This window comes from Rhinoderma darwinii, chromosome 13 (assembly GCF_050947455.1).
Source record: "Rhinoderma darwinii isolate aRhiDar2 chromosome 13, aRhiDar2.hap1, whole genome shotgun sequence".
Lineage (NCBI taxonomy): Eukaryota > Metazoa > Chordata > Amphibia > Anura > Rhinodermatidae > Rhinoderma > Rhinoderma darwinii.
Genome location: NC_134699.1, coordinates 19,989,683 through 20,061,771, shown reverse-complemented (window position 1 = coordinate 20,061,771; position 72,089 = coordinate 19,989,683). Strand labels below are relative to the sequence as shown.

The 72,089-nt window shown below is 45.3% G+C and overlaps 1 protein-coding gene across 2 annotated transcripts; it reads right to left on the bottom strand.

The window, feature by feature from the left end:
* Nucleotides 1–20,115: 20,115 nt before the first annotated feature.
* Nucleotides 20,116–63,756, bottom strand: JUP (junction plakoglobin). 2 transcript variants are annotated; one of them, XM_075846935.1, is made up of 15 exons: nucleotides 63,650–63,756; nucleotides 37,897–38,114; nucleotides 36,328–36,575; nucleotides 35,763–36,001; nucleotides 35,457–35,658; nucleotides 33,419–33,563; nucleotides 31,632–31,735; nucleotides 29,604–29,942; nucleotides 27,392–27,547; nucleotides 25,577–25,696; nucleotides 23,606–23,756; nucleotides 23,387–23,508; nucleotides 23,205–23,244; nucleotides 22,276–22,425; nucleotides 20,116–21,490 (listed from the first exon to the last, which is right to left on the bottom strand). In XM_075846935.1, exons 2-14 carry the CDS (start codon nucleotides 38,105–38,107, stop codon nucleotides 22,289–22,291), a joined length of 2,214 nt encoding a protein of 737 aa, XP_075703050.1. In that variant the 5' UTR covers nucleotides 38,108–38,114; nucleotides 63,650–63,756; the 3' UTR covers nucleotides 20,116–21,490; nucleotides 22,276–22,288. The 2 variants fall into 2 exon arrangements, with proteins under 2 accessions (XP_075703050.1, XP_075703051.1); XM_075846936.1 differs by having other exon boundaries at nucleotides 63,707–63,751.
* Between the last annotated feature and the right edge of the window lie 8,333 nt (nucleotides 63,757–72,089).

The window sequence follows — 72,089 nt, the reverse complement described above, 5'->3', positions numbered from 1 at the left end:
TTCGTTTGCTCCTGGGGTTCCCATCCCTGGGAGGCCCCTAATAAAGAGGGACCATGGGCAATCGCCACGGTTGCCGCCCTATAACCATCTCTGGCTTTCCTGTTATATGGGCCTGTGTACAAAGTCTGAATGTGAAGCATTTTATCATATTCTTGCTATACTAGGAACGGCACAGGCAGATGATCAGTATGATACAATAACCATGAGATACAAGTTTATAGGTACAACAGAGAATAGTGATGCCTATGATCCATGCACGGCCCAGAGTGTATATTTAGGGGGTGCAGCAGATGTCTGCAGGTCTGGACACTCATGTGAAGTCACCAAACACCTGCAGAGTTTACAAGCAGACAAGACGAGCGCAATATGAAGAAAACCAGGCAGAGCGGACTTACTGTATTCATGAGCAACAGTGCAATGCTCTGCGACAAGTCCCTGTGGAGACGCCGGATAACCCTCTCCTGGTCTCCAAGTACACAGTCTACACTTCCTCAGTCCCTGCCTCCCAGCACATTAACTCCTGAGTGTATGGATGCACCGCCCTGCTCGAGGACTCACATTCACAGCCACTGGCAACCACCTGGGATGAAGAGAAGAACACATTTTTTTTTAAAGTGAGAGGATCCCATATCAGCACTGGACTCTTATAAAACAATTCACTAGAAATATAGAATTTTGGTAGATATTTGCCTATTGAAAATTTGACCGACCTGTTCCTGGCCGAGAGCTGGCGGCATGTGTGTGGTCACGCACCATTGTAGAAGATACAGAAACAGTAGAGCACGCTCGCTCAGATGTTAATGGAGCATGATCGGGCACCGTCCTCGGGATCAGGGGAGGTTTCCCAGCAGTTGGACCCTCGCCAATCAGAAATTTTAAATCAATATGCATAAATGTTGTTAGCTGGAAAACCAATTAAAATAGGGATTTGTTCCCGCTGGGCGTGTCTTTCCACTAAATCTTGTCTGTGGCAATGGACAAAATAAATGAGTTAACAGGGGGCCCGCTTTAACATGAGAGTAGCCCGGGTCCCTTACCACTTACTAGAACTATGATACACTTGAATTGGGTTAACAGGCCATGCACTCAAATTTTGTGAGTGCTGTAACTGACTAAGGGCCTGTGGGCCCCCTCCGGCCATGGTCTGATGGGCACTGCCCTAATGCTCGAAAGGGTCAGACGGCTCAGCACGGAGCTCTCCTCTTGCTCATGTTGTCCATAGAGATCGTATGGCTGCATGCTTGATTTTAACCAATGGCAACAATAACTGAACCTGTTCTTTGAAAAAGGGGTCACATACTTTTATCCATGTAGTGTAACTCTTAGTTTGGATACAGTATACGGTAGAAGAGTCTACGGCTTTTATAGAGCTGTAACTTTCAATAGTTGATACAGAATTGGCTGGAGCTTGTAGTTCTACAGATGCAGTAGAGCTACAGACTTAATTTGGTGATCATTATTACCGTTAGCCACACAAGTTTTATAAATACATTAGTCAGAAGAGGTGACCAAGTAATGCAGGTAGACACCCCATACCTGGGCATCGGATACTTTGATGAATCACAGGAAGGCGCGGACTACCACACCTACTATCATGGCTAGATTAAACTACTGACAAATGGCTCCGGGGCTCTCAATTGTAAATGCCAGTACTTCATTAGATCCACAGCTTCATAGCGTCCTTTTAATCTCAGTGTCTGGCAGATTTCCAGGAGACATTACAGGAATCCTTAAGTGAATGAGGCTGAGATGCAATACCTGATGCAACCTGTGGAAAGGTGTGGCACTGTCTTTGGAAAAACGCAGGCATGTTTTTCTAGTCTCGAATAAGCTCTTTAAATGAGAGTCATTTGTATTGAGCTCAACGTCCATTCAGAGTTCACCGTTTATTTGTCAGGGCCGTTTAGAGTGATCACATACAGCCCACATAATACCACCATATAAAGCAGTCATCTGATTGGTTGCAACTGGTAAAAAAGGCACTTTCTCCGATCCATGGGGCATTATTGAAGGCTATGTATAGATCACTGTAGTTTCTTTGGTGGATTGAAGTAAAACATGTCACAACCACAACAGACACCATCACAGTCCCTATTCCACCCAAAAACATCAGACATATTCAGTTTGTATTCACAGGGGCTGATTTCGTGCCATTTTATGCCACAATTTTCTGCAAACCGTGACAAATAACACCACAACATTGTCATGTGTAAACACACCCCAAAAAAAGCCCTAGTCCAGCCGCTGATGGTGGCCCGAGGGATGGGTTACCTGGCAAAGGTCTGATTGTGCAAAAATACCGCACTTGTTTTCACCAGTAAATTTTTTTTAACTTTTAATGTGTAAGTACCAGCTGGCACGGTGATTTACCATCCTGGTGGCAAGCTTAGTTGCCACACCGGCTTTCCATAAACTTAGGCCCCATGCACATGACCGGAAAAGTCTAATTGCGTACCGTAGTTACGGTGCGCAATTACGAACCCATTCACTTCTATTCACCACGGACACCTTCCCGTATATTTGCGAGAAGGTGTCCGGGCCGTAGAAGTGTGCCACAAATTAGGAAACATGGCCGTTCTCTTGCATTTTACAGGCCGTGCTCGAATACTTTGTTTGGGAGCACGGGCCAAAAATGTGAGTGGTTGCCCGCGGCCGTGCCCGTAATCATGGCCCGTGATTACAGGCACAGCCGTGTGCATGGGGCCTTAGTAGAACAAACCATCCTCAGTGCTTTGAATTGTAGGACAGGAGACAAGGGCAAGAATAGCAGTCGTTGGTAGCACCAGAGGCATGTACCCTTGGTATTTTGGCCAATGCCCCTGTCTCAATCGTATACTACCTCCCTGCCAGTGCCTCATGGCACCCTGGTTATCTTTAGTCTTACGATATAGGCCGCAGTTCAGAAATATTAGGGACTCCTAGAATTGTTCCATAGGATCCATGTTCAGCTTCACAACTGGCGCGCTCACCTAAACACAACGCAGTGAGAACTGACGGCCAACATTGACGACATTAGCGAGATGGTCACGTCCGATTAATCTGCTGGAGATCTCTCCTCCCTACCTGGATTATACCCATGGCCCTCTCAGAGATACCGACTACCTAACATGCAAACAAACAAGACGAGGCTTGAGGAATAGTTCATTTCTTCATTAGAAGAACTGACGTTTTCATCTCCGAGATTCACTTCTCAATAAGAACTAAACAAATTTCACAACAGAGTCAATAATTGCCTAAGTAAAAAAAAATATTGTAATGGACGAAAATCCAAATAGAGACAGAAACTAGAGGGACGGTACGAGAGCAAAAAAGTGTGGAAAGATTGCGTAAGAGTATGAGCAAAAAGAACGAGACCGAGGGAAACGGAAAAAGCTTAAAAACAAAAACTGCGACAACCTAATATCCATAGGGCCCCTTCCTCTCGGATTGTAAAATAATAATCATATCATGCCCCCATAAACATATTTTCTGAAAGTTAGGACATTGCGAAAATACCACCCAGGACTTTATAATCATGGGCGCCTTCACGCCATGTTGCATCAAAGCGTCACATTTCAAAGAATGCAAAAAGTGTCATGTTTGTGGCTAGAAGTCTGACCCAAGCAGAGCCCGAGACGCACAAGACCTCCTAAAAATAAATGTTCAGAACGTGCAAAGTTCATACATGTCCCTTATGCCTAAATCTACAGATAGGCCACGTTCACACAGGGCAGATACGCAGCATAACGGCACACAGCGTATGCGGCCAGGTCGCCGCAGGGAACTCCGGCCACAAAAAACGCACCAAATTGTGGTGCAGTTTTTCAGCCGGAACGTCTTAACGCATCACTTGGTGCCTGCGAGGAAAAGGTTAATTCAGGTGTGTACAGCAGCTGATACCGGCGCACCATGGCTCTGAGCCAAGCACTCTTTCCTTTGTATTATAAAAGGTGCACGTGCGCCAGCTGCTCACCTTGTAAAGCAGAGACCGGGCTATGACAGTGACCCCCAACGCAAGGGTATTCAAATATTGTGGCTTCCACCCCGTCATGAGACAATACGACGTGCAGCAATTACAGTATAATAAAGGCTAATCGCGCATATGATGTGTCATCCGCCTCCTGCAATGGCAGGCCGCTCATAAACCATTATCTAGGCAAATAATCGTTTCATAGTTTATGTTTCCCAGAGACATAATCCTCACATGCGCATCATTTCATCATCTAAGCGCATCGTTTATTTTATATACCACGTCCCGTTTTACCAGCTTGGAATCCACTGCATGCAGGGCCGAATTATAGACTCCACCAGGGAGGGCACGCAGGGTCTATGCCACCTTAGTGACCATGGGAGTCTCCACCACCCAAAATGTGTGGCTCTGTTATTGCGGGTACTATGTATATAGCAATATTTTGAGGGACACCATCTGAGGAGACCAAGAAGTCAGATCAGTGAAGTCTGCGCAGACAAGTTGTAGCGAAGGCTGAATTCACACTGCAGTGTTCACTTGGCATACGCACGGGAAAGCTCTTGGCGCATATGCCAACCGTACACCAATAGAGGACAAAAGAGTGTCCTTTTAGCCTCCGTCGGGCTGACACAGGAGCGTAGCTAGGGTGGGCAGGCAGGGCATGTGCCCCTGGTTGCAACTAGGAGGGAAGGTAGGTGGGGGGCCGACCCTCTGGCCAGGGATTCCGTTCCTGGAGAAGCCCCTGATGTCACTATCTATATATGGACAGTGACGTCAGGGGCTCCTCCAAGAGTGGAATCCCCGGCCAGAGAATTAAACCTCATTGAATTGGTAGTGAAAGGAAACATGGCGGAGGGGAAAGATGTCAGGAAAGAGGTCCGGTGAGAATTTCACCCTTTACATCGCGAAAGATTTACATCTGTCGCAAGTCCGCAGCAAAAAACACACCATGTGAATTCACAGGCTGGGCTGTCTTCATCACTTAGGCCTCATGCACACGACCGTAATGGTTTTTACTGTCCGCAAATACGGATGCACATGCGTAGCCATCTGCTATTGCGGAAGTGCCCAGTTGCGGACAAAAATTGGACATGTTCTAGATTTGGCGGATCATTTCTACGGCCCGGACACACATCCGTAAATATACGGAAAGGTGTCCGCGGCCTATGGAAATGAAAGGGTGCAGAATTTCATCCGTAATTACGAATGAAAACTACAGTCGTGTGCACGGGGATCGCATAGAGGTTTTTAGACGTTTATTTTTTATATTCCTATACACGAAAGCTGATAAAAAAAAAAAATCTGCTGTTTGCCCTTGGAAACAGTCAGCGTTTTATCTACACCTCGCTGTCAGTCATGTGACCTCTGGACGTGTAAGGTTGAGTTCACACGTCACGTACATTACAATGAAAGCGAATTGGGTTTTAACAAACAGCATAACATATGCGCTGCAGATTGTAGACATATTCTTCCACCAGGCAAACAGTATGGACAGGGTTCGCAGACATAATTTAGTTGACAGGTTGCACCAAATATCGGATGTCTGTGGGGACCACCTGATTGCACCCGACATCTAGATCCCAGTGTCCGGCCATCATTGTGTGATTGACTTCTGGAACCAGACAGATCCCAAGGCGTTGCCCATAGCAACCAATCAGACTGCTGGTTTCACTTTGAAAAGGACTTCTAAGAAATGAGAGCTGCAATGTGATTGGTTGCTATGGGCAATGGCTTTATTTTTGCACTGGTTTTAATAATGAGAAGGCCGGGGGCATATATTTATACACGCCATCAGCACTTCCACATCCGGATGTTGGGGAGAGAGAAAAATATTATTTCCAGCTAATAAAAAGAAAGCGCTAACGAAATCCTACATGTATAACCCCCGACACTAGGGGGGCACAATCTATAATACCTAACACAAGTCACTTGGCTTCTTAGTCTCCAAAATCACACTTAATAACAAGCAAATTATGGAAAGGATTGGATTACAACACTGCCAAAAAGCAAAGCAAACTTAAAGAACGGCCATTCGATCAGTGGTCTGCAGCCTGCCGCTCTCCAGTTCATGGTGGACTACAACCTCCATAATGTAAGGCTGCCAGGGCATGCTGGGTGTTGTAGTCCCCCAGCCTTACACCACTACTCAATGGTGAGCTATGTTATGGAGACGGAGGACTGTACTCACCTCTCAGTGTCTGTCAGTGTCACTCTGAGCCCCGGGAAACATCTCCTTCCACTTTCTAACTGTGAGAAACCCTAGACAATCATTAAACTGCCTGAACTTCCAGGCAGGTGTGGAGCTGGGCCAGTGCATGCTGGGAAATGTAGTCCAGGCAGCTATTAAAAGCAGGGAGGAAGTGCTGAGTGAAGACTACAACTCCCAGAGTTCACTGCTGCTGCAGGAATGTCCTGTGCCTCCTAATAGGGAAATGAGTTTTCCTGGAGGAAGGTGTGCCGGTCCTGACAGTCCTGTCTTTCTGCGGGAAGAATGGTGGAAAATTTAATTAAAGGACCTTTACTTTTAAAAAAATAAACTAAAATCTCCAGTAAAAATGTCTTACTTTTGTGTTCAGTATCTCCATATTCTCTTCAGCCATCTTTTCGCTTGTCTGTGATAACCAATATGGCAGCTGCAGAGGTTGTCATCCATTATTCCCATTCCCATAGTTAAGGCGCAATAAATCGCTGCAGACTTTCCACTCAGGACTCCAGGAAAGCTGGGTGACCCGCACTTCACACAATAAAATGGCAAAATATACAATGGCAAAATAGATTTATACATGTGGAGTGTAGGCCAAACACTTTACAGATGATTCGGGTGATAGCTAGCTCTCCTGACACCCCATAAACCTACAAGCTCGGCCAAACATCCATATTTATTTCAATGGGGAGATGGAACGAAATGGCTGCAGGACTCCTTTGACACCGCTTATCTCCCGGAGGAGCAAAGTACTTGGCATGTAGGAAACCAATATGCCCGTTCCTCCTATCCCTCCCCCTGGGAGTAATGCACATGGCTGTAAACTCGCTGCAACTCCGGAGACTTGGAGAAAAAAAAGAGTTCCAGCTTCTTTTTCACCTGAACTGGCGCCACTCTTGTTTATGGGCTGTGTTCGGTATTGCAGCGCGATCATATTCAAGTGACTGGGGGTGAGCTGCAATACCAGATATATTCCAGGGGGGGTGCTGTTGAGGCTGGATTCACACAGCGTTTTGCTGTGTTTTTCGTGGCATTTTTTAACTGCTCGTTTTAGTGTATCCAGAAGTTATATTAAAATCTATAGTAAAATACAAAATCCACTACTTACAACTGCGTTTTGGTTTGTGGTGTTTTTGAGGCAATTTTGTGGTCAGTGGCGTTTTTTCCCCAAAGCAGCACGCTCTGGACGTGGCGCTTTTTCAGGTGTTTTTCCCATAACCTTCTCTATAGGACTTCAAAAACGCCAGAAAAAAAAACACGTGCAAAATGACACCAAATGAAAAACCGCGACCAAAACCGCATAAATAAAAAGCTTGGTACATTTTAATAACGCGAGCGTTGTTAGAAGCGATTTTTTATGCAGTTTACATTGCCGGAAAAAAAAACGTGTGTGAAGGAGGCCTTAAAAAAAACAAACGCAGACCCATTTAATTTCCATTTTTCTATAAAGCTCAATCATTGTATAATAAAAGAGGAAACGTATGTTTCTAGATCTCTGCTTGCTGTCAGTGAATAAAATGACCCCCTATAGTTACCCTCTTGGATGTTGCGATATTTGGCAGAACGGCAACAGATAATAACGTGTTGCACAATGCCCTTATAAAACCAGCCACTCATTACTCTGGCTGTACGCTCGGCCTCAGCTATTTTTCTTACTTTTTCCTTCTTGGACTTTGAGATCTTGGTTCTATTTTGTCATCTGTTTCCTTCCTATAAATAAAGTTTCGCTGAAGTCACTTTTCCCGTCATCTTCACGTCCTGCTGTCTTCATATGTGAGGATGTGAATTTTATATACAGTTGCAGCAGAGCAGTTTGTTATTCGGCCCAATGGGTCGGGACATCAGAACGTTTTTTCTGTGGAAATATTTTTGCTGTCAGTGAATGAAAACCTTTTTGTTTATATCCAGAGGCTGAAAATATGTACTATTACTTCAGTTTTTTTTTCTTCAGGGTGCTATCCGTTTTTTTAACTGATAGCACCCTGACACATTCATTTCAATGGGGCCATGCACACTGCCGTTGTTTTAACGGAACCGTGTGGCCGTTCCGTCAAAAATAGGACAGGTCCTACTCCTGACTGTTTTTGACGGAACAGTCTCTGCCTTTTCATTCATTTGGTTTGTGAAACAACGGACTGCACATGGAAGCCATCCGAGAGCGGTCCGTTGATTCACGGATCTGTCAATAACCAACGGCAGTCTGCATGAGGCCTAACAGCTGATAATTTGCTACTATTGCATCCAATCTAGACAATCTTTTGTGAGCTATAGGGTGTATTCACACGGGCAGGTTTTTTGGCGTTCTATGCGGTTACGCAATATCGCATCAACCGCAGCGATTTTGCCTCAAATCAGGACTCTAAGCAGACACCCGCGTCGGCTCGCTGTTTGTCGCAGTTGTCATATTGCTTGATGGCTGCGGGGTGTTACGGTAGAACTGCTGGTTACTTGCAAAATGGTGCGAATGTAAGGGTCTATTCATTAATGGTCGCACGATTTTGTAGGTAACCAGTGATTTCACCCACAACACAGCGCAGCCATTATCACGCAATATGACAACCACGCCGAACTGCTCTGTAAGCTCTTAGTCTGGGTTCACACGAGCATGTTACGTCCGTAAAGGACGGAACGTATGTCGGCCGCAAGTCCCGGACCGAACTCAGTGCAGGGAGCCGGGCTCCTAGCATCATAGTTATGTACGACGCTAGGAGTCCCTGCCTCGCTGCCGGACAACTGTCCCATACTGTAATCATGTTTTCAGTACAGGACAGTAGTTCCATGAAGAGGCAGGAACTCCTAGCGTCGTACATAACTATGATGCTAGGAGCCCGGCTCCCTGCACTGTGTTTGGTCCGGGACTTGCGGCCGAAATACGTTCCGTCCTTTACGGACGTAACATGCTCGTGTGAACCCAGCCTTAGGGTATGTTCACACGCAAACTCAAAAACGTCTGAAAATACGGAGCTGTTTTCAGATAAAACAGCCTCTGATTTTCAGGCGTTTTTGAAGCTGAAAATGAAGCTGCTTTTAATTTGGAGCTTCTTTTGAGGGTATGTTCACACGGCCTATTTTCAGACGTAATTCTGGCATTTTACGCCTCGAATTACGCCTGAAAAACGCCCCTAATACGCCTACAAACATCTGGCCATTGCTTTCAATGGGTTTTACGATGTTCTGTTCCCACGAGCCTTTATTTTACGCGTCGCTGTCAAAAGACGGCGTGTAAAATGACGGCACGTCAAAAGAAGTGCAAGTCACTTCTTGGGACGTTTTTGGAGCCGTTTTTTCATAGACTCTATTGAAAACAGCTCCAAAAACGGCGGAGAAAAAGGCAGCGAAAAACGTGAGTTGCTCAAAAAATGTCTGGCCTTGTTCGCACGGAGTATTTTGACGAGCTTTTTGGAGCGGAAACCGCTCCGCAAAACTCGTCAAAAATCGCCTCGCGAAAGAAAGAAGGGACATGCCCTATCTTTGCGTGGATACGCCTCTGACCTCCCATTGACATCAATGGGAGGCAGAGAAAGCGTAGTTTGCTGAGTTTTTTGCCCGTAGCACTCAATGGCCGCAGGCAAAAAACGCGGCGAAAATCGCGGCAAACGATGTGCAGGAAGGACAAAATCTGCCTCAAAATCCCAAACGGAATTTTGAGTCAGAATTTTCCTCCTGCAAAAAACTTCTTTTCCGGCGTTTTTTGAGGTGTTTTTCATAGTGTTTTGTGTTCACACGGAGTTGAGTGCTACAGGCAAAAAAAACTCAGCGAAATACGCTTTCTCTGCCTCCCATTGATGTCAATGGGAGGTCAGAGGCGTAACCGCGCAAAGATAGGGCATGTCGCTTCTTTCTTTCGCTAGGCGGTTTTACCACTCGCGGGAGCAAACCACCCCCGCCTCCCATTGAAATCAATGGGAGGTATTTTCAGACGGTTTTTGACGAGTTTTGCGGAGCGGTTTCCACCAAAAAAACTTGTCAAAAAAACTGTGTGTGAACATAAAATCAGTTCCAAAAAACTTCTCAAGAAGTGACATGCTACTTCTTTTGAGGGTATGTTCACACGTCTTAACAAAATACGTCTGAAATTACGGAGCTGTTTTCAGGCGAAAACAGCTCATGAATTTCAGACGTTTTTGAAAGTACACGCGTGTTTTTGCGGCATCCATTACGGACGTAATTGGAGCTGTTTTTCAATGGAGTCAATGAAAAACGGCACCAAAAACGTCCAAAGAAGTGACATGCACTTCTTTGACGCGGGCGTCTTTTTACGCACCGTCTTTTGACAGCGACGCGTAAAATTACACCTCGTCTGAACAGAACATCGTAAAACCCATTGCAAGCAATGGGCAGATGTTTGCAGACGTATTGGAGCCGTCTTTTCAGGCGTAATTCGAGGTGTAAAACACCCGAATTACGTCTGAAAATAGGCCGTGTGAACATACCCTTACGGAGCGTCTTTTTACGCTCCGTTTTTTAAAACAGCGGTGTAAAAAGACGCCCCGTATGAACTAAATACTATTTTTTTCCCATTGATTTCAATGGGCAGATGTTTGTAGGCGTTCAGCTTTAGTTTTTTCAGCCGTTTTTCAAGGCGTAAACGCCCTCAAAATACGACTAAAAACACTCCGTGTGAACTAACTACTCGCGTTTTTCGCGGCGTACTTTACGGACGTTATTGGAGCTGTTTTTCAATGGAGTCAATGAAAAACGGCTCCAAAAACGTCCCAAGAAGTGACATGCATTTCTTTGACGCGGGCATATTTTTATGCTGTCTTTTGACAGCGGCGCATAAAATAACACCTCGTGGGAACAGAACATCGTAAAACCCATTGAAAGCAATGGACAGATGTTTGTAGGCGTAATGGAGCCGTTTTTTCAGGCGTAATTCGAGGCGTAAAACGCCCAAATTACATCTGAAAACAGTACGTGTGAACATACCCTTAGGCTGGATTCACACGAACGCAAAAACCACTTGACAGCTCCGTGTTTCATCCGTGTATGATGCGCGGCTGCGTGATTTTCGCGCAGCCGCCATCATAGAGATGAGGCTAGTCGACGTCAGTCACTGTCCAGGGTGCTGAAAGAGTTAACTAATCGGCAGTAACTCTTTCAGCACCCTCGACAGTGAATTCCGATCACCATATCGAGCAACCTGTTAAAAAAAAAAGAGGTTCGTACTTACCGAGAACTTCCCGGCCGTTGCCTTGGTGACGCGCCTCTCTTGACATCTGGCCCCACCTCCCTGGATGACGCGGCAGTCCATGTGACCGCTGCAGCCTGTGCTTGGCCTGTGATTGGCTGCAGCTGTCACTTGGACTGAATTGTCATCCCGGGAGGTCAGACTGGAGGAAGAAGCCGGGAGTTATCGGTAAGTCAGAACTTTTTTTTTTTTTTACACGTTCATGTATATTGGGATCGGAAGTCACTGTCCATGGTGCTGAAACAGTTTAACTCTTTCAGCACCCTGGACAGTGACTATCTCCTGACGTCGCGTACCGGAAATTTTTTTGCCGGGTTCGGCCAAAACGAGTTCGGCCGAACCCGGTGAAGTTCGGTTCGGTTGTCCGGGTTCGCTCATCTCAAAGACACTCCGTTTGGATGTTTGTAAATAGAAAAGTACGTGGTGCTTTTCTGTTTACATTCATCCTTTTGACAGCTGTTGCGCGAATCACGCAGTTCGCACGGAAGTGCTTCCGTGCGGCATGCTTGGTTTTCACGCATCCATTGACTTCAATGGGTGCGTGATGCGTGCAAAACGCCGAAAGAACGGACATGTCGTGACTTTTTTTCAGCGGACTCACGCTGAGGAAAAATCACGGACATGTCTGCACGGCCCCATAGACACATATAGGTCCGTGCAACGCGCGTGCAAATCACGCGCGTTGCATGGACGTTTTTCCCGTTCTTCTGAATAAAGCCTTAGGGTATGTTCACACGCTTAACAAAAAACATTTGAAAATACGGAGCTGTTTTCAAGGGAAAACAGCACCTGATTTTCAGAAGTTTTTTGAGCAACTCGCGTTTTTCTCTGCTTTTTTTACAGCCATTTTTGGAGCTGTTTTCAATAGAGTCTATGAAAAACGGCTCCAAAAGCGTCCTAAAAAGTGACTTGCACTTCTTTTGACGAGCCGTCATTTTAAGCGCCGTATTGTGACAGTGAGGCTGGATTCACACAAGCTAATAGCAGCACAGGGGCTCAGCGGTTGGCACCCGTGCTTGTCTGAGTTTCCTCCGGGCACTCCAAAAATATAAAGATAGGGTATTTAGATTGTGATCCCCACTGGGGACAGTAAGTACAGCGCTGCAAAATATGTTGGCGCTATAGAAGTAAGGCTAAGTTCACACTTGTGTTGTACAACCCATTACTCTGATCCATTTTCAGAATAATGGATAAAAGACAGAGCCGTTAAAAATCCCATTGAAAGCAATGGGATTTTTAATTGCATCCGTTAGTATCCATTTGCATCCGTTATGTTAGTCATCCGTTTTTCTTTACGGAGATAAAAGTGCAGAGTACAGGACTCTTACTAGTTCTTTTTATCATTGGGGTCAATTGTAATCCGTTTGCATCTATTATTTTGATTTCAATGGGATTTTTAACGGCTCCGTTTTTAACCTTAGTCTGATCTAAAAACGGATCAGAATAATAGATTATTCAACGCAAGTGTGAACGTAGCCTAACAGAAATAAATAACAGTTAGTTGATTTGCTGTCAGAATGTGTAACAAGTCTGCCCCTTTGTGGACATCTGTAGAACTGCAGAAACCATAATATACACTGTTCTGCATAGCAGTTACAAAGGGTTAATGAAAGGGTACATGTCACCAGACACAGTCCGGGTGGGTCGTTAGGGCATTTATGAGACTCTTACGTTGTATTCAAATGAGCCCTCACGGCCAGTCAGACGCACCAAGAGGGCTCACATGGCATCAATAGTACCCACCTGTGTATACTCAATTTCTGAATAAGATTACAGAAGAAAAATTTACAACCATGCGAGGCGAGACAAATACAATGCAGGGTAATGGGTGCCCCCACGTACTTGGCATGTCATAGATGCCCTAATCATTTGGGCTCTGTCTAGTAACATGCCCTTTAACAACATGCTGGGCTACTGTATGCCACCTTTCACTATTCATAAGCTGTGTGTAAAGGTGGCCCTGTGAAGCCGTGATATGGAGGTTGTACTATTGCCTTGGCAAGCCCAACCCTATTAGGTCCTTGATAATAGGACTCAAAGCTGGTTAAGGTTTGCTGAGCGTTGTAGTCCCATAACATCTGTATTGGCCATTGTCATTAGTCGAATCCGATGAAAACCTCATGTGTATTGACTAGAGACCTCCCAACTCTTCGCGGCTTTCCCGGGAGCAGTGGACGGGCTCAATAGAAAGTCTAAGGCCTCATTCACACTACAGGGTTTCCCGCCCGGGTGCCGGCCATTCATAAATCGGCCGGCACCCGGCTGCAATAGGAATAATAGACCCCTAATGGGGCTATTAACACGACCGATTTTTGGACGGCAGGAACCGGCCGTCAAAAAATGGGACATGCTCTATTTTCGGCCGGGTGCCCGGCCCCCATAGAAGTCTATGGGGCTGGGTAATACACGGCCATCACCGGAGTGTGTCCCGAGTGATGGCCGGGTTTTCCGTCGCTTGCGCTCTATCTCCTCCTCCTCACAGCGCAGAGTGCATGTGAGGAGGAGCTTATGCCATTCGGACGAATGGCATCGCTGTACACTGTGTGGCAGGGCCGGGGTGTACAGCAGGTGGAGGGAGCGCTGCCCTGGCTCCCTTCCCCTGCTTGTTTTAAAAGTGCCCTGGCCCGGCGACACCTTCAATGGCGCCGCTAGCAGTTGCTGCGGCTGCTACTACTGTAGCGACGCCACTATAGCAGAGCAGGGAGGAATCTCCCAGCTCTGCTATGTGCTAGCTCCACTTTAGCTCCTTGAAGGAGCGGAATCCCCATGTTTTCGGGGATTCCACTCCTGGACAGAGCGCTTGATGTCTCTGTCCATATCTGGGCAGTGATATCAGGGGAAACTCCTGAAGCGGAATCCCCGAACACATGGGGATTCCCCTTCAGGCGTTGCCGCTGATGTCACTGTCCAGATCTGCCCGGCCCGGAACGGATGCAAAACTTTATGCAAACCGGCCGGGCAAAATGGCCGATTTTACCAGCCGACACTCGGGCGGGACCCTGTCGTGTGAACCCAGCCTTATGCACACGTCAGGGTCCGAATGACGGCCGATAAAATCGGCCGTTTTGCATCCGTTCCGGGCCGTGTTGCCGTTTTTTAACGGACGATTTTGACCCGTTTTTTTCCCTGTCCGTTTTAAAATCGGATGAATTTAATTTAAATTTGTTGCCACACACAGCCCTCTGTAGATAATGCCACCCAGCCGGTAATGCACCCCCACTCCCCCCCTTCCAGGAGAAGTCACTGACTTCAATGTGCATATACGGCCACAGGGTCGGGGATTCCACTTCAGAAGTGAGTGACGTCACTGTGTCCATGGACAGTTTGGTCTCACACTTCTTCTGTAGCGGAATCCCCAGCTGGGGATTGAGGATTCCGACTCCTACAGGGAGCATAAAAAGACCCTCACCCTTCTCCTCCTCCTCCTCCTCCTCCTCCTCCTCCCCCCATGCACTCTGCACTGGGAGGAGGAGGAGAGCGCGAGCGACGGAAGACACGGCAGTCACTCGGGACACACTCCGGTGATGGCCGGGTAATACACGGCCCCATAGACTTCTATGGGAGCGGGGCTGCCGGGTAAACGGCCGAAAATAGGGCATGACCCATTTTTTGATGGCCAGGTTTCCAAGGCCATCAAAAAATCGGCCGTGTGAATAGCCCCATTAGGTGTCTATTGTTCCTACTGCAGCCTTGTAACGGACGATTTTTGAACGGTCGTCATACGGCCGGGAAACCCGGTCGTGTGAATAAGGACTAACTTACTTTTGAGAGAATAATTCAGTTTATATTCACAGTAGTGTTAATGTTTTGTAAGCAGTAGTTCTGGTAACTACATGTCCCATGATGCCTTGCTCAGGAATCACATTTAGCAGAGATACTAGTTCTATTATATCATTCCAAAATATGGGCAGGATGCTGAAGAGATACAGATTCAGATGTAAGGCACAGGAGAGGATCTAGGCCGTGGTCTATGCAGCAGCATGCATGTCCCAAGCAGTGTGCAAACGCCAGATATATATATATATATATATATATATATATATATATATATATATATAGTTCAAGTAGATAGGAAAAACACAGCACTCAAGGCAATCAGGCCATGTGCACGTTACCAGTAGAAGGATGAATCAACTCCTTGGAATCAGAGAACAGGAACGGAGGACAAGTAACAGCACCAGGACTTCAGTGTAAGGCCTTATTTACACGAGCGTGTGCGTTTTGCCTTCAATGGGTGCGTGATGCGCGAAAAACGCTGAAATATAGAACATGTCGTGAGTTTTACGCAGCGCACTCACGCTGCGCATAACCCACGGACTGTCTGCACTGCCCCATAGAGTAATATAGGTGCGTAAAGCACGCGCGTATATTACGCTCGTGTAAATTATGCCTTATGGAGATGTTGGTTTATTCACCACCAGGTGGAAAGAATGAGCAACGTTTCGGTTCACACCTGAACCTTCCTCGTGAAAGGTTCAGGTGTGAACCGAAACGTTGCTCATTCTTTCCACCTGGTGGTGAATAAACCCATATATATACACACACACACACACACACACACACACACACACACGTAGCTAAAGCCTCATGTGCCCTGGTGCAAAAGGCCCCCCCCAAAATTCTCTTCATAGCCGATGGCCCACAGCTTTCAGCTGCATTGCTGGGTCTTAGTTACCCATCAATGCAGCACTAGCAATCGTGGCAATGGTAAGTTCAAGACATCAGAGCACTAGCCCCAACACAAATGTCCATCCGTCCCCAATTTTACAATGCATGACAGGATTAGATACAGGGCCCCAGACGACCGTATCACACACGGTAGGATTAGATACAGGGCCCCAGCAGACAGTATCACACACACAAACAAGATTATGGCCGCAGCCATTGAGGTCACCGGGAGGTCAAGGACGGAAACGCCTGAGGGCATGACGCAGTTTCATGCGAGCAGGAAAAACAGCCTCCCATTTAAATAAATGGGAGAAGTTTTCGGATGTTCTTTGGCGCAGCTTCCGCGTCAAAAACGGAGGAAAAAAAAAAACTAAACTAGGCCTTATAGTTAAACTCCTCGCTCCGGAATCTGGTCCTTTTCATCTCCAGGCACAGCGCTGAGTTCTATCTCCATTCAGCGTCACAACGTTGTGCACGGCGCACATAGGACACTAAAAGGCATCGGGACTCAGCACGGTGCCCGGACTCGAATTAGGAGCGAGGAGGGGGAAGTATACTATTACTTTGGCGACAGGGCACCGTGTAGTTTACAACAATGGCCCCGGTAACTAGTGTTCAAATCTCATCCACTTCACTGCTACTGTAAATGCTGCAGAATTTCCACACAGAATTACGTTGTGGAAATTCTACAGCGTTTATGCTACGTGGGAACCCAAACCTAAGGATATGTTCCCCAAGGCAGGCTATGCTGCAGATTTTGCACACTGGAAGATCTGCAGCAAGGAAAAAAACGTTAAAATCAGACACAGAAATACACAGTAGAGTGAGTTTTTGTTGCGTATATTGCTTGCGAAGCGCAACGTAGCTACGGAAAACTGGATTTTCCTCAGTAGTTTTACCTGCAGGTTAAGCGTGAAGCATTGGTTACAGCAAACCATGTGCACTTGTGGCATAAAACTCAACTTGCATATTTCCGCTACGGAATGGTGTGTGGAAATTGCCGAAGCATTTACAGTAGCAGCAAAGTGGATGTGATTTAGAAAGTCTCGCCCACACTACAGAAAAATATGCACCGTAAACATTAATTGACTTGCGGTGTGGAATTTAAAGCCGCATCACGTCAATTTATGCTGCGTTTCCATTGATTTTCTGCTGCCTATACTTACCCAGAACGCTCCCCTTCCTGCAGTCCGGCCTCCTGGGTCGATGTTTCATCACGTGACGCTGCAGCCAATCACAGGCTGCTGCAACACATGGCCTGCAACGTCACTCTGGGAGGCCAGACTACGCGTAGAGAAGGTAAGTATGGACAGTTTGTTTTTTTTGCCAGCGCTGCTTTCCGAAAAACAGACCACCACGTGGTGCGGTTTTTCAAACGGAAGGTGGTGCGAGTTCCAGGTCGGATACACTGCGTGATTTTTACACAGCATATCTGACTCGTGGGAACCCGGCCTAATACTGAAAATCTATTATTATTAGGGCTCATTCAGACAAGCGTGGATCACGTCCGTGTGACGGCCATCACACGGACTCATGTACTTCAATGGGGCCGTTCACATGACCATGTTTTCAAAAGAGTGCGAAGGGTCCGGGAAAAAATAGGACATCCTAATTTTTTGCGTTTCACGCATCCCTCCATAGACTCTGATCTATGGGGGATGCGTGATAACGCGTGCCGCACGGGTGCACCTCGGATGTGAAAAACAGCCGTTCACGTTCATGTGAAAGGCACACAGGAGCCGCTGACAGCCGAGCAGTCACTCCAGCACAATGACTGAATCAGGCTTCCAATGGCGTTATGCAGCTTCTATATACCCACTACACATAGAAGCTGCAGTGCTGAAACAATGCAAACTTTACAATAAAAGGTTAATTACAAAAGTGTTTATATTTACCATATACATACATTACAATAATAAAATAAAAAAAAGTCAATGGTTTAATAACCTTGAACCAATATGCCCCCCCCCCCCCCCTAATTTACCTTATTGTGAGGTAAAGAAAACATCTCTCGCTTCTTCATGGAAACCATCATCAAGCTGCTGTTGACATGTCTGGCTTTGGTACCTATATGTATTATGCGTTCACATATAAGTTCGCTGTCACACAGGTAGATCCTTCTTTAAAAGGGTTGTCTGGGATTTAAACCCCATTGGAGCAGGAATGACAAGAAAAAAATACTCCTTTTTAATCCCCCGATGCTCTAGCGCCACTGCTCCAGTGGTCCCCACTGCTTTTGTTGACTTTTCCCAGTGAGGACTTGCCGTAGATGCAGGTGACCGCTGCAGCCAATCACTGGCCTCAGCGGTCTCATGACGTACATGCTAGAATCACCATTGATGCCAGTGATTGGCTGCAGCAGTCCTGCGCATGTACATCACATCATTGATACAGGGAAGAAAACAAAGACCCTCTGGTACCACTGGAGACGCTGGCGATTAAACAGTGGAGTATTTTTTTTTTTATAATCAACTTTCCTGCTCTTAGAATCCTATGCAGCCAATTCATATTTCTAAGTGATTTGCCGATTTGTGAAGGACTATATGGGGTGGAGCTCGTAGACTTGAGGCCTTTGACCATTCAAGCCGATGGGACATGTGTCTGCCAGAGAAGTGCTCTGTACTGGTTTAGGGAGGGGGTCCAGAGCAGGGCACCCCCTATATGATATCCACATGGCCTAAGAGAGCATTTGGTCATGAGTTTTCTTTACGAGACAGTCCATTTCTATATGCCCAATTAGCGTATATGGACATTATAGAAAGTGGTCCCCACTCAGGACTCGAGAGATGCTCACAAAGAGGCTCTTACTCTAGTAAACGGAGCCCGATAACCCTAAGGCCTCATGCACACTTCAGTTTTTTCCTTCAGGGTGCTATCCGTTTTTGTCACTGATAGCACCCTGAACCCATTAATTTCAATGGGGCCATGCACACTTCAGTTTTTTTGATGGTCGGTTGCTCCGTTCCGTTCCAAAGTAGAGCATGTCCTACTTTGGTCCGAGAATCCGTGACCGTGAGGCCCATGCAAGTCAATGGGGCCGTCAAAAAAAACTGAAGGCACACGGAAGGCATCCGTGTGCGATGGAGCCGTTGCCTAGCAACCGCCGGGCGGGCAGAAAAACATGACAAAAATATTACACTAATCGGCAGCCACTTGTCTATCAATAACTGATAGAGAAAAGAGGCTGCTGATTAAAAATAAAATAAAGAGCATTTCATACGTACCCGGTCGTTGTCTTGGTGACGAGTCCCTCTTCTTCCTCCAGTCCGACCTTCTTTTGTGACGCGGCAGCCTGTGATTGGCTGCCGAGGCCGCGGCAGCCTGTGATTGGCTGCAGCAGCAACATGGATTGAACGTCATCGCTGGAGGCCGGACAGGAGGAATGCAAGTATGAACTTTTTAGTTTTTTTTATTACATTAAAATTGTATTTTCCGCGCGCCGAGCATGTACTGTCACCCTGGACAGTACCATGCTCGGCACACGGAAACACGGAGTGCACACGGACACCACACGGCCGCTAAAACGGGTTCATGGACCCGTCAAAAGCGGCCGTGAAAACGGTGACGTAAGTGTGCATGAGGCCTTAGCATGATCGGTTATTCAAATGTTTCCTCTGCAGTGGATAGAAATTTATAGCTGGCCGCATCTTTCACTGGCCAGAACGGATAGCTGGGGCTTATGAAGCCAAATTTCAGCTAGACCTTTGGGGCCTGACACGGTAATGGGCCCCAAAAGGTCTAGCTGAAATTTGGATTCATAAGCCACAGCTATTCGTTGGGACCGTGCTCCCATTATAAAGTATGGGAGCACGATCAGTAAAATAAAAAATAGGACATGTCCTATCTTACGCGGAGCCTTTCTGCGGCGCGGACAACTTCCGTAAATATACTTCGGCCATAGAAGTGAATGGGCCTGTAGTTCCGGACGAAATATACAGTCACGTGCATGGGGCCTCAGTGCCTACTGAAGGAACCTCTGATGCCCTGGTGGGCCAGTCTGGACTAGAGGTTGCCATGTCTTCGGTTTATGGTCTATTTTAATTCAGACAATAATTGTAATAAATATTGACACCAATAGAATTTTTTTTAAACTTTTTTTATTAGCTGCTTTGAGTCTATAAAATTATTACAGTATAAAGGTAAGCATTTTCCAAGTCTCAATCATCCCTACACATGGAAAAAAAAAATAAAAAAAAAAATTGTAAAAGAAATAAAAAATATTAACACAAAGCAGCAGATTAGATTTATTGCCAAAACAGATTCGTATGAAACTGCAAAGGGGAATGTATATACACAGTGTCAAAAACATTTCCACAAGTTTACGAATATCATGTGCATCTGAGCGTTCTCGCTTTCTGGACAATTAGAATTCCAAATGCTTGTAGATGAACGGCAATACTTTAAAAGTCCAGGTATTTCTTTTAGGAAAAAAAAAGGCTTTAAAGGGCACCTTTAGCCCACACGGAGACAACCACCTTGGTGCTCAACTTTTTGCGCAGGGTGTAAGGCTTCACATAACATTGAGAAAAAAAAAAACAAAACCAAAAACTACCTGAAGACATTTATATTACTTGCACACACAAGTGTTAATATTTCTTTTTTATACTATACATACTTTTCCATTGCTATAAAGATTTTAAAAAAAAAAAAAAAAAGGAGAAAACCTACTTAAAAAAAAATTACTGGAATAGTCTACACAGTCTCCAACATGGCGATAAAAGCAGTAGCACTTGCACGATTTAAAAAAACAAAATCCGAAAACAATTCTATAGAATTCTTTTTTTTTTTTTATAGTGGTAACCATTTGGAATTGGTTAAGGGAACTCCTATGGAACATGTGAAATATTTGGCATCTAATGAAAAAAGGCTGAATATAAAATATATATATTTCTACATTACTTCCATTGAGCAGTTTAAAATATTTTCAAAAAAAAAAATAAAAAAAAAATTTCCTCAATTACTGAAGTGACATTGTTGACCACGCATGGCCGTGTATAGACAAGAGGGACACTAATCAAATGTGTGTCAAGTCCTGTGTGTCACTGTCGGGGGAACAAAATGGCTATAAAGGTGGGTTACGGAGCAAATGAAACAACTTCTTAATACAGCTCCTAACTAGTGGGAGATATAATGCAGAAATAAAGCTTTTTGGATATTAAAATAACAAAAAAAAATATTTATATATTTATAAATCTATAGGAACAAAAACGCTTTAGGCCAATGCAAACATTAGAGATTGAAAGTAGCATGGAGCAGAACAGTTTAATAACCTCGAGGCCCAGGAGGCAAGGGTTAATACACCATCCTTAAAATAAGATCCTGTATGCTTAGAAGATATAAAAAGAAAAAAAACGACCCCATGCAAAAGTCCATAAAATAAAAGCTTCTTTAAAAAGGGAGACATCAGGTAAAAAGGAGGTGCGGGAACAGGTTCTTTGTAGGCACTTCTGTCTGGATTGTATTCTTCCACAGGGAGGAGCTAGTAATAAACCAACAGGATCAGATTAAAAAAATATTTTGCATATTAAATTCATAACCCCCAACGGCCTCCCCCCTCCAAATAAAAATGCCAAACAAAAATATACCTTAAAAAAATAAAACAATATTCTGTCTAGTATAAGTAAACCGGGGAGGGGGGTGGGGTGGGGTGGGGTGGGGGGGGGTCTAGGGCAAATTAGTCATGATTTCCCCCTACTATTAGAAGGGGTTCTCCGCTTTGGACAACTACTTGTTAGAGAGGTCCCTTGACAATAAGCAGATCACAAAGTGTCCCTCTGTCGGGAACCTTAGTGATCGGCTGTAATCTGTGGGGAAACATGATAATAAGTGTTACATTTCCTGCAGTGCCACCACAGGGGAAATTAAGCATTACACAGTGGCCATCCAACTGTCAAATCAGAGTTTTCTGTATAATTCAGAACAGGACAGGTGCTCCAGAGCTAGAGGCGATCTTTGTAATTACTCTCCACTCTGTCCAAGAGATGACGATCCTGAACAGAGACCCCCCCTCTATCACCCCCAGGTTTCCCTAATAGGTCATGTGAAAATGGGTTTTCCTCCAGAAGTGGAGAAACAGCCTTTAATGGACTACTACTACCCTCTAGTGCTTATTTTTGGAAAGCCAGAGAGAATTTTTCTAAGCGTAGCAGTGCTTTTGACTTGGCAGACACTCTTTGGGCAATCCAATCAATTCCTTCTATACATCATGTAAAAATGGAAACTCCCTTTAAGAAGAGCTGATGGCATCAAACCTTGCCTACATACCTGGTGTGTGGATTCAGGAAATCATGTGATCATTGTATGCCATCCTTCCGCCATGTTCACTGTAGCCATCTACTACATATTCTGGGTCAAGTTCACCCATGTGGTCTGGTGGAAGGTCCTCTGCGTACATGCCACGATAGTTATCCAGTTCTGCAAGAAAATAATAATTGTGTCAAATAGAATATTGTACGAAACAAAATAGCAGCATGAATAGGGCTAGAACTGCAGGGGAAGGTAATTAACCCATACAAGTGATTTTTCTTGAGCCAATACTACAGTTTACCAATAGAGGTCCTCAGCACAATGAGGAATCAAGAGTTTCTACGTTTTGCTGAAGCATCCCTATTAAAATGGAAATCAGTTATACCTGTACATACTTCTACCTCCAAAAAAAATCTGGATTTCAAATCATAGGACATTTTAACGCCCACCCAAAACTGCATAAAAAAAACACTTATGCAAAGGTGTATAAATATTTGGCACTATGTCACAATGTACCATCTAAACCTAACTGTGCTAACTTACAGGGGTTGTCCACTTTGAAAAATTCCTTTGTTAGGAGAATACTCTGCCGATAAGCTGATCAAAGTAGTCACTGCTGCTGGGACCTCCAGCGATCAGCTGTAACCTGTGGGGGAACCTGGCAGAAAGTGTTCCATTCCCCTGCAGCGCCTCCACAGGGGAAAGGAAGCATTGCAGAGGTACCAATGAAATCAATGGGGCCGTCGGTGCAATACAAGGACACGCTGAGTCCTCCAGAGAGACGCTATCTGCAGCCACTCTCGCTAAGAGGGTCCCCATCCCCCTATTAACTCAGAATTCCCGAATAGAGAATACGAGTATAGGTTTTCGAATCAGACAACTGCTTTAACTCAGTGTCTTGGTGATGGGAGGTCAACTTTTTTTGAACAGTAGTTTTTTCAACTTACCATCTGAGTAAGGATCTCCAATGGGAATCATGCTTTGAGCCTACAAAAAGAAAAAAAAAAATTGAAGTCGATGTAACTCATACAAATGAAACCCAATTTGCAGATCTGGAGTGCGTATAGAAATTTTAATAGTATGAATATAAAGTTATTATAGCCAATTTACCCTTGCTGCGATTACTCACCGCTTCCCAGGCTGCCGGGTCCTGGCGGAAGATTGCATTCGTAAGCTCCACAGAAACCCTCTTCCTGTAATCCGGGTTCTTGTCCTCGGAGATACGGAACAGGACAGCAGCGGCATAGGTGGCTGGGTGACAAGAGGAAGAATGGTCATTAATGCCTGCGCATACAGGAGGAGATCACACCCCCCCCCGTGTATTAGGGAGACATTGATTTGATCTTACCTGTGCCCTCGTTACGGGAATGCAGGAGCTCCATTAGTGGTGCGGAGGCTCCCTCGGCATCAATGGTCTCAGCTGCCTCTTTGTCCTGTGCCAGCTCACACAGCACTCCAGCCGCCACTCTCTGAATGTTCTCTACTGGGGAGTACAGGAGCTGTAGAGGATTGGAAAACAATGTTATTCTTTCATAGAAGAATGCTAAACCATGTCAGTGTATACCACATATGCCACCAATAGACTGTATTCATACTCATGTTCTGGGACTTCCATTTAGTCTAGGAACAAGGCTGGATTTTTGGGAGGAAAAAGGGGAATATGCCCCGTGGCCTCCACCACACATCAGGATGATTCATGGAAGGGGACAACAAAAAGTCTCATGCGTGGCTTTAAAACCTGGGGCCTGAGCACGGTCATCTGGGCATTGTGTGGCGGTATTACAAGGGGACTGTGGCATTATTTCAGGATGCTATAGCTCTATATCTTTGTCTGGTTTTACTTTCCAAAAAGAGGGAGGGGCTACCCACAAAATGTTTTGCCCAGGGGTCCTCACAGACCTTGATCTGGCCCTTTATGGGAAGACTTCGAATTCCCTTCCAGGTCAGTAGCTGCAATACAGTGGTGGGAATGTCTATACTCCCTATACAGTGTACCTCAACAGTGCCGCTTTCCATATTGACCAATCAGATGACACTCATTGGTTGCTATAGGCAGCTAGTCCATTTTCCTTTCCATTAGTAGATCTTGGCTCCATGTGAACACCATTGCAGGGGTTCTTAATTTTGAACAACCCCTTGTTATTAGAAGGGCCCCTTGACAATAAGCTGATCACAACATGCACTTCTGCTGGGACCCCCCAGCGATCAGCTGTAACCTGGCAGTAAGAGTTCCGTTTCCCTGCAGTGCCACCACAGGAGAAATTAAGTACAACAGTGCCAATGCATATCAGTGAGTTGTCGGTGTAATGCAGGACAGGTCCTCCTGGCCAGGAGATGAGAATACTGGAGAGGACCCCCCCCGTCTTAACTGCGAATTCACTAATAGGCTTTATGAAAATGGGTTTTCTAAACTGAACAACCCCTTTAAGGGTTATATAAACTACACAATCCTATAAGCAGATCTAATATATTGTCTATTGATCCTCCATCTGAAACCTCTGTTTTAACGGTAACCCTGCCCCATCAACATTCCGGAAATATGGATCAAGATAATGGAGCAATTAGATGCACAAATGACTTATTAATGAGGCGGTATGCTTGCAGCTCAGGACTTCCACGATAATCAATTATAGCGTGCAGCGGCCAAGCTCTGGAATACCCAGGGACCATGGCCGCACAACACTTCCTCTGCAGAACGGCTGCCACATTTGTCAGCATTTATTACCTCCATCGAGGCTTCCAGCGAGCCATCACGACGGCCTAATGGCCAAGGTCAGAAAGAGGGCACGTAGTGCGGTGACTAATACATCGAGGGAGTCAGCATCAAGACACGTTACATAAAGCATTAGAGCGTGTGGACACCAACATTAAAAAAAAAAAATACCATCACAGAGCCATGTCTTAATGGGCTATAAACAGCCACCCTTTAGTTTTATACAGTATGTGATCACACCCTCAATAGGACCTGCACCTCACTGCAGTTTAAGTACAAGTTCTCCTTTGGTGTTCTAGCAAAAACAAAAAGTTCCGAAATTATTCGTTTGATTCAAGAATTTGATTTTAAAGAATACATGGATAGTCCAGGTCTGCAAAAACAACTCTCCGGCCCATAGACAGGGGTCCTGAGCACGGTATACCCCTCTAGGACGTCCATATGCCCTAATAGGGTATATGGAAAGGGGCTGTCTTTATAAAATAACCCATTTAACATGTGATCCCATAACTGAAGCATCCACCCTATAAAATCTAAAGGCACATAGGACATATCCTATCGGACTCACTACGGACTCGTGTAGAATCAGGTGTAATGCTTTCTTACCTGTACAAACAAGGGAATGGTGTTGAGCCTGTAGATTTCCATGCGATTCATGGGCTCTCGGGCCAGGATGTGCAGGGCTCCGGTGCAGCCTTCCACAATCTCCTCCATTCGGACACCATCCTGGGGAAATAGCATGTGACAGCAGATGAGGACTAAACGGCCCGTTTTCCACTCTACTTAGCACAATGAATCACGTACTAAACTATATAGAGCAGCCCGAATCAAGGGAATGGCTGGAAATGAAAAATTCATGTTGTCAGATCTAGAAGACGGTGACAACATTCAAGAGGATTCTAATCGGGGACAAGGTCGGGACTTTGCCTCGGCCTGTCCCCTGAATAAAAAAACAAAAATGACGGGTGAAAGAGGTAAGCCTTGCAGCAAGGGCAGGCAATGGGTGAATTTCCAATGCTACACTTCCAATCTTCTGAACAAAGATCAGGGTTAATTCAAGAGTAATCACTAGGAAATATTTTTTTCTCCCAGGCAGCCACTCAAACCGCAGAGGGGCCTCAAGTGTGATCAGTATTGCTCTCCAATAGTTCACCCCCTCCTTAAAGAGGATTTGCCAGCTCTCCTGACATGAATACTTGCTAGAGAATCATTATTTTATTGGGAAATGCAACTTTTCTTAGAACTCTGCATCGTACCATTCCTCTGTTATTCCGCCTAGAAATTGATGAACAAACTGGGTTGTACCATTCCCCTTGTCAAAGAGGAGTGTCCTTGCAGATTCTGATGCTGTCAGCACTGATAGGACAATGTCAGGCATTGTAGAGAAACCCCACAAACTAGTAACACCTAAATTTCAACTTCTTTATAAATTTGTAGTAGGAACAGGTAGGTGACAGTTCCTCACTCGAAAGGGATTGGAGGATTAGAAAAGAATGGCTGCTTATTTTCGCCCAAAAAACGGTTCTACAACTATCCACCAATATTTGGGCTCAATCCCTGATCTAATAGTAATTAGGAAGCTGCTTTTAAAGGAGAGTGATCCCCCCCCCTTACTTACGGTGCCCTCGTGCAGCAGCACAGGTATAGTATCTCCATCTTTGAGCCACATTTAAAAAAAAAAACATTGCAATCTACCAGAGGGGTACGCTAGGACAGGTAAGCAGCCCGCTACATGGAGTCCTAAGCTGTCCAAAATTCTACCAAGTTGTCGCCCATGGCCGTAGCAATGTTTTGAACTGAACCCTTAATACCAGTGCAGTGTATTTTGACACGTGATGGATCATGGCACTATGGGGGTACTGTGGCCAGGACACCTTTAATGGAGTTTTCTGAGAGATTAATAAAACTGCCCATTGTAGGAGGGATGCAAAAAAAAAAAAACGCTTCAGCGCCACCGGTTTCACTCCTCCCTGCCACTGTGTATTGACATAGCTGCAGCGATTCTGTGCTTGGCTGCAGCGATCATTTGGGTATACAATCACTGGTCTCAGTGGTTACGCGGGAATGTCGTGGCTGCAGCGACGTCAAACAGAAGCGGAGAGGAACGAAGGGGGTCGGTGTGGTGAGTAATGGCTTTAATTTTTGCATCCCTCCTACCTTGGCCAATTTTTGAAAAAACTCGGAGTAGTTGTCGGGGCTATTGGTAACCACTATCACAGCCATAACCAGATCTTCACTGCTAAATAAAAACCCCATTGTAGCAAAGCGGTGGTCAGATGCCTGAATTCTGGCCGGGCCCATTATATTTTCCATCTCTAAGAAATGGTCATCACAGCCCGAGCTTTAATGTAGTAGATAACAAATCACTGAAACGGACGAGGATAATCCCATTCCTAGGCCATGTCCTGCCTACAATCTTACCGTGTACGGCTGCTGGGTTCCTGAAGCTGCGTGTCTCTGCGCATCCTGGTGAGCTTTAACCAGCAACTGCACCAGACGGGGAATGACCCCGGCATCATGAAGTGGGGCGTGATTGGCAGGACACAGTGCCAGGTTTCGGATCAAGCCAATGGTTGCCTGTTAATGCAACAAATAATTACTATACCACAGAGGAACGGCACCAGAGATCTTACTTCTTCCATAAATGTGATCATCCTCATTGTTGTGTCCATTCACTGTATGACCAATGCTCTAAACACACAATGGGGGGCATTTATCAACCTTTCTAGGACAGTTTTCTGGCACAGGAAAGATGCAAAAAAGGCCCAAAAGTCCCAATTTGAATTGAAAATTGTGGCTTTTGGGCATTTTACGCCACCCTTGTCTTGTGAAACGAGGGAGTGGCTTACCAAAAAAGAAGGTGGGGTCACAGCAAGTCAAATTATAATTTATAGCAGCTCCTAGCTGGCGTAGATTTCACTCAGTAGGGTGTAGCAAGGTAGAGGCCTGTGCCGTTCTCCGTATCTTGCCCATTTTATACACCCTATTAGGGGATTCTGAGTAAATAGAGGGGGGGGGGGGGGTCCTCTTTTCAGGATCCTCATCCCTTCGTCAGAGTGGAACACAGTTACAAGGAGCATGTCCCTCTGGAGGACCCGGTCCGCAATTACACAGATAACCAGTTGATGTGAATGGACACTAATTCTTTACCTCATCTGTGGTGGCGCTGCAGAGAAATTAACACTTAAGGCTTATTCAGACGAACGCGATATAAGTCTGTGCAACGCGCGTGATTTTCACGCGCCTCGCACGGACCTATGTTAGTCTACGGGGCCGTGCAGACTGTCCGCGAGTTTCACGCAGCGCGTGTCCGCTGCGTAAAACTCACGACATGTCCTATATTTGTGCGTTTTTCGCACATCACGCACACATTGAAGTCAATGGGTGCATGAAAATCACGCGCAGCACACGGAAGCACTTCCGTGGGACGCGCGTGATTCGCGCAACAGCAGTGAAAAGTATGAATGTAAACAGAAAAGCACCACGTGCTTTTCTGTTTACAAACATCCAAACAGTGTCATAATAATGGCGGCTGCGCAAAAAGCACATAGCCGCGCATCATATGGTGATGACACACTGAGCTGTTAAGTGCCTTTTGCGCACGCAAAACAGTGTTTTTTGGGTGCGCAAAATGCACATGCTCGTGTAAATCCAGCCTTACTGCCAGTTTTCCCCACAGATTCCAGTTGATCACAGGGGTTCATACAAAAGGGGACATTGGGACCTGCATTTTCTCACAGGAGCCTCCTAATAAGTGGGGGTTGAACACAATTAACATTTATCACCAATCCACAAAATAGGTGATAAATGTTTGATAGCCGGGGCCCCACCAATCTCCAGATCCTCCTCCCTGCACGATCACAGTGAGGAGGATTTTGAATGGAACGGTAGTCGTACATGTGCGCTGCCACTCCATTCAAAGTCTATGGGAAATGAGGGAAACAGCCGAGCTCTGTACTCTGCTGTCTGTCAGCACCACAGACATTGAATGGAGCGGCAACGAACACACAGCCACCGCTCCACATTCTTCTCACTACGATCATGAAGTGATGAGAACTGGGTTTAGGACCCCCCTTTCTAGAGATCCATGGGGGTTCCAAGTTTCAAACTTATCCGTGGCCATGGTGACGCGTCCCTCTGCCGTTCTGCAGCCCGGCTTCCTGGGACGATGTTTCATCCCATGTGACCGCTGGAGCATGTTATTGGCGACAGTGGTCACATGGGATGAAATGTCATCCCAGGAGGCCGGCCTGGACAAAGCAGCACAGGATTCCGGATAAGCATAAGATTTTTTTCCTATGTTGCAATTTTTGCTAAAAAATAAATAAATCGCAACATCTGCTTTTTGCTGCGGGCTTTACCTTCCATTGAATTCAATGGGGAAAACCCGGACAAAAAAAAGCAGCGATTACACAAATACAATTGACATGCTGCCGAAAACCTCACTGCAGGTCAATTTGAGCGCTTTTTTCCGCAGCGTGTGGAGGAGATTTGTTCAGATATCATCCACTTCGCTGCTACTGTATTATGCTGCGGGTTATCCGCAAAGAAATCAGTTGCGGAAAATCTACAGTCTTTACTGTGTGTGTGAACCCAGCCTAAAGGTTCATGCACAGAAGCCAAAGAATCTCACCTTGACCAGTGGCCACTGGAAGGGTTGGCCAATCAATTTGACAATGGCCGGGATGCCATAGTGAAGTCGCACCGAGTTCTGTGCCACTTCTGCGTCAGGGTGACGGCTGGTGAGATGCCGTAGAGCGCAGACTGCAGGTTCGGCAATGTCGTCTTTGTCGCTTGCTCGGAGGATGGTGTGGATCAGGGACTCCACCCCGTTGCTTTGGGTCACCAGAGTTTTGTTGCGGCTGTTGTTGCAGGTCAGATTGGACAGCGTGCCAGTTGCGCAAGTCAGGACATTGACGTCGTCTGAGCTGAGCTGGTTCACCAGGACCTTCAGCACATTGTCCAGGCCCTCCTGCAAATTAAATTAATAAATCGTTGAGCGAAACAAAAGCAATGATCGTAACTAGGAAAAACAAACTCAAAACTGAACTCTGACCGATATGATGAACTTTGGAATATAATTGACACATTTACTATTATGCCATGTAACGCTCAGACAGTTGTGGCCCTGTTTTCCTGGACAACCCCTTTAATCCAAGATGAATTATTAATTTAATATAGCTATAACTAAAACCCAGTTTATACTCCAATCCATCTGGAACAAAAATAGTATACAAAAAGAGGAATAATTTTAGATCATGCAGCGACTATGCAAAGGACAACTATTGAAAGAGCCAGTCTATAGTCTCCAAGGAATCCCTCCTTTTTAATCACAGATTAAGTTCATGCAGCGTACAGATATCCGATCGCCGGGATTATACAGTAGCAGATGAAGGTGCAAGTGGACACAAGAGCCAAGTGTTCCAACACACGCTGAGGTGTGGTCCGCTCATAAACCACAAACCTCTACAGGCTTACATACAAGGTGTGTGCAGTATCTCACAGGGCTACACACCCATGTTTGGTATAATTGCTGCCTGTGATATTGTTCTTCAGCTTGTCACAGGAGTGAAACGAGGCTGGTTCCATTTTATAGGATCTACATAGGGCGATCATCGGTGACTCAAGATCGTAATGTAGATATTTCAGGAGATCGACTCACTATAAAAAGTAAAAGCCCAGATGGGCAGGACTGCCTATTGGTTACAAAAACATTCTGGCCCTGGCCCAATCTGTGGCCTGATACAATGATCAGGAGAACAGGGTAGTTCAGAGGGAACAGGATGAGCTTTTCAGGACTGAAGACCTAATATTTCAGCCAAAATTGGTCAAATCTTGAAGATCTCACCAGGACTGCATGCAGATCCCAAAACGGGCATGAGTCTTTGACCCCAAGAGGCAACATCCTATGCAAAGTCAGGTAGACCTAAGGAAGGGAGAGGTAGGAAGGAGTTTCTTCACTTAAGCTAAAACGGTCATAAGGGCCCAAATTTTTGGAGGTTCAAAAAACGTAAATTACCCTAGAATTCTAAACCAATTAAATGAACGTGACTTTGTAAGAGTTTTTGGGAAATTTAGCTCAGACAACTGACCCTGCGAGCTAATAAATGGGTGAGTATACGCATTAATATAGTGGTGATTTATTATAATCTGCATGTGTCATTAATCTGCTTATTACAACTTCCCATGAGACAAGGTCCGTATGTCACAGGCCCACCACATGTAATTGTATGAAACTGGGTGAAGGAGGTCACCGTGCCGATAACACGTGTATACTGCGCCTGGTGTAATCATTTACTACTTCCTTATATACACTATTGCCTAATTTATCACAAGCCACAATTTCTGCGAAAAAATAAAAAAAATAAAAAAGACAAAACTTCCCCTTTGTAAGCAAAGGAAACCAGTCAATTCTCTGAAGAGGTCACGTCTTCATATGAATGGACAGTTTTGGACTTACCAGCCAACAAGGGATTGGTCAGGAACATGAGCATATTCTTCAATGTTAATGTTGACTAATACCATTTGGAGGAACCATCAAGTCAGGCTTTGTTGTCAGAGTGACCGACCATGGCTTCCTCATCGTAAGGACACAAGGAATGAACCTGGCAATCTACCGGCCATTATTAGTGGCCAGCATAGACTTGGTCAAGTTTCTCACCTGTTTAGTGGCCACGTCAGACAGGTTCCTTAGAGTCCACAAGCAGTTCTGTACAAGCCTAGGGCTGGAGCTGGTCAGGTGTTTCCCCAGAGCTTGCATTCCTCCTGGAAACGAAGACGACAATTAAGAAGTCATCTGAGCAAGGGATGATTAGAAATGATTAAAAAAAAAAAAAAAGTTGACGACACTTAAGGCAACCATAAAGCACATGCAACGACATGTAACTAGTCCCAAAGCTCAGTCTCTACAACAGCCTAAATCATTGTCAGGACCCTGAAGGCTCGAAACGCAATACTATTAACATTCCTAAGTGATCATTTTCACTTTCATCTCCGATTATGAAGAACTTCTGTCTAGAAACTAGACCTCCGATAGCTATAAATTGTCCCCCCTCACATAGTCTCCCAAGGGATATGGTGGCTATTGCTATAGGAGGACCTAAGCTCAATCCTTGTTTACAAAAGGTTTCCAACATATCGAACAATAGACCTGGGTAGAAAACGGATTAGCTCAATTGACCATCAGCAGTAGGATCACATACGATGACGATAGGACATGTAGGCCACGGCCACAACAAAGTGGAGTGGTCAAAATTGAATATGGGTGTTTAGTAGAAAATGACAAGAAACTAATGCAGATGTGGGAGGTAGAAGTCTGGTGACCTGTACTAAAGCAGGACTACTGAGAAGGGAAGTTACTTCCACATCATAGCACTTTGTATCTCCACTCTTGGGGATAGTAGTACATGACTGAGGTTCCCTCGTGAGCCAGAGCTGCACGTAGACGTGTGACGGGTTATGGAGCAGGTTTTGCGCGCTTGGTGCCTTCAAGACCTGCCAGAGCACATCACCAAGAAATGTCTTGACGGCTCAGAACAGACGGACCAGCAGCTGACTCACTGAGGAGAAATCAGCAGAATTCGTGGTGGAAGGATTACAGGAAGAAAGGAGAAATTAAAAAAAATAAAAAAAAGAGATTAAAAAAGGAAAACGGTCCTCCTCCGCAGTAGTTCCAGTCATACATCACCAGAAACTAAGAGCCTCACTCCCCCCAGAAATGTGTCACTATACGATATCCAGCAGCTTAAATCTACAATTAAAATGAGTCAACCTTAATGTAGGATCAAACCGGTTATAGTGGAAGTCTAGTTTAGAAGACCCATTTAAATATACCCAATTAGGTTATTCTAAGGAAATAAAAGGGGGGGGGGGTCCTCTGTTCAGGATCCTCATCTCTTGGCCAGAGTGGAGAACGGTTACAAAGTCTCTGGAGGACTGGTCCTGTATTACACAGAGAACCCATTGGTATGAATAGGCACTGTGTAATGCTCAATTTCCCCTGTGGTGGCGCTGCAGGGAAATTGAACATTTATGGCCAGGTTTCTCCACAGATTACAGGTGATCACCGGAGGTCAGGGCAGGGCGACACTGATCAGCTTATTGTCAAGGGACCTTTCTAACAAATAGGGATTTTCCAAAGTGGAAAATCCCTTTAAACTTGTGTTTTATAGCTTTGTGTTCAATATAAAAACAGGCAAAAGTGATGAGCTTGTACCATTAAACATGACCCACTATCAATGGTACATAGTTCTGAGTAATGTTCATCTTGGGCATCTTTACGTCCACAATCTTATTACAACTGATGAGGCTCAAAAAAAACTATAAAAAAAACCTGATGTGCTGTGTGACTAAATACAAAGAAAACAGGAGGGGGAAAAAAAACCAAAAAACCATGCTTACTCTATTAGTGGCGAGTCCATGTCAACTGGGTGATCACAATGTACTTACCAGCTTCAACAATGGCTGGCTTGTTGCTCGGGCACACAGACAGGACTTTCAGCACCCTGCTAGTGGTCCACAAAAGCTTTTCATAGTTGTAGGTCCTCATGATTTGCACAAGACCTTGAGGTCCTCCGTTGGCCAAGATGATGAGCTATAAAAGGTTATAGATTAGTAGACCACTTCATCGTAAAACCCAACATTACTTCACCCTCCGTGCCATTACAAATGCCTGTGGTTTCTTCTCGGATGCTTGACACTTCATGGTTACGATTTTGAAGCATCATAGAAGTCAATCAGGAGATTATTTTTTTTTGGAGGTTACTCCACCTTTGGAATCTTTCCTCTTAGAAGCAAGGATCCTTCAAATTGTAAAGCGCGTGACACCTGGCTATGAACAGAACCCAAGTGTATCTTTACTCTAATCATTCCCTAACCAGAGCCACCAACCATCGGGGTCCTAGAATCAGTTGGTGTTTGCAGAAGGTGGGCGGTGGTGCAAGATTGGTATTGCATTTACCCAATTGGAGCAGAACTGTAATACCAGGCACAGCCATGGACAAAAGGGGCGCTCTTTCTGGAAAACGTGGTAATCTTCTAAAACCTTGTTAACTTTCAAAACAGGCGGTCAATTCGTTTTACTCCAGAGTTTAAGTGATCACCCTTTCTTTCGGCGGCTTTTAAGCAGCAAAGAAACTGGGAATGCTAAAATATCTATTCCGCACGCATACACTGGGGACAGATAGATACAGCATTAGGTCTACATAGATGGATATAGATAATTGATCCACCCAACCATCTAAAATGCCCTTGCCACCTTGTTCTGTTACTAAACATGACCATTTTTTGGACAGGAGGGTGTGCGGGGACTTTCTTTCCGTAGTTATTCATTTGACATTGCAGATCTTCCCGAAAACACAGGTCTGAAAACCTTTTATGCCTTATATTGTGGTTTGGATGGCAGCTTGTTACAATAGGCTCGGGCACGGTACAAGTCTGATTAATACAATTACAAGGACGAAGGAAGAACAAACAATATCAATGCACTGGTATTGTCTCCATTGTATAAAAGGTCATACAAAAGGGGTTTTAGATTTGTCCTGAACCGTAAATGTTGACGATTATTATTACGGTACTAAAAATCTGCTCCATGTTTCACTTATTTTTCATATTTATTAGTTTGTGATCGAAGTGCTCATATCGTGGGCAAATTTCCATGCCTATGGTCCTCTTTAAAGAGAAAAGAAAAAAGAAAAAAAAAAAAAATGCGCGCCAGTTCATTGATCCCGATGTCTATTCGCCACTGTAAAGTGACTAAGGGTAGGTTTTTATTTGTTTCCACGCGCGACTGTTTTGCCTACCATTGTATTCAATGAAAATTAGCGCTGTCGTTTTCCTACTGTACTGAATCAAAATCTGCAGCGCTGAAGAAAATAGAAGAATCCTTCCCACTGCTATTTAGCGCTGAAAAACATCTAAAATAGTATGAATGTTTAAATCAGCGTCCAAAAACCAGCGTGGAAAATGCGCTGATTTTGGAGGCAGATTCAGCCTCAATTGAATACCATGTGAACAGACCCTAAAATATAAAGAGACAAGGCCTCTTTTACACTGCGTTTGCCATATACGCTGGGAAAGTGCCCGACATATATACGTTAAATGTATCCATCACCCGACAGAAGGACGAGAGTGTTCCTTTGGGCCTCAGTTGTGCTTGTATACGTCAGTATAACTTTTTTCTTCTCTATGGAATAGCCCTCCGACTAATCCATACAGAGTTATACAGTAAAATAAAAAAAAGGGGTGTACCGTGAGGTAATTTTTTTTATTTTAAACATGGGAGCCTTAAGGTGACGACTACTACGCTATGCCTATACAGTGGAATCAGTCAGAGAAACCTCCCAATGAATACTGCACAGCGCAGCAAAGGAAAGGGCTCAACTCCAAGTAAACCAGTTCTAACATGGAACAAGTCAATGAGTAATACGGGAAACTAAACTACGAGAGGTGGAGAGTCTCAAGTTCTCATTAAGTCATGTCGGCTCACCTTGCTCTCCTGATTTCCATATGCTAAAAGCTGCAGGCAATCTGTTGTAATGGCCAAAAATTTGGGGTTATTCTTATTAAGCAGAGGGACCATTTTCTGCAGTCCATCAGCCAAGCGTACGGCCATCTTGGCACCTTCCTGGTACAGCAGGAGATTGTGCAGGGTCGTGATTGCGTAAAATAGCACAGATTCCACTGGAGAACTAAAAACAGAAAAAAAGTTTAGAATGTCATACCGCCGGTCTTGTGGTCCGGTTCAGACCAAGACACGAATACTCCGTCATGAAGATCGTGGTGGGGCAGTTACCTAAGCATACGAACTAGAGCAGGAATTCCTCCGGACTTGAAAATAGACAATAGCCCTTCTCGATGGTGGGATAAGTTGTGCAAAATGCTGGTGGTACAACGGGCAGTTTCCATGTCACTTGTGTTCTGCATGGTACGCACAACGGCTGCGACAATCTGTGGGGACTGCATCAGCGCTCTACGGGATGCTTCTTTTTTGGAGAGCTGGTTGACAATCATAGATGCCTTATTCACCACCACCTGATGGAACAAATTGATACTTATCACACGCAGGTACTTACGAGGTTCTTAATTGTTGCAGTACACACACAGGACCCTCAGAAATGCACATTTCTATACCTCAAGGTCAAACCCAAAAAAGCGCCCAACTACTAAGACTTTGCCATCCCACTCTGAGGCCAATCTACAGTATTTCCACACAAGCAAGAGGGTATAATACATAGAAGTGCTACAGGGCAACATACAAATGTGGGGTCTCATCATTTTAGCATATGGCTAAAAAATTAAGGCCTTGATCATAATTTATAGATAAAAATGTCACCCAACTAGATATGAGGTGACCTTACCGGATCCTCATCATTCAGGAGTTTGGTCAGCTCCGGGATAGCGCGGGTGGCCAGTTCAGCATCGTCTTGGTAGTTGATGAGGTGGACAATCGCAGATTTCAACATCTGGGAGGGTTCTGCAAGTTTCTGAACATTGGTCTGTTGTCCATCAATTTGTGTTGTCATCAGATAAGAGTCATCCACCGTTTCTGGATACATAGCTGCACGAACTCGCTGGGCCCGGGTCATGGCAAGCTGGGACTCCATGTCTACGTGACGTAGGACAAGAAAAAAGGGATTAAGGAGGACAGAAATAGATAAACCCAGTAAGAGAAACCCTTCACTCACAATTTCCCTAAAACAATTGTACCTAATTATATGATCCCAAAAATAAAGAATGAAAGAAAATATTGGAATATATAGAATTCAGTTGTCCTCATTACAGAGGACAACGATCTCTAACCCGAGTTATTTTGATTTTAGAGCAACATACTATTAAAAGGGATCTACAAGATCAAGCATATCGGGACTTGCTGCAGCCATATAACTCAAGCCGACCCCCATTTTACACTCAGATGCCATAGATCCTCAAGCCAACCACCCACGTAAAGGAAGACTTGCTAAAGAATCCATTAAGCCAAGGCTACAGCTCTTCCTTGCCACCCAGAAACAGACTTCCTGAGTAGAGTGGAGACTCTACTCAGGAAGTGGCCCATCTTTATCATCCCAGCAGCCTATTTGGACTAAAAACCCAAAACGGTTACAGACCAGAGAACCCGGGAGTTAATTAAAAGCAACAAAGAAAATGTCTAACAAGACGCACTTGGCAAATAGACAATGCATTACAGAAAAACAGTCCATTGATATTCTACTAGCAAAGTCCTGGCTGCTTAGCATGAACACTACGGGTTGGTTAAATTCCAGTATAGTAAATAGAATTCGCCTAAAACTTGCGTCAAGGTAACTCTTATACAGTCATGAAGATGAGTCGTTGTTAAATCGAAGCAGCTAAATGCAGTCCCAAAAGCCACGACTAGTGTATGATACGGGAGTCAAACCAGTTTAGGGCTGCAGTCAAGGCTGGCATCATGGGAAGTTGCCATAAAGACCCAAACCGCTTCTAAAGAGGTTGCTTAAATATGCTGCAGACAAGTGCAGAGTAACAATGAGGCCTTTATTCCAATGCCCAAGGTCAGAATCACTGCCACATTTAAGGGTGTCTGTGCCAGCTGCAATAAAAAGGAAATGTTACAGTTCTCCCTGGAAATTCACACGGGTAAGACATACTGCGTGAACAGGCGGCAAACAATAGCCTTGTGTGGTATGAGTGATCCCTGGACACCCCTCTGGTTTGACAAAAAACTGCAACTTAAAAAGGCCAAACCAATAAAACCAGACTTCCCGTAGAGGGTAGGGGAGAGCGGGTGTCTTCTTGGTCTACAGTTGACTTCTCAACCCCGCCACACCCAATAGGGTCTTCGACTAATGCCGGTATCTACAAGTCGCTCTCCTAAGAGTGGAACGGGTGACGGATCGTGGCCACTCATGAACATTCCATTTAGAAGTCACATTTAGTCCTACAGAACATACCTGGAGCTTGCTGCTGCTGCGTGTACGTGGTGGTCTTCACCGTGGTGTACTGTTTAGAGTAGCCCATGTCATCATCCTCCATAAGCACGGTCTTGCCGTTCAGCGACGGTGCGGAGGTGTTTATTCCAGAGTTGATGCCGGAATCGTAGGTGTACGTTTTCTGCCACTCCGTGACCTTAATAGGTCGCTCCGCTACGTCGATTAGCTCCATTCTACTTCTGCGGAGAAGCAAAAAAACAAATAAAATAAAAAAAAATCAGCTACATCTGCTCAATCAATTTACCCGCAATACACAGGTCAAGGCCACAGGAAAAAAAAAAGATTGCAAAAATAACCAGTAGCTGAACACAATCACAAGACAACGCTAAACCCATACAGATAGGTGGTGTATGGACCACAGTCAACGGAAGACCCTGCCATCAAGAAATGGACGTCTTATGGAGGGCATGGACAGAAGCAAAATAGTCAACGTGCTGCCCCTTTCATGGAGAGAGCTGGCATTTGAGACACAAAAACCTCACAAGACACTGCAGCTGGCACGCATGGTGAAAATGTTTTATGCAGGAGAAACCTGGCGTATAGTAATGAAGTAGGAGAGGAGCAGCCATTCTAAATCTGCACAGCCAACCTGGGGGCGATATCTGTCCCTCTGGGTCTCCATCGCACATAAAATAGTGTATGAGAGACTGTAGTAAAACTTAAACTTGGATACACAATGGAGTAACGTGGATGACATACTATAGACTATGTTAATAGCAATAGAGTCATTAAGAAGCGCCACTAATGGCTAAATACAGTTGGGTTGCTTCGAGAGCGGTCTCTGAAGAACAGATGCTGGATAAAAATCGTTCCCAGTTTGATATCAGCAGATGCTCTGCAAGATACATTTTTTAAAGGGGGGGGTTTTGGAATTGGGAATACATCGAGCAGTCTCTGGGCTCTAAATGAATTAGCATGCCAAAAATCCCATTATCACCCCTTATCTTGTTCAATTCGTGCAGGAATACTTTGTAAAAATTCTATATAGAGCGTTTATGCTACTTCCGAGCAAAATGACACCAACGCAGGATTACTACACCCATATAAGAACGCAGCAATGGTCTACCAGTCACGCAGTCGGGACGTGAGATCTCCAGTTTGAGAAGGTCAAACATTAGGTATGGGTTGACCGATGCAGCCAATTTTGGTGGGCCGTAGACATTAGATTCTAAGCAGATCCCCATAATTTGCTTAATCTGCCTAGAAACATTAAATGGCTATGGTCAAAGACACAGCTAAACCTCTAAAAAGTTACTTCTAACATGGCGTCATTTTTTGGCCATACGTGGGAAGATAAAAAAAGGTTCAAGGGCTCTCATAGTAAGGCCTTATTCAGACGAACGTGTTTAACGCACGGACCTATGTTAGTGAATGGGGCCGTTCAGATAGTCTGACTTTCACGCAGTGTGTGTCGTGAGTTTTACGCAGCGGACATGTCCTATACTTGGGCGTTTTTCGCGCATCACGCACTCATTGAAGTCAATGGGTGGGTGAAAATCACACGCAGCACTTCCGTGTGTCGCGCAACAGTATATAAAGAAATGAAGGAAAAAATAAAAGCACTTCCATCATTTTTTTTCTAAACATCAAAACCGCGTGTCATAAGGATGTCATATGTGCGAAAATCACGCAGCCAACAGATGACACACGGAACAGCAATGCTCGCAAAACGCACACGTTCGTGTGAATAAGGCCTAAAGGAAATGACTGAACCCTGTTCTGCCGATGAGAAAGTATCTTCGGATAGAAAGACTGGAAGACTAAGCCCGTGCCTCTAATGTCTCAGACGAGCGTGTATCACAACTGTTAAAAACAACGGCCATCCCATGGACTCATTTATTTCAATGGGGCCGTTCACACGACCGTTGTTTCAACAGAGCGTGGTCAGGGTACGTGAAAAATAGAACATCTAATTTTGGGCTTCACGTGCCCCTCCATAGACTCTAGTCTTCGTGGGATGCGTTATAATGCGTCCCGCACGGGTGCACCTCGGATGAGGTTCGCCACATTCATGTGAATGTAGCCATAGTGCAACTCCTCAATGACCATGTGTCTCATCACGTTTGGCCAACTTTACAAAGCTTAAAAGGGAAGGTGTCATGAATTTTATTTTTTCTCATATTGCTTTTAATATGATATTAACAAATTTTATTTGTGTTCCCATGTTCTACTTTTTACTTTGTTCTTACTTTTACTTCTCTATGGGGGCTGCCATTTTTTTTTTCCATCTCTGTATGTGTCGATTAACGACACATACAGATATGGAATATGGCACATACAGCCCCATAGAGAATGCTAACGGGAGCCGTTCCATTCACTGCAGCGTATGCCGTCTGTGTGGGAACGGCGCATGCGCCGCTCCCACACAGACCAAAACGAAGCTTGTTCGCAGAGCGAAATCCGGCGCCATTTTCATGTGGACCAGAAGCCGGTGCCAGACAGTCAGATGACTACTTCCGGCGGCGTCTTCCGGCCATATGTTCAGGCGCAAGGAATAGGAGCGTAGACCAGCGGAGGCAGGTAATTTACGTTCGTGTATGTGAGGTGTGTATTATATTCGTGTATGTTCGTGTGATACTGTCTGCTGAGCCCTGTATCTAATCCTCCTACACTGTGCAGTCGCTCAGAAAATGGCAGCACAGTGTGTAGAAGGTTTGAAGACATTCAAACCTTTCCTTCTCCTGGCACTAGCCAGGGGGATTGTGTGAGGACACGAGAGAGAGTGTGTCCACCCCAAATTTGTAGCATAAATCAATGAGGTTACTTTACCACATTGACCATGCTGCAATTTTGGGAATTGCTCCCTCTGGTGCCCAGCACATGGAAATGTTATAAATTAGAATCTAATCTTTTGGGGTCACAAGCTGCATATCCTATACGTGACATAGGCAGAGGAAAAACCCAAATCTAGGAAGCTGAAAACTTGATGGCCACATTAATGCAGATATTCTCACGTTCGGGGGAGAAGGTAGAAAAATATAGGGCTGGAGATGAAGGAAAGTAATGACGAACTGAAGGAGATTATTATTAACGTAACCGTGAACTCTACAGAGGAACAAGACTAGGACAAGCAGAAATGACCAAGTGACCCCCCCCCCCCCCCCACCACTCAACACCTGAAAAACAAATGTCCTGGCGTGACTGGTACAACTTGCTATAATGCCAATTGTTTCAAGATGGTCTTCAGAAGAATGACCCCCATACTACAAGAGAGATAAATATAAAAACTTACAGCGAGGAAGCTCAAATAATTCTTAGGCCAAAGTAGAGAAGACTGGGGGGGGGGGGTTGGAGACGCCTTTTTAAAAAAAGGGGGGGGGGGGTGCGGGAAAAAATAAAAAACAACGAAGACAATAAACAAGCAGAGACAAAGCCAGCTGCTCGTCAGAGGGCGGCACGCCCCGATCTGGAATGTCAGCCTGTCACCGAGTCCCTGCTCAGGGCTTCCTCTGGAGTTACAGGGTGGGGGAGAACAAGCCAAGCTGGTTTACCTAGAAAACGAGAGGCAGGGAAGGGATGGAGTGCGCAGTTGCAGGTCTTTTTCCCAGCTTATCTCCGATGCCCCACGGGACCGGCGGACAAAGGGCCACTCAATACACTGATCCGGGACCGGCGGACAAAGGGCCACTCAATACACTGATCAGTCACACAATGTGAAGTGTGTCAACACAATGTTACTTCAATGAGCCGCTGCAAGGTTTTTTTGTTAGTCTGGGAAAAGCAGGCATGCCGCCAGTACACGGGAAACAAGAAGTGCCCACTTGATGCCAGGAATTTGAGGGTCGCTTATCTGTGTACCACAATCATAATTGCCACCTGGACGATTCCAGCTGGCAGAACAAGAGATGGCGCGTTCCAGGATTCACACCAGGTTCATTAATAATGCATGGAAAAATATGATCTGGAAATATAATGCCCGAGTGGTGCTCTAGGGAAAGATGCTGAAGAACCACCACCACCGTCACCCAGCTTTCCAAAGCCAATCAATCCGTATGGTTACGCAGAGGCTCGTATTTCCCAGTGCCAGTCTACACTGTGTCCCTTGCATTCTATTTACTGAGCATTAAAAGACAACATTCCAAAAGGAAGGGCTGACATAAGGCAGAGGGAACTGATGCAGCCATTTTCCAACCCTCCCTCACCCTGTAACTATGACACAAGCCAGGAATGCTGCGTTATCAGGACTGGTGGGGGCATCAACAAGTTCCTACAGATCTCATTAATCATAAATTCCTTTAACAGCGATTAGAAAACAAACCACAAGCTGCACATTCACACTTGGCCGACACTTGCGCTGTACACCATGGTCTTCAGAGACTGGCATTGTGGTACGAAATTGTGCGCCCAGCGATATTCGACTACCCGTCCGTGCTGTCAGCCCACAACAGAGCATGCCGGGCTCTGATGCCTCTCCCCCCCGCCACGCTAAAACTGGGGCTGCCTGTCAAGCACATTATAATGCACTGCCGGGCATGCTCTGCCACACTGCTAAATAATGCACCAAGTGACACATTCGCTTCCCATCGGGAGGCGGGAGACCAAGACAGTCAGAGGGGAGAAGTCTGGCTTAGTCCAAAAGTATCGCTATTCCCCCCTGAATTAAAGCCAACAAATGGCAGCATCAATTATTTAGTGGCCGGCGTCCACACGGCACGCGTGTTGTGTACATGTGTTACCGCACTGTCAAGTACCTTGGTCTGACAAGAATGTGCTCGGAGGACGACAGACATTATGAAGCCATTTTTTAAACCACACTGACATCTGTCAGGTCAGATAAACAATTAGTAATTCAGTAATGTCCCCGCTAATTGTAAGGAGAATCACAATGTATTAGGAGATATAAAATGCGTGCCGCACCTTACTGTAAAGACTGTATAGCTCACAATACTCAAACATTAAGCGACACTAAAATAGAAAGAAAAAATATGGAAAATACTAGAAACACCAACTAGATTCTTTAACCCGGTTGTTCAATGCCTCCAAAAAAAATAAAAAATTACTTATGACGTTACTGCGGGGCATTGAGTGGACCATGAAGGAGCTCTCCTACACCACAAGATGCAATTTTTGTATAGTGGACGCATAACCAATATCTAAAAAAAGGAGAACACCAACCACACCAATTCAGAGACTGGCATCGTGGTACATGCGGCTAGGTCTAGGACGGACGTCGGGTTGTATTACATTAAAAAATCTGTTTCTCTGGAAAGATTGACTTGGCGAGGATAGACGTCTTCTTTCTGGGTGTACGTTCAGGTGGACTCCTTCAGGTAGGACACAAAACTGTAGAGTCAGTTGGTGGGACAGGCACTTGAGGGGTCTGTTGAAGGACTGCTGCTCATCTTAACAATGGAAAAACCTTACAATGGATCCAGAGCGATGGAAAAAAATAAATCCTACCATGGTATGGACCAAATCTTGCCATATCTCCAACCCCACATATGTCGGAAAAAGGGAACAGAAAATTTGTGCAACATTGTCCCATATGGTGGCCTACAAATAATTTTAAATACAACTACTAATATGGCTTCAGTGATGTCCCTGGTTCTACATGAATGGACTTGTCGACTCAAAGTCTCCCTATAACATTCCTTGGTGACGGCTTCATTCTGACGCTGTAGCCTGGTGAGTGAAAGTTCCCACATAGAAGGCGAGATGCTACTCCCTGGAGAGGACATTAAACTGAATTGATCTCTGCTGAAACTAAGTGAGACACAGATGATGCATGGCCATTAAAAAGACAAAGAATGATGGCTCGACCACAGTGGAGGAGGACACTGAATGGAACGGGAGGAGGGTGAGCACGCACGCTGCCACTCTAGTCAATGTCTATTGGAATGACCGAACGAGTAATACAGCGCCCAGCTATTTCACTCATTCTCAGACATTGAATGGAGCGGCAGGTGCATGCTCAACCGCCCCTCCTCACTGCGGGGGTGCAATGGACCCTCAATCTCATGATCGGTGAGCATGGTCTGATCACTGGGTCCCCCACTATTCTGGTGGACAGTTGATCATTTTTGATTCTGGGAAGACCCCCTTAAGGGGGAGTTCATACCAAGCGAAAAAACCGCAGCAAATTATAGGAGTAGCAAAGCGGATGAAGTTAACAAATTTCCTCCACACACTGTAGAAGATGACCTGTGGTGTGGAGTTTTAAATCTGCAGCATGTCAATTTATTCCACGGACCGGCTGCCCATCGAGTGGGGTGGGGGGGGGATATGCAACAAATGCAAAACTGTCGCATTTCCACAGCAACAGGATGCACTCTGTTGCGGAAACGCTGCGGATGGCCAACACGGATTTCATTCGGTGCCATGTAAGGCCGCACGCACACAAACTTATTTTTGCGGCCACAATTCATCAAAAAATCTGCAGGTGAATTGCACCCCATTCATTTCAATGGGCCAATGCACACGACTGTGGTTTCCACGGTCCATGCATAGCCTAGGAGACTGGGCCGCAAAGAGAACGAACATGTCTTATTACGGTCGCATCCTGCGGTCCAGGCTCGTTGAAACTAATGCACACGGCCCGCGATTTGCATGCGGCCGCAGGTGACTCCGCGGCCATCCGAGCCACCAGTCACGGCCCGTGCACACCACTACGGTCGTGTGCATGAGGCCTAAGAAGTGAAACTGCAGATATATCCGATACAATCTGCAAGGATTTTTAGCCCAGATGAACAACGAAATTTTTAGGCTGTGCGTAAATCTGCCCTTAATTCTTTAACCGTTTTATCATCATTTTTCTCGAGTTCCACTAGGTGGGCACATAGGGGGGGGGGGGGGATTTCCTAAGCAAAATTAGCCAAAAAAGCGGCGTGAGAATGTGTTTTTACACAATTTTTGCACCTTCGATAGCTCTGAAAAGGGTCTAAAAAAACCGAACAACAAAAATCTACTCAAGAGCCATAAATCCTGCGGCCATTCAGTGCGCGCACTTTTACACTAAGCTCATAGATTTGACTCTAGGTCCTGGATTCATCATCATTTTTTTTCCCCGAACAATCCCAACCCCCACCAGTGTGCTAAAAGACAAATTGGTCTTCTCAACTTGAGCAGTTGATGAGTTATCAGCTCTGTAAAGAAGCAAGTCCCCCAGCACCGCTGACAGCTCCAGTAACTGCAGATATGTGACAGCCTAGACATGAGCTGGAATTCTGAAAACCCCAAAGATGTCAAGCTAATTCTGATTAACAGGCCCGGACTGCCTCTACTCACTGCTGCTTGTTACAATTATCTGCTTAATGGGAACAGAATGAGCTCCTCTGCAGGGCATGGTGGGAGAAGAGACGCTATTATCCTGGACATGTTCTTTAACAACCTCCACAATAGTCCTAGAAAAGAAAAAAATCTGCAATTTAACCCACAGAATTCATTGCAGCTCGAAAAAGTTGAAGTGTTAAATCAGTCAGTTATAGACCGCGATCTGGAGGGATCGGGCGTGATTGACCTGGATCAAGCTTTCTTTGCCTTCTTAAGGTAGCACAGCAGCTTATACAGTGATAAAGACAAGCCTAGAAACACCGATTAGACCAACAATCCGGCCGATAACAAGTGACCCCATTTGGAGCATCTATAGATTGTCTCAATAGAATTCCATCAGTTGGAATCATTCGATAGCTGTACAACTGTCACATGGCATCTTGTAGTTTTCTCAGTCCATAAAAAAATAAAAATAAAAAGTCTAATAAGCAAAAGACAGGGAGGGGGGATGCAGCTGCAAATAGTTATGTAACTGCATGCTGAGAGAGGGGAGGAGGAGCAGAAGTGGGGAGACGCGGCACTATGGGGTGCATAGCTGGAAGAAACTACAAAGTCAGGGCAAACATCACTCAAGGAAGAGTCTGCCCATTCAGAAACAGAAGGAAAAGGTAAGATACGGCCTTATTCAGACAGCTGCATTCGGTCCGTGATATACAGACTGTCGGCCGTATTTTCTGGACCAAACACAGTTCAGGGAGCCGGACTAGCATCGTAGTTATCTAGGATGCTAGGAGTCCCTGTCTCTGCAGGAACGAACGCATACTGAAAACATGTTAACAGTACGGGACAGAGATAACTGATGCTAGAACCAGACTCCCTAAACTGTGGTCGGTCCAGAAAATACAGCCGACACACGGTCCGTATATCAGACTGAACGCAGCCGTCTGAATAAGGCCTAATAGAGCACTCCTAAGCCCACCCTCAAGGCAATTCTCATAGGTCTATGAAAGGGTCAGCACTTAGTAATGTCATGGATCTTTGGGAACAGTTGATGCCCCCAAAGGTCAAAAGTCACTGTTTCTTTCAGAATAGTCAAAACAGTGGCGAGATCTGGGGCAAATCTTTCCAGCTATTAGGGTATGTTCACACGGCCTATTTTCAGCCGTTTACGCCCCGAAAAACGGCTGAAAAAAATACGGGGGCTGAATGCCTCCAAACATCTGCCCTTTGATTTTATTGGGAAAAATGGCGTTCCGTTCCCACGGGCTGTTTTTTTTTTTTAAACTGCACGTAAAAAAAACGCCCTGTAAAAAGTGCATGTCACTTCTTGAGCAGTTTTTCATTGTGTTAAAAGAAGAAACACTCAAAAAAAAGTCCGCAAAAAACGCTTGCATAAAAAACGGTTGAAAATAGTGTGAACATAATCTTAGAAGGGAGGATCGTGCCGTTCTAATAATAGCGATCAGAGAATACACAGGACCTATAGTTATGAGTTCGGTGTTTTCCTGAGAGCGCTGCCCCCCCCCCCCGGTTCCCCACAGTGATTGACCGCTAGCTGCTGTGTATCTGCCCGTCAATCAATGCTAAGGGGGCGGGGTAAGCGCTCTGCTGCAAAATAAAAAAGCGCACAGGGGATCTGTTGCTATGGGCAACAAGAAAAGTAACGATAAACAAGGACAAATCTCTTAATTTTACACTCCGACAAGATTCACCAGAGAATGGACCAAAAAAAAAAACTAGCAGTGGTCCGTTTTCTAATGACTCGTGTGTAGTAATTCCTCTTCTCGGACAGGTCAGAGCGTCATAAAAGATCATTACGTTCAGTCACGTGACAACATCTACCGGTCTTTGGGTTGTCACACTGCCAGTGAAGATGCTGTTACTATAAAAGGAAAGTAATGTATAAAGATGGTGGTTCTCAAGAAATCCTAATCAACATGTAAAATAGCCACATGGGAAGACCAAGGATATACTAAAAGTAATAAAAGACATATGTTTTTGGAGAGGTGTTCCCTTTTAAGTTTGCTTATAACCATGTGGCACCGTAACATAGGATGGCTAAGCTCTTCAGGACGTACGGTTTGGTAATCCATATCTTCAGCCGTTCTAGTTCATATCTACAGTGATTTCAAACTAAAGTCCAAAGGTTGATGATCATACCCGACAACATATCGAAACCAAGATACCAGCTGAATGAAGGCCTCATTGTAGATGTGACCTGTAGGATCACACAAAGTGGTGTACGTAAAAGAGAATATATCTATATGGGACCCCATTATGGTGTGGATTTTTACCACCCAGGACAAAAGGGCGCTTTTTATCCCCTTGTTTGGTAGTTCTGCATAAGATCCCACCAGTTCGTAGCGGAGGGCATGGAACCAACCAGGGCCGGTACCCTATCTCCAAGGGCCGCATGGTCTGCCTCTATGATACGCATGTCCTCGATCACACGAGATTTATTCCTAGCAGAATTGGTCTTCATTTTGTTGGTGGGTCAAGGGTACGTTTTGGGATTTTTAGAGTTAACTAAAATAGGATAAAGTTCCCGTGGAGAGGCAGATGGAAATGAGAACGATCCTTCCTGAGAAGGGCAGGAAGTGACATTGTTTTGCAGCAAAGACTTGGTACAATGAAAAGCTACGAGGCTTTAAATCCTACGATTTTCGCTAAAAGATCTAAGTACCCTCAGATACTGACGTTTAGGAGGTCCCACTCTTGGACAAGGTCAACCCCGCTTCTAAATAAGACATCATAAATTCTCTTTCTAGGCAATGAGCTACAACGTAATGGGGCCCTATGATAAGAGTGATTGGTTTCTCCAGGACGTCCGGTTTGGGTGTTTGTTCTTCTCTATGACCTGTCCTGAGCGGGTATCAGTCTTGGTTGAAGGTTTTCTTCTCCCCAGCCTCCATTCAACGGTTCTGATCACGCAACTTAAAAAGGTGGACATATACCTTAAATAGCGGACAGCTATTCCTCCCAACTCTACCATCAACATGCAAGTTTATTTCAATGGGTAGGTGAACAACCTGCTGCCAGACCCACGGATCGGGCATATTGAAATAAACGTGCTCGATCCTTCTTTCCCCTGACAACGGCCGTCAGGGGAGAGTCAGGAGATCCGAAATGGGCGAAATTGTCAGTTATTCATCTATGGTATATGGGAGGCTAAAAGGTTGGACTGTCGATACACTAAATTATCGCATTCACCAAGTCCTATAAACATAGAACATCTGACATCATGGTGTGTAGGTTAAGGCCGGATTCACACGAGCGTGTTCAGTCGTGATATACAGTCCGCAGGTCGGCCGCATTTCCCAGACTGAGCACCCTGCAGGGAGCCGGACTCCTAGCATCATCGTTATCTATGGCGCTAGGAGTCCCTGCCTCTGTGTGGAACTACTGTCCCGTACTGTAATCATGTTTTCAGTACGTGACAGTTTTCCCGCAGTGAGGCAGGGACTCCTAGCGCCATAGATAACGACGATGCTAGGAGCCCGGCTCCCTGAAGGGTGCTCAGTCTGGGAAATGCGGCCGACCTGCGGACCGTAGATCACGGACTGAACACGCTCGTGTGAATCCGGCCTAAGGCCTTATTCACACGAACGTGTATTACGCGCATCGCACGGACCTATGTTAGTGAATGGGGCCGTTCAGACAGTCCGTAATTTTCACGCAGCGTACGTGCGCTGCGTAAAACTCATGACATGTCCTATACTTGCCCGTTTTTCGCGCATCACTCACCCATTGAAGACAATGGGTGCGTGAAAATCACACTAGGCACACGGAAGCACTTCCGGGAGCCGCGCGCTACTGTAGTAAAATAAGTGAATGAAAAAAAGAAAAGCACCTCCTGCTTTTATGTTTGTAAAAATAAAACCAGAGTGTCATCACGCTGCCATATGCGCGGAAATCACGAAGGCACGCACCGAATACTCATGCCACACGGAACTTTTGCAAAAAACGCACACGCTCGTGTGAATAAAGCCTAAAAAGGTGAGATTTCAGAACTCCAAGTTTCTAGAGGAGCAGAAAAAGCGCATTTACAAGTATGGTCTGAGAGAGTCAACTCCAGCAAGGTGTCGCTTACGAATTATCACACGCTCATCGTCAACAAGGGCTAAGCCGAAGACAAACAGCGGCGTTACCTTTCCATTGTGTAGACAAAAACCTGACAGACCTAGAACCATATAGACGGCGGAGTAGACACCGAAGGAATTTTATACCTCTACCGTTGTGTGTGGTGCCAGAAAATTCTCATTTAGCTCATAGGAGCAAGGTATTTTGTCATTTTAGGTCCATGCAAGAAAGGGGCGGTGGGGGTGACAGACTGGGCATTTACATTCATTTGCCCCAATTTATGCTATTTACGGAATTCAATAAAGTATCCATAAAGGGGTTGGCCACTTCGGACAATCTTTGTTAGAGCTCATTCAGACGAGCGTGAATAACACTGTGTGCTTGGCATGGAAATCACGCGCAGCACACGGACCCGTTGATTTCAATGGGTCCGTTCACACATGCAGGAGTTTTCATGCAGCGAGAGTCTGTTGCGTGAAACTCACTGCATGTCCTATATTGCTGCGTTTTCACGCACCTACGCGCCCATTGAAGTCAATGGGTGTACGAAAACCAAGCACCGCACACGGATGATCAGTGTGCGGTATGTGATTTGTGCATCAATTCAATTGAAAAATATATAAATGATGTGCTTTGCGAGTGTGTGAACACCGCATGCCACTCGCAAAGCACAGTGATGAATACCGCAACACACATAGACCAGAGTTACACGGTTTGTTTTTTGTGTGTGCGGGAATCTGATAAGCTCGTGTGAACGTAGCCTTAGGCTGAGCGCACACTCGTCAGACTTTGCTTGGAGCCTCCGCTGGCAGTTCGGTCATATTTGACGGGAAGAAGAGAGCAACATGAAGTGAGGACTGTTGAAAACTACAAAAGGTGGTACAAAACAGAGCCTTAGAAAGGTCCCCAGACAAGAAGGTGATCACAGGGTGCCCCGCTGCGAAGACACTTAGAAATCAGCTATACTGTATAGTGGAATCTGGTAGCAGTTTAACTGCAGCACCCCCTAATGCTCGTCTGCCGGATAATTGTCCTGTGTAAAACCCTTAACTCATATACATCAGGAAGAGCATGTTGACCATGTGAGTATATACAAATAATTATCTACAACTTCCATCCTCAATAGTTTTAGAACATCAAAGACTATAGAACAAAAGCAAATATTTACCTAGCTCACATGTCCCCGGCTGGCATATTTTTGCCACATTGGTTCACTCGCCGTGCTATAGGCAATAGCAGCAGAGCCGTAATGAACCATTGAACATAAAGTGGTTGTACTAACAAAGACAACTTGGTACCGCACCAGACAGCTGATTTTTCTATTGGAAGCCGCGGCCAGCCAGGCAGTTTTCCTGCAGTGGCCACTGCAGGAGAAATTTTGTATTACATGGCAGCCATTAAGAAGAATTGCCATTCATCTAATACACGGATGGCTTGAGTCTGCCCGAACAGGAGAACTAATAGGGCATATGCACTACCCCTTTAAGAATTCTTAGAGCCAGGTAGCTGACAATCAAAGGGATCTAAAAAGAAGATCTCATGGTCAGTCACAAATCACATCTAAATCTAGCCTGGCTCCTAAAGTCGATGGTATTTTGTCCATTCCTGAATGCAATTGATTTCTAGTTAAGTGCAACATAATTAACTATTGAAGAGCACAACAAAATACTGGTATGAGTGGACTGAAAATAGGACCCCCTTTAATTCCTGCAAATATGGAGGCCCAGTGGTGGACCATTATCTGTGTCTGCCAGTGGAGAAGATTATCTTCTGTTTTACTGACTCAGCAGTCGAAGACGACTACGCTACGGATTCCGTCAAAACGACGGAACCCCTACACAACTGAGACAAATGGAAGCCATTGGCACCGGATCCATCACCATTGAAATTAAACCTTTGGTTTCCGTTTGTGTCAGTCAGGGTCCCGTTCCGACGGAACGGGACCCTAGCGCAGATGTGAACGAAGCCTTACATTCAGTCAAGTGCCAGTTGAGATGATGTCACTAGACCCAGTCCTGGGAGGTAATTACAACATTTTAAACTCAAAACATGAAGGTAGAAGTCAATGAGCACTAAAATACTGAGTTCGTGGAATTCTAACCCCATCGACTTGCTTATAAAACTCATGTATTACAGTCCAATGGATCTATCTTTACATGAAATCATACACACAAGAGCCCCGGTTACGGTTAAAAGTCGGCATTGAGATTTCATAGCAATTATTTGGCTATAAAAAGCAGCGGGGAAGGCACGGGTCAACGTGCAGGGCTACCATTGTCTATGTGGTTGAGCAAGCTCTGGGGCTTTTTTGTCCTAAGACAATGAGAAAAACGAAGCAAGAACAGGATGACTCAGAATACGCAGAGAAATTCCCTGTATCCTTTAGATAAGGCATTGTATGAAGCCGAGAACTGACTCTACAAATGCATTGTGTTGCTCGGCGTGAATCCTACAGAATTGGGGCGGCTTGCTGCCTCCAGGCTTTTAGGAATCAACTTATTCTTCTTGATAGGTTTCATTTCAAGGCAGAAAAGCAGCGAATAAAATGTAGATCTAGCCAGACTTAAAGAGACACGCCATGGGAATTATACGACCGGTGTTGATGTTCCTCGAATATATATGGTGGATCTCTCCTCTGTCTGAAAGGTAAAATTTGACCACTCCATGGGTTTCACATGGGACTGGCTCTTTAATTCCCTGATAGGGGGCAGATGACCCACCCAAGTGGAGTTGCACTCACCATCTCTAAGGTGACCACTTCAGATCCATTGACCTAGTCTACTGCTCTGGTTATATTATACAGTTCATAAGATTAAAGGGAAACTAACGGACTCCCTAATGTGACTGGATATACTCCAACCATGGATTACCAACGTGCCACAAAGAGGATGCCCTGGCTGGATTTCCATGCTCCTTATGGCACCCACATCGATCACTCGCTATATTAGTCCAGACAATGGGGGCCCAGAGTGTATGGAAGCAGCCAGAAGAGTCAGGGCCATTTCACATTTCCGTGCTACGTCAGATCAAGAAAAAAAAACGGAAACGCTGACTCTGTTGCAAGACTGACACCATCGGCGCCCAACAGTACACAATGACTTTAATGGGTTCTGTCGGATTTCCGTCATGGTGCGCTATGGTTTCTGGTATTTTGGAACAGATCTGTGAAGGAGACCCCTAACAGACCCTCCAACGCAGATGTAAGTAGGCCCTAAAATGGGTTTTCCCATGAGACATTTATGACAGCCACAGGATGTCAAATGTCAGATAGGTGCGGGTCCCACCTCAAGGACCAGCACCTTTCTCTAGAACGGGGCTCCCTAAACCCCATTCTACCGCGCTGTGTTGCAGCTAAATAGTGTTATGTCAGACCATGAAAAAAATAGTGTAGCTCACTGAGCTACGCCGTTTCCTAAATCCCATAGAGCTGAATAGTAGCTACGGAAACCACGTAGCTCGCATGCTACTCTGCTTCCGTAACTGCCATTCACTACTATGGTAGTTACAGAAACAGTTTAGCTCAGCGAGATACGCCGTTTCTGTAACTCACGACCATATAACCAGGAAGTGGCTGGGGCGGTAGAGTGAGCAGTAAAAAGGTAGAACGGGGTTTAGAGGGCCCTGTTCTAGAGATAGGTGCTGGTCCCAGAGGAAGGACCCGCATCTGACATATCCTGTGGATATGTCATAAATGTCTCTGATGGGGAAAACCCCTGTAAAAAGTGTCACTGGTACCCTGTTCTGGAGAGTAAATTTTGTAACTTGGTGCTGGGGAAGAAAAATAAAAATAGAGTTTCAGATACACATCTTCAGTCAGCGTCTAACAACTCTGAAAAAAGGCACAGCGATGATAACGAGTGGTGAAAATCTGCTCTGGACAAAAACAACCAGCAGAAGAATTAGGTCTGATTCCCCCCCCCCCCCCCAGAAACAGCGCCGCACTTGAACAGAGGTGGTTTCTGGTATTGCAGCTCTTATCCATTTAAGTCAACGGGGATAATCTGCAATACCAAATAAAAAGCATTATTCTAATCATGGACAACTCCTTTAAGGGTCTATTCACATGAACCCTATACAGTGACATACAGATTCCTTATAGGTGTTTTTTTTTTTTACAGTGTGCCAGGCACCGTGTTCTCCAGTGGGAGAAAACCCATAACGTATGAGAAGTCTATCCAGCTAAAAAGACAAAGTCTACACCGGCCGCTATGAGCAGCACCATCTTTCCGCTTTGTATTATTGGTCAGGGATACCGCTTTATCAAGTAAACCTTCTTCTATACAATCTGTAGGGGGTTATTGTAATTTCCTATAAAGTCATGTGTACACTCAGGTCTCATAAGGTCACACGAGCCATTCTTCCATCCCACTGAACAGCAATTACGGTGCAATCACCACCTTCCCTGCTGCAAGAGATTAAGGCAGCGGAGTGCGGCTAGAACAGATGCCAAGCTACAGATGTTTGGGTATAAACCGAGAGAGAGAGTCTAAATTGTACCCATGCGGTTGCAAGATATTTTAATTAGAGTGATGGGTCCAATCTGTTGACGAATCCTGTGGGAGAGAAGGGGTTAATGAATCGTTCCATGCCCTGTGTCCCTGGGACAATAAAAATGGTGTTTGAGCTTTCTGGTCCTGGAGAAACCCGTTTACTGAATAAAAGCAAATAATGCATCTTACAAAAAAATATTACGAATTCAAAGAGGACCAGGAACCTACTGTTGTAACTATAGACGGAGAAGCCCTATATAATGTCAACACAACGCCGCAGGATCTCCCAAGTACAAGTGAGCCCTCTGGGTCGTAATAGGGCTGCAAGACCCAGACCTCCTACTATAGGGTTCTATAGAAAGTTTGGTTAAGTAGAACCACGGGGGGGGGAGGGGGGGTTTAGGGTCATGAAAATTGTCTAAGGGCCCTTTTACATGGGCCAATAATCGGGTGAACTAGCACTCGACGGCCGATTGTCTTGTTTGGCCAATAAAACGGTCACCATTCGACAGCTCATCTCCCTGTAGTAACGATTGCTCGTTCCCATACATAACTGATCATTGCTCAAAAGTAGCAAGCGAGCGCCGATAGACCATCAGCACTAGTTTTCAAGGGGCTTTAAAGAGGCTCTGTCACCAGATTTTGCAGCCCCTATCTGCTATTGCAGCAGATCGGCGCTGCAATGTAGATTACAGTAACGTTTTTATTTTAAAAAAAACGAGCATTTTTGGCCAAGTTATGACCATTTTTGTATTTATGCAAATGAGGCTTGCAAAAGTCCAAGTGGGTGTGTTTAAAAGTAAAAGTCCAACTGGGCGTGTATTAGGTGCGTACATCGGGGCGTTTTTAATACTTTTACTAGCTGGGCGTTCTGACGAGAAGTATCATCCACTTCTCTTCAGAACGCCCAGCTTCTGGCAGTGCAGACAGCGTGTTCGAGAGATCACGCTGTGACGTCACTCACAGGTCCTGCATCGTGTCAGACGAGCGAGGACACCGGCACCAGAGGCTTCAGTTGATTCTGCAGCAGCATCAGCATTTGTAGGTAAGTAGCTACATCGACTTACCTGCAAACGCCGATGCTGCTGCAGAATCATCTGTAGGACTTGGACTTTTAAACACCCACTTGGACTTTTGCAAGCCTCATTTGCATAAATACAAAAATGGTCATAACTTGGCCAAAAATGCTCGTTTTTTAAAAATAAAAACGTTACTGTAATCTACATTGCAGCGCCTATCTGCTGCAATAGCAGATAGGGGTTGCAAAATCTGGTGACAGAGCCTCTTTAAGGGAAAACGGGAATCTAGCAAACGAGTGTTCAGCTAACCGCCATCTTATATGTATGGCCAGATTTACAAGGCTAGCCCTTCTCTACCAGAAAAAAAACCCCCTTTTATTTTACAGGTGCCCAGGCATCTTCTAACCTCTGTATCGGAATCATTCAGCACCATTACTATTGGCTACGTCTACACAAAGCTGTTGTCAAGCCCACATATTCGGGCCGTTCTCCCATACAAAGTATGGGCGCACTGCCCATAAAAAACGAAAAGTAGGACATGCTCCATGATCCCAAGCACAGTTCTACGGCACGGACACCTATCCGTAGTGATACGGAAAGGTGTACGCAGCCAATAGAACTGGGCGGGTCCTTAATTGCGGAGATTTACGGTCATGTGCATGGGGCCTAAGGGTTTGGTTCTTCAGGTGTCCACTTCATCCTTGAATCATAAATCATTAAACTGACGAGTGGCTCGGGGCATTCCCAATTCTAAATACAAGCCCCTTGACCAAAAGAAAAAACATACCAGTGTCCTGACTAGGAGGAGCAGCATTCCTTGCCTACTGACCTAGACCTGATGCCCAAGGGTCCCCATCGTCCCACAACATTCTGGAGCTTCAGTTCACAAACTGAACAAAATGGTAGATTAGCATTTTAGGGTTCCCAACTGAGCCCTTCCATTTTGGCAGCTGGAGGAAAAATGTCAAAACAGACCCCTACAAGCCAAGAAAATCGTCTCTAGTTCCACCTATATGAGAACGCTACCCTGTCTGACCCTTTAAAGTGTCTTTAAACACAATTAGGAAATATCCATCAAACCAAAAACATTGATGGCTGATATCCCTAGCAGTGTTTCAAGGCTCTCTAATGGGTCAGACGGACTTACAGTGCAGCTACCTATAGGTGGTGCTAGAGACAGCTTTCCGCCTTCTGGAGGAGAGCTAATTTGCATAGTTCTCCCAGGAAGCATTGTTTGTAAGACGACCTACACCAGCTGGATCTCCACAAGGAGTACCAGTACCTTCCAAAAGCTACAAACATTCTCATGCAAGGCCTAATAATTCCTAAGATGGTCATGTTCAGACTGGTAAAAACAGACGCACTCACTCTAAGGGGTGTGCATAGCAAAAAAGCAAAATGGGCCACCACAACAGCCAACCAAGCTCTAAAGGACCTTGGGCTTCTCCACAACAATGCTAATATTTGCTGTGGCCAGTACAGTCAATTGAAAAAAGTGAGGTTGAGCCAAAATGAGCTGGGACCCCGTTAAAGCCACAGTACACAGGGTACCACACAGAGCAGATTTTTATTCAAGGTGGCACTCACTGTGTTAGTCTGGACTATGCCAGGAAGAGAAATGTAGACCCTGCAAACAAGCACTAGCTCAGCACTAAAATATCAAGCAAGTATTCAACACAGACACGCTAGAACAACTCCCCCCAGCAGCAAAATGCACATAAATCTGGATAATGGCCTCTTGGATCTGCCGGAGAACTAGACTTCAGCATGGCAGGACTATTTAATTGGACGCTGGTTTTGCTTTCTGCGCTCATCGAGATGGAGAGCCCCTGCTAGACCTTTATACCAATCCCAAACCATTAGCACACAATACATCTGACAACAACTTCTTATACACAGCTAGTAAGCGCATTATGTAATCCTGAACAGGCCGGCGGTACACAGAGGGCAGCAGCAATGATCGCGCCTTATTGTACAGGTCACTTGTACTGAGCGAATTATACATTATTCACTAATATATGTGCGAGGGGGGAGAGACATGACCGAGGCTGTCAGAAACTTTACTATGTCAAAGTCATTTTGTGGTCATCGGTAACACCCAAAATACTTCATTATATAGCACTGCCCCCCCCCCCCCCCAAACTCAAATCCCCAGTAAATAGGAGTCAAAAGGCAAAACATACTAACTAGGCAGGTTTGTTATTCGGGAGTCTTGAAAAGTAGGTCTTTAAGTTAAAGGGGTTTTCTTACGGCGACAACCCCTATTTAAGTAGAAGCTGGCCTACCGATCATTTGATCGCCGCAGATCAGCTGTTCTCGTTAGGGGAAGCAGTGTCTGACCGCTGCAGGGGAAATAAAGCATTACGTGCCGGCCGATCAAATAACTGACCATGAAAAGAGTTTACAGGCCGGGTCATAGAGGGGGGTTAAGAGCAGTGCACCCCTCCCTCTATGATGTCCATATGCCCTAATAAAGAGAATACTCCCCTTTAATGGCGGACATATCACCCAACGTCCCAGGAAAGTTTTGTAACTTTTCATTCCTAAATGGAGTTTATGTAAAAACACAATTGGCCTTAGTTTTTCCATCGTTTTGCGCCATATTTTAGTACACTGACACAGCTGTAGCATATTATACATGTTACATACAGACTTGCCGTCGGCTTTACTCACTCGAAACAAGCTTGAAAATGTGGTCGCTCTGGTTAGACGCGTTTACAGGATTCTGATGGATGTGCAGTTTTCCCATCATTTACGCGGAGAACCAGCCACCTCCCAAAATCTATTAATTGTAGCTAGAGAAGCTTAAAAATACAAGTAGGAGAAGACAGCGGAATAAAAAAAATAAAAAAATCCATAAACATCAGCCCGCGTGCCATGTACGGACGCCAGTTACGACCAGCGGTCAATAAGAGCAATTTCAAAGACAATTTGTCAGGCACTAGAAAGCAGCACCATTGCTTCCTCGCCACTAGTCACAACCAATGCTGCACAAAATACAGGAACAATAAAGCTAGTCAAACAAATCTTATCCTACAACCCCTCTAATTAAAAGGGGGTTTCTGATTTCTCTTAAATTCCAATGCCACTGGTGCCAATCCTACCATGGCCAGAGCAGTGATGCCGTAGTTGACCGGTAACTGCGATGGCCAGTGATCGCCCAAAAGCCACCTTTAATCCTAGTATAAATGAGGAGTTCAGGTTTGTGTTCTTTTCAACCACCATTTTAAAGATCTCCGCTCGCCATCAGTGAATAAGGCTGAATGATAATACCCAACTGACCGGTGTAGGACTCGTTCTAATGGATCAGGCGGAGTCAATTTGTGTTTTGCTTCTGCAAGATCACATCGAAAACACGATATTGTGGCGTGTGAACACAGCCCTAGAGCTCTTTTTGTAATGAGCCGATGCGTGGGTGTCCCTTCGACATGGTTTCCGCCTCTAAACAGAAATTACCATTCACTGACAGCAAGCGAAGAACGGATACATTAGAGAGTTGAAAAACTCTGAATGTCCCCTTTAATACCATAGACTGAACGATTATCTTTAAAGTGATTGGTTCAGAATAACGTAAGTTTCTAACTCTCCGCCGTTGTAGAGAACGCTTCTAATCAGGTGGCGGACGAGAAAATATACGAACAGTGAAACACACAGGAACGATCAGATTCCTATCAATACAGACATCTTAGGCTACATTCAGACGAGCGTGTCAGATATGCACGCGTAAAAAATGCGCCGCTTTTCCTCCATTTCTTATTCTCGTGCGTAACGTATTGGCATCAGTGTGCGGCATGTGTTTTTTACGTCCGTGCAAGCACTTCATTTATTTTTAAATTATTTCTCTGCTTTTTAATTTATTTGTTGCGTGAAACACAGACAGGTAAGAAAAAAAAAACAAAAAAAACAAAAAAAAAAAAACACGTGAATGGCCCCATTGAATTGCATAGGTCCGTGTGCGGTGAGTGATTTTAACGCACCGTACACAGACGAGAGTCAAGGTAGTCTGAATGAGCCCTTACTGCGTACCCCCTATCATTCCCCCAAAAAAATCAAGAGAGACTGATTGGGGGCACATTTTTGGAATCTCTAGCCGGATCAGGATCATCAGCTGATAGCTTCCGGCATAATACTATCACCCTATACCCAGATCAGTGGTGAGACGCCAGCTCCACGACGGGCCGGGCAGTTTTGCTTGTTGACACTGGAGGGTAAAGGGAGGCCGGGCCCCTGCTGTCAGAATGTGAGGAATGTGACTGTAGACTGAAAACAGGTTGATGTGGGGGCCGCCTGCCTCCCCCTGCAGATTACAAGAAACCAAAACAATGTGAGCAATGGGTGCAGTCTTTATACAGCCGCAGGGGCCACGAGCAACAAAAACATCCAAAAGACCTCTAAAGCGCAAATACAGGTAATGGCGGCCCTGGGCCTGCGGTGACTCCACAGCCGCTCAATGACTTCAGATCACGACAAACATTTGGTGGTTCTAGGGAAACTTGGACGTGACTGGAGCAGAAAATGACAACACAAAATCAAGTCATCACATGTTATGTCGATTAAAACGCAAAGATCTTGAATTGGATACATCATGGTATAAAAGCGGAGAACCCCTTTAATGCCCCCCTGATCTATTCCGACTAATTGTTGTCCTATACGCACCTGGGGGCTCCCACTTACTATAGAATATTTCAGTAGGTCGGTTTAAACAAAGATGGCCCCTTCTCCAAGACCGGCCCGCCACATGACCGCCCGTCATGGGCCAGGCAGAACTTCCATAGACATGACTAGCAGCACAGTCCACCTGATTTTTGGGGGATTTGTGCAGCCTTGTTGAAGGTGTATCACATGGTTATTCTAGAATTTGTCCTATACAGGTACATCACCTAGCGTTGCTTGTCACCTATACGGGTGTGAATGTTGGGGGGTGCTTATATACTTCAATTTGGGGGAAAAATAAATAAATAAAAAAACCCCCAAGTTGCCCTACCCCATTAAATGGCACTGACTCCACAGCAACATGGTCTCTCTGGACGGACATTATTGGGACCTTCATACAGTAAAGTATTTTAGGATCTGCACAACAATGACTACGAAGAAAGGAAATTCTTACACAGGGTTATGGCCAAAATATCCGGTGGCAACTTCTTGCGGACGCCGCGGCCATTGTGTCCGTCTGCTGACAGAAGCCGAGCAAAAGCATTCTAGCCTTTTAACCCTGGTACCATAAATCTCAAGATAAATAGGGGGTGGGGGGAGGAGGGCAAACTTATCTTATGCCCATCTAGTTTCCAAAGAAAACACCATAAAAGCCAGGATAAGGTTCACTGGTGCCCTAAAATATAGGTTGGATGCCAATGTGATCACTTTGCCCAGGTACCTTGCATGTGAACAGGGTATATCAGAGCTGGGGCACGGTAAGGGTTAAAAAACGAGGAAGTGCATCCCGCCGAACACAATGAAATCAGATTTCAGACGCAGCAGAAGCTGCCAGGAAAAGAATTTCCATTTGCTTGAAAAGCAAAACAGAAAGATTCCAACTGGCAGGAGGGTCGCGCCAAAAATAGCCAGCGCAAATGTAACCGCAACCGCCTGGGGAGGCCGCGGCCGCCAAAACTGGAGGTTGCGAGTATACGGACTGCCGGCTAATAACAGCAAAACTATAAGGAAGCAATATGGTTTACAGCACGCGGGTCGCCAACATTGCTGCTACAGTAGCCGCTCACGTAAACTAGGGGTGGGAAAGATCAGTTGTACTGAAATGAGAAAGCCATGTGGCAACCAATACGGCCGCCATTAAATACAGCGCGTCACCCACATTTCCTACAGTTCTTGTTTTTGCTTCATTATGTATATATAAAAGTGTGAAAAGTGCGCAAAAAAGTCCCCCTCGACCATAGGGTGTATCTGGTATTGAAGCCAAGCTGCAATACCAGGCACAGCCAATGGACAAGAGTGGCGCTGTTACTGGAAGGATTAGCCATGTTTTTTCAATTCATGCTGCTATTCTCAGTTGATACATTTTCAACATGACCGGTATAAAACTAACTAAACTTTGACCTGGGTCATGGCACGGATGATGCACCCCCTGAGGAATAGATTGCCCGGTGGGGAAAAGTCTAGTACTAAACATGTGGTTGCCCACGGGTCACGGTAAAGTACAGCACAACTTAAATTTTCCAACAAAATTCAGTTTTGCGATTGTTGCGCAACTTTTTCGCCCATAGGGAAACCTGGAGATCAAAAGTGATTCACGGTACTGCAACGGCTCGAGGATGACCGAATGCCACCATGGACCGCTAGCCTTAAAGGGGAGCTGTAGAGACGCGCCTAGAGCTAGGGGCAGTTTATATATTTATGTAAACAAACTATATAGGGCCTCATATCAAAACTGGTGTGTTGCCCATAACAACCAATCAGAGCTCAGCTTTCATTTTTCCAGAGCAGTTTAAGAAATGTAAGCTGAGCGGTGACAGGTTGCTATGGGCAACAAGGACAGTTGTAGTATTAGAAATGTTTAATAAGGCCCATTGTCCCCCCCCTCCCCATAGTCAACACGACCACCGATAATTTAACAGCAGGTATAGAAGTGAATCACGTCATCTGCCCTGTTTAAGGCATTGTTCACTTTGGACAGGCCCATTCCATGTAAACTATTGGAACATATGAACTTTAATAAAGGGGACCCCCATGCTTGGGACACCCTTCTTTTGGTCAGATTGGAAACAAGCTGAGCGATGACAAAGTGGACAATCCCTTTGAGCCCTGTATATAGGCCAGTATTTAGGGTTCACTACGTAGGATGCGTTTGGTCCTTGTGCAGGAGAAGGAAACATTTGGCTCCCCCCATGGAAAAACATGGCGGACGCCTCCAACGTGTCAACAGAAACTCTTGTCAAAGTGTTTACTCGCCTTCGCCTTCCAGGTAACGCAGTGTGTGTGAGACTCCGGGCCAGTCACCCAGGACAAACCCTCCTCACGCCAGCAACGCCCAGCTGCCTTCAGCCTCCTATAACCTGGTAGCGTCTCGGCCTCGCCCCGGTGCCCAGCCCTTGTCTGATAACTCTTTGTAGTGAGAAAACCTTCCCATGACTAAACCAGGGGAGTAACCCTGAAATTTCTCACATGGATGAGATATGGAAAGCCCAGCGGTGTTAACCCCCGCACCACCGGCAAGCCATAAACCGCCACAGGACGGCCAAACTAGTTTCTAGATTCTCATCACAACGGTGACAATTAGTTCCACATTTGAGGGGAGGAAAATAAAAATGCAAATCTAATGACCTCATTAACCGAGCTGCACATTTCCGCCCCATTTGTAAGCAATATGCGTTTTCTGTTCTGCAAAAAGTTTCTAAAACACTCGATAACATCAGAGGACCATCTGTACATGGCAAAACGTTGCGCCCCACTATGGAGGTCAGATTGTGGGGGTTTTCCTCAGCTTGGGATCCCACCTCCTATTAGTCAGAGCAGGTAGTAAGAGCCTCTGAAAGGCTTGACGCAGCCATATATTACATGGGTCACCCATTCATTGGGCGCTATGTGTGGCAGGTCTCAGGATTTGGATGATCACCGGATCGGCTGCATTCTGAATAGGGGGTCTTCCACTTTAAACAACCCGGATCTCGCTAACCAATTCCAGAACCCAATCTTCACACTTCGACCCCTGCCTCTGCCCCTTGTCGGATGCCCACCCCGGTTTGCTTACACACATATATCCATCACACACACAAAACACTGCTCGGAGGCTTCCAGCAACCTAAATCTTGCTCTGACTGATGACAAAGGCTGAATTTCCCCCCACACAGGCAGCCATTGTCCTGCTCCATCAGCAAATAAAAGCTGGTTACTTTACAGAATATTCCCCTTCGGTGGCAGCGGGTACGTGGGCGGAGGCCCTGCCCAAACACAATGTACAAAGTTCAGAGCACTAGAAGCGGATGCGCTGCATTGCTGACAGCGGAGGGGGGTGCAGCGTACACCCAATATTGACAACACCGCCTCCGGGATGGGGAATGAAAATCAATATTATGACAGTCAGGAGCCCAGTGTAATAATAAAACTGCTGCCAGTCATATTATAGACAACACATAGATACAACGTATCCAGAGAAAACACGCTACATGTCAGCGGAACAATACCGGAATAATGGGAGGACAGGTAAGGAGCAATCCCAGCCCACAGTGAGGTCATACAAAGAAAGCAAGGCAAGAAGACTACAGAGGTAGCAGAGCCAAGTTTGTCAGACACTGCATTGATGGTTTTACATAGGACTGCAGGTTAACCTACTGCCTGATCCCAACTCCAAGGACTCTCAGAGCACAGCACAGGACTAACTCAGCTCTGCTGCTTATATTCAAGGTCATACATTCAAAGGGTGTGCAAAGGGCATAGTGCATTTATAAAAAGCATACACAGATGTAGCAGAGGCAGGGGGTCCTTGAGGAACCACAGGACTGCAGGCAACCCATTAACCATTCAGCTTCAAATAGTTCAATGACAAATTTGCTCTGCTACATCTACCATAAAGAATATGCAGAAGTGGAGGCCATGCATTATAAGGGAGCATGGTTTACAACTAATATATATAACCCAGCACGCCAGTGATCAGAGCAACTTGTGGCGCTGCAGGTAAAGGAGAACTACAAATCCCAGCATGCCCTGGCTACGACACGCTTTCAGGGAATGCTGGGAGTCGTAGTTCCACAAAAGCGTGAGGCCCCTCAGGTTACAGACAACTGGTATATTAACCATATAGTGGCCACACACAGGAAGAAAGTAAAAGCTGTAATGCCCCGCGCTCCCCCCTTAACTCGCCCACACAGGTAATGCACACAGCGGAGTCACCTCCCTCCCCGCACCCGACACACAAAGAAATAAGCCACCGCGTATATAAAGGAAGCCGGGTCTGGTTATTACCCTGCGGTGAAAGTCGCTGGAAGAAGCGCCTCTATCCACACACTACTCCGGACTCACCCAGACGTCAGCGCACCAACAACTACCCGAGAACAGCGCTAGCTGACAGCGACACCCCCCTCCCAGCCAATGAGGAGCCGCCTCTATCTTGTTCCCACCCACCTACCGCAACTTCTTTCAATCTTATTGGACGACACATCCATCCATCATTTCTCTGAATTCCATACAATTCCCGCCCATTCTAGATTTAATTGGTTAAGGCGTACGCTCTTCTTCTTAACGGACATATCATTGGTTACAAGTTCACAGGTTGAAATACGATTGGATTTGACTCATGTCATTCAAATGAAGTTAAGCCTATAGGAGGCAGACGGCCGCCTAGATGCATTTTATGTGAGCCCCGCCCTAGAATGACGTTATGGTTTCACCTGGGCAGGTAAGGCGTAATTAGCTGGTGGTGAGTCAAGGATTAATCATTATGTACCCAGACAGTCAGACATGTAATAAGGCTGGGTTCACACTGTGCATTTTTTTTTTTGTAAATAAACTCATTCATTAAATAAAACGCATGTTAAAAACGCCACTAAAACGCAGTGTGAACCCAGCCTCACATAAAACTCCCCTTCATTACTGCTATTTCAGTAAAAGCCCTCTAAAATACAGGTCTATTTACACAGAGTAATTTTTCATCCAATTGTGATGATAGAGAGCGATCTTCAAAGGTTAAGGCTATGTTCACACAGGGCGGATACACTGGGTAAAAGCACACAGCGTATCTGCCCTGGTCACCGCAGGGAGATCCGGATGAAAAAATGCTCCAAATTGTGGTGCAGTTTTTCGGCCGCAATGTCCGCTGTGGAAAACTGCACTTAAAATAAAAAAAAATGTTTCATCTTTACGTAGCCATGGCGACGCATCCCTCTTCTATCCTGCAGCCCAGCCTCCTGGGATGACGTTTCATCCCATGTGACCGCTGCAGCCTGTGATTGGCTGCAGGCAGTCACATGGCATGAAACGTCATCCCAGGAGGCTGGGCTGGATGAAGAAACACAGAATTCTGGGTGAGTATAAGATTTTTTGAGTTGCGATTTTTTTTGGGGGGGAATCACAGCTTTTTTGCCTCAAAAATCGCAACATCTGCTATTTGTCATGGGTTTTACCCTCCCCATTGACTTCAATGGGGAAAACCTGCAGCAAAAAAGTTGCGATTACGCAAATACAATTGACATTCCGTGGATTAAAAAAAAAAAAAAAAACGCACCGCAGGTCAATTTCTGAGCGTTTTTTCCGCATATCACTTACACACCGTGTGGATGACATTTGTTCAAATCTCATCCCCTCCTCTGCTACTGTATTATTCTGCGAATTTTTCACAACTAAATCCGTTGCGGAAAATCTGCAGTGATTACGCTACGTGTGAATTTACCCTAAGGGCCGGTTCATATCAGCGTTGGCTTTCCGTTCCGGGGTTCCGTCTGAGGTTTCCGTCGGGTGAACCCCGCAACGGAAAGTCAAACTGAAACCACAGCTTCCGTTTCAGTCACCATTGAGAAACATTGCTAATGGTTTCCGTTCGTCACCATTCCGGCAGGTTTCCGTTTTTCCGACGGAATCAATAACGCAGTCGACTCCGCTATTGATTCTGCTAAAAAAAATAATATATTTATGGCATATCCAGAACAGAGCTAGGACCGGCATCTATGAGACATTTATAGCATATCCTGTGGATATACATACATGTCTGGGTTGGGATTACGCCTTTAAAGATGATCTGTCAACTCTCCTGACATGTCGGTTTTAAAAAATACTTGTATTCCCCATGAAATAACAATTCTGGAACATCTTTTCTTAGAACTCTGTGTTTCTCCATTCCTCTGTTATTCCTCCTAGAAATGTTTATATAGATTGACAACTAGGTGTTACCAGTTGGGTGTGTGTCCGTACATAGACTGACGCTGTCCAATCAGTGCTGACAGAGTGAGACTGTGTGGGGACACGCCCCTTTGCCAAGGAGAATGATAAAACCCAAATGTCAATTTATTCATACAGTTCTAGGAGGAATAACAGAGGAACGTGGGATTGAAAACTTGCACCATGCCCTGAGTCGATTTTTCTCGGCACATGTAAATGGGATTTGATAATTCCCAGACAAATCTGCCACATCTGAACATGGCTTTAGGGCATGTCGATGTCATAGAGGAGGGTACACCTAGTGATCGGCTGCTATCACCGGGGGGGGGGTTGGTTCATGAAGCTGGGCATGCGGCGATCATCTAATCTCTAAACCGGCTTTTAGTAAAAAAAAAAAAGGGGTGGTCGGGTGTGAGAATGCGAGGCCATGCAGAGGTTCCCCTTCTGGGGGTAAAACTTATGCCCTCTATACTGCCCTCTAGTGTTAGCATTTCCTACCCCAATAGCCATTGTGAGATCCACATACAGAGCACAACCCTCTTCTCTACTCGTCTTCCAGTAGTGAACATCATGGTGGCCTCTTCCCTCCGCTCTGTTTCATTATTCTTTATATACTTTATTTTCGGCGCTGTCGCTCGTTCACATGTTGATTTTTAACCACAAAAATATTCTATTTATAAATGCGTTCCTTTTTACTTTAGATGGGCATGTAGTCTGTAGTCCTGGCTTCATATCATGTGTTGTGGTTTTGTATGTTCTTTGTTAGGAAAAGACTGAACATTACGTTTCCGGGGCAACAGGAGTGAGGGTCTTAGTAATATCATACCCTAAGGGAGAACAACCCCTGTCCACATACTTTGGCGGGCATAAGGACGTGATGGAGGGGGTTTCCCTGCTCGGGGCGCCACTCTGCGCCAGAATGAGCGGCTTCCGTGCTGGTGGACTCCAGCCATCCGGTTATCGGGGCTGTGAATTTTTTTTTTATTAAGGGCTGAATATGAAATAAATAAACCAAAAAAAATACTTTTCCCCTTGGCCCCGGTGATGCAGCGCTGTTGCTCTCACGGCAGTCCCGGTGGTTGTTTACATGCACATAACAAGTGACCGCTGCAGCCAATCAGACGGCTCAGCGGTCATGTGTTGGCGTTATGCCAGAAATACGATTCGTCACCAGTAAGGCCCCGTTGAGCACTCTGATTGGCTACAGCGGTTACATGCTGCGTGCATGTAAACAACCACTGGTAGTGCCGCCGCTGCATCACCGGGGGCAAGGCTAGGTAAGTATTGGTTTATTTATTTGATTTTCAACACCTAATTAAAAAAAAAGTCACATCCCGGATAACCCCCTTTACGTGAGGGACGACAGGGCCGTTGTAAAAAGCCCATGTAAGAGTTGCTGACAATGAAACTCAACGACAGAAAAAGAAAAAGGACGGAGGATTTGTAGATACAAGACCGCCCATCTCCAGCCAGCAGCGCCATATCCTCAGAGGTACTTCGGAAGCAGCGGGAACGTGACATGTGGCTTAACCATTGAAGACAATAGGGAAAATACAACAACCCACAAAGCAAATAAAAAAAGCAAATATGGCAGTTCACGTTCATTAAAGCCCCATGCACACGACCGTAGATTTCATCCGGTATTGCGGAACGTAATTACGGTTCCATTCATTTCTATTGACCACGGACACTTTCCCGTATATTTGGGGAAAGGTGTCCGGGCCGTTGAAATCCTCTGCAAAAAGATAGGGCACATCTTTATATGGGAGCACGGGCCGAAAATGTGGGTGGCTGTCCGCGGCCCGCCGTGCCCGACATCACGGACTAACCTTGCACATTATGCCACTGTGGTAATAAAAAAACACAAATACCTGCTTGAGAATCAGACACGACTCCGGATGTTTATAAACTATAATGTTTTTTAGATTGTATACAAATACCATATTTTCTTAAAAATGTAGCAATATTGTCTTCATACTTGGGCTGTGTCCCCATCACATTTGGGTCATGCGGTTCACGGATAATCTTTTTCTTCTTCCCTCCGGATGGGTCTAAATGTACACCGTGCTATGTATGCCTCTCGACTGTCTCCATCTACCCAGGGATCCTGTTAGCAATGAAATAATAATCCACATGTCAAGCACAGCACGTCTTCCCTCAGAACCCCAAATATGGATATGGAGATTAAAACCTCTGCTGACCCCTGAACCCCGATTTCATAGATCTGCACATGTGAAAACTGTATACTAACTTTTTTATCTGATACTATAATATACATGTTTTACAAATTTTCTATTTCCATTTATAGAATTTATGTATGAACATGAAGTGAATGAATAAATTGACAACTGAGTGTTACCATTTTCCTTGTCAATGGGGGATCCAAACAGCAGAACAGAGATCTAAGAAACAATACTCCAGAACTGTCTGGAGAGCTGACAGATCCTCTATACTACACCACACAGGAGAGCTGACAGATCCTCTATACTACAACACACAGGAGAACTGACAGATCCTCTATACTACACCACACAGGAGAGCTAACAGATCCTCTATACTACACCACACAGGAGAGCCGACAGATCCTCTATACTACACCCCACAGGAGAACGGACAGATCCTCTATACTACACCACACAGGAGTGCTGACAGATCCTCCATACTACACCACACAGGAGAACTGACAAATCCTCTATAATACACCACACAGGAGAACGGACAGCTCCTCTATACTACACCACACAGGAGAGCTGACAGCTCCTCTATACTACACCACGCAGGAGAGCTGACAGATCCTCTATACTACACCACACAGGAGAGCTGACAGATCCTCTATACTACACCACACACGAGAACTGACAGATCCTCTATACTACACCACACAGGAGAACTGACAAATCCTCTATACTACACCACACAGGAGAACGGACAGATCATCTATACTACACCACACAGGAGAACGGACAGATCCTCTATACTACACCCCACAGGAGAACGGACAGATCCTCTATACTACACCACACAGGAGAGCTGACAGATCCTCCATACTACACCCCACAGGAGAACTGACAAATCCTCTATACTACACCACACAGGAGAGTTGACAGATCCTCTATACTACACCACACAGCAGAACTGACAGACCATCAATACTACACCACACATGAGAACTGACAGATCCTCTATACTACACCACACAGGAGAGCTGAAAGATCCTCTATACTACACCACACAGGAGACCTGAAAGATCCTCTATACTACACCACACAGGAGAACTGACAAATCCTCCATACTACACCACACATGAGAACTGACAGATCCTCTATACTACACCACATAGGAGAGCTGACAGATCCTCTATACTACACCACTCAGGAGAGCGGAGTGCTCCTCTATACTGCACCACACAGGAGAGCTGACAGATCCTCTATACTACACCACATAGGAGAGCTGACAGATCCTCTATACTACACCACTCAGGAGAGCGGAGTGCTCCTCTATACTACACCACACAGGAGTGCTGACAGATCCTCCATACTACACCCCACAGGAGAACTGACAAATCCTCTATACTACACCACACAGGAGAGTTGACAGATCCTCTATACTACACCACACAGGAGAACTGACAGACCATCAATACTACACCACACATGAGAGCTGACAGCTCCTCTATAGTACATCACACAGGAGTGCTGACAGATCCTCTATACTACACCACACAGAAGAGCTGACAACTCCTCTATACTACATCACACAGGAGAGCTGACAGCTCCTCTATACTACACTACACAGGAGAGCTGACAGATCCTCTATACAACACCACACAGGAGAGCTGACATATCCTCTATACTACACCACATAGGAGAGCTGACAGATCCTCTATACTACACCACTCAGGAGAGCGGAGTGCTCCTCTATACTGCACCACACAGGAGAGCTGACAGATCCTCTATACTACACCACACAGGAGAACTGACAGATCCTCTATACTACACCACACAGGAGAGCTCACCGATCCTCTATACTACACCACACTACACCACACAGGAGTGCTGACAGATCCTCTATACTACACCACACAGGAAAGCTGACAGATTCTCTATACTACACCACACAGGCGAGCTCACAGATCCTCTATGCTACACCACACAGGAGAGCTGACAGATCCTCTATACTACACCACACAGGAGAGCAGACAGATCCTCTATACTACACCACACAGGAGAGCAGACAGCTCCTCTATACTACACCACACAGGAGAACTGACAGCTCCTCTATACTACACCACACAGGAGAACTGACAGCTCCTCTATACTACACCACACAGGAGAGCTGACAGATCCTCTATACTACACCACACAGGAGAGCTGACAGCTCCTCTATACTACCCCACACAGGAGAGCTGACCGCTCCTCTATACTACACCACACAGGAGAACTGACAGCTCCTCTATACTACACCACACAGGAGAGCTGACAGATCCTCTATACTACACCACACAGGAGAGCTGACAGATCCTCTATACTACACCACACAGGGAAGCTGACAGATTCTCTATTCTACATCACACAAGAGACCTGACGGATCCTCTATACTACACCACACAGGAGAGATGACAGCTCCTACATACTACACCACACAGGAGAGCTGACAGATCCTCTATGCTACACCACACAGGAGAACTGACAAATCCTCTATACTACACCACACAGGAGAACTGACAGCTCCTCTATACTACACCACACAGGAGAGCTCACAGATCCTCTATACTACACCACACAGGCGAGCTCACAGGTCCTCTATACTACACCACACAGGAGAGATTACAGCTCCTCTATACTACACCACACAGGAGAGATGACAGATTCTCCATGGGGATGAGAAATTGGCCCAAGGATCAGGGAAAGGACATGGAAGTGGAACAAACACTAGATCCTACTATCCTGGGTGGCAAAACACGGCACCGTAATTTTGAGCCCATTTAAAGCTTTATTATGGGGACCCCATGTATACCACTGTCGATATGCCATAAATGTCTCATGGGTAAAACCCTTTAAATAGGTCAGTGACTGGAGTGAACATGCTCTAGACTGCAGACATTTTGATATCTTGCAGATCTGATATCATAGTGTGACAATAATAATACATTGGATAATACAAGTTGCTACATGAAGTTCCTGCAACAGAATATCCTCTACTTGCACTCCAAAAATGTCTCTATACAATTATAATACATATAGGCAATATAGACATATATACATATATGCCTTGCTAAAGCAGCTGTGTATTATCTCAGCTTTCGTCTGTCTTGTATTTGCTTTTTTGCTCCAGGTGTAAATGGTGCATGTTTTCTGCAAGTGGACGGAGGTCCTACTTCTCTTATTACAAAAACAAACGTGGCCCAACTGCATTCCCCAGATATGTGTAATACAACCATCCAGTGAAATACTCAAAAGACTGAGAGACATTTACTGACGGCATGACTGTGTGTGATCCCCACATACTAAGGGATTCATACAAACCACTTGCCAAGATATTCCAAGAGAGAGAGAAACTCATAATTTGTGGCATCTGGATGAAGAACTAAGTCCCATATATCATGCAGCAAGTCATATATTATAGGAAATCAGGAGTTAATTGAAAAACGATTATTGTATCTATTATCAGAAGATTTATAAATCATTGTTCTATGGGTCGGCAGATGGAGATGGTAGAAAGAAGTTTTCTGGGTTAGATGTCCTTCAATTTAAGCTTTAGACGAAGCTCCTTTTGGAGGTTGCATGTTAAGTGGTGGCCATTTCTGTTTGCTGCACCTGCTCTCTGATAAATTTTGATTGTCTGATTTAGAAAACTCATATACAAAAAGAGTAGTGCATCTTGAATTAATAGAAAGGGTATCTCATTCTGGACCTCCATCAAGAGTGAAGATTGACTATAAAAATAGCATCACTTTTTCTCTGTGTACCCAGCACTTCAGTATTACACGTACAGTCCACTGATTTCAACGGGTAGCATGTAATGCTTCTTTTTTCTCTGAAGTGGCGCTGCAGAAGAATCGAACACTTTCTGCCAGATTACATCTGATCGCTGAGATTCCCAGCAGCAGGACACCCTATGATTAGCTTATTTTAAACAAAAAGGGAATGTCTAAACAGAACAACTCCTTGAAGAATGTGCTTATCACAGTTGTTCAAGTGGGCGCAGCATCATCCCTTAAGCGGCCCTATTGGGAAAATATGGAAAAGTACCCCACTTACTTATGTGCCTACTATAGCTTCATATAGATCCCTCTTTTTTTACGATGATTAGTTTTTAACCTAAGCCTTGGATAAAAAATGTGGTTGTGTCTGGTTATCTTAATAAGCACTGGGTATCACGACTATGGGGTATGTGGACCCACTAGGTCACTCCACCAGAGCGGAGTAGCAGCTGGTCAAACAACAGTCAATGAAAGTATTTTAGGACAAGAGTACCTGGGTAAAAGATAGGCAGACACTTGGCGTGATAACACTTGGCACAGATGACACTT

What these genes read in the sequence shown, in the direction of transcription:
- JUP (XM_075846935.1), bottom strand. Translation starts at nt 38,107, where the DNA reads ATGGAGCTAATCGACGTAGCGGAGCGACCTATTAAGGTCACGGAGTGG. An exon ending in GCCAGCCATTGTTGAAGCTG is followed by an intron (nt 31,736 to 33,418) that starts GTAAGTACATTG and finishes CTTCGTTTCCAG; the next exon opens with GAGGAATGCAAGCTCTGGGG. An exon ending in TCCAGTGGCCACTGGTCAAG is followed by an intron (nt 27,548 to 29,603) that starts GTGAGATTCTTT and finishes TTGCATTAACAG; the next exon opens with GCAACCATTGGCTTGATCCG.